At 32.7% G+C, this 62,575-nt stretch overlaps 3 protein-coding genes across 6 annotated transcripts; 1 reads left to right on the forward strand and 2 right to left on the reverse strand.

The window, feature by feature from the left end:
- The first annotated feature begins 4,292 nt into the window (after positions 1-4,292).
- On the forward strand, positions 4,293-8,601 carry LOC139499421 (monocarboxylate transporter 12-like). 2 transcript variants are annotated; one of them, XM_071288096.1, is made up of 4 exons: positions 4,293-4,435; positions 5,575-5,721; positions 6,597-7,778; positions 8,320-8,601. In XM_071288096.1, exons 1-4 carry the CDS (start codon positions 4,312-4,314, stop codon positions 8,493-8,495), a joined length of 1,629 nt encoding a protein of 542 aa, XP_071144197.1. In that variant the 5' UTR covers positions 4,293-4,311; the 3' UTR covers positions 8,496-8,601. The 2 variants fall into 2 exon arrangements, with proteins under 2 accessions (XP_071144197.1, XP_071144198.1); XM_071288097.1 differs by having other exon boundaries at positions 6,597-7,738; positions 8,320-8,473.
- Positions 8,602-15,726: 7,125 nt separating this feature from the next.
- LOC139498144 (clathrin light chain B-like) lies at positions 15,727-29,181 on the reverse strand. 2 transcript variants are annotated; one of them, XM_071286472.1, is made up of 6 exons: positions 28,982-29,177; positions 25,927-26,009; positions 24,348-24,462; positions 23,542-23,653; positions 18,821-18,832; positions 15,727-16,513 (listed from the first exon to the last, which is right to left on the reverse strand). In XM_071286472.1, exons 1-6 carry the CDS (start codon positions 29,136-29,138, stop codon positions 16,342-16,344), a joined length of 651 nt encoding a protein of 216 aa, XP_071142573.1. In that variant the 5' UTR covers positions 29,139-29,177; the 3' UTR covers positions 15,727-16,341. The 2 variants fall into 2 exon arrangements, with proteins under 2 accessions (XP_071142573.1, XP_071142574.1); XM_071286473.1 differs by lacking the exon at positions 18,821-18,832 and having other exon boundaries at positions 28,982-29,181.
- Positions 29,182-34,746: 5,565 nt separating this feature from the next.
- On the reverse strand, positions 34,747-59,011 carry LOC139498145 (uncharacterized). Of its 2 annotated transcripts, none has more exons than XM_071286475.1 (10): positions 58,898-59,011; positions 44,051-44,694; positions 42,988-43,297; positions 42,539-42,649; positions 41,066-41,236; positions 40,529-40,584; positions 38,970-39,088; positions 37,455-37,665; positions 36,349-36,519; positions 34,747-35,902 (listed from the first exon to the last, which is right to left on the reverse strand). In XM_071286475.1, exons 2-10 carry the CDS (start codon positions 44,633-44,635, stop codon positions 35,594-35,596), a joined length of 2,043 nt encoding a protein of 680 aa, XP_071142576.1. In that variant the 5' UTR covers positions 44,636-44,694; positions 58,898-59,011; the 3' UTR covers positions 34,747-35,593. The 2 variants fall into 2 exon arrangements, with proteins under 2 accessions (XP_071142576.1, XP_071142575.1); XM_071286474.1 differs by lacking the exon at positions 58,898-59,011 and adding an exon at positions 52,756-52,874 and having other exon boundaries at positions 44,051-44,698.
- Positions 59,012-62,575: the final 3,564 nt, after the last annotated feature.

Below are 62,575 nucleotides of genomic sequence, written 5' to 3' on the forward strand. Positions count from 1 at the left end.
CCCTTCGATACCTAGCGCAAAAGAAGCGCCTGTTTCTCTTCTATAAGACCTATTTAGTCGTTCTCCGTGACACCCCTCATTATTTTTCTCTAGAAGCCCTGGAATAGGCCGACCCCCCTAATTTTTTGACATTTTTTTCAAATTTTGAGCTCTAGTTTCAGATTTTTGAACATAGCGCCCTTCGATACCTAGCGCAAAAGAAGCGCCTGTTTCTCTTCTACAAGACCTATATAGTCATACCCCGTGACAGCCCTCATTATTTTTCTCTAGAACTTCTGGAATAGGCCGCCCCTCCCCCCATTTTTTGGACATTTTTTTCGAATTTTGAGCTCTAGTTTCAGATTTTTGAACATAGCGCCCTTCGATACCTAGCGCAAAAGAAGCGCCTGTTTCTCCTCTACAAGACCTATATAGTCATACCCCGTGACACCCCTCATTATTTTTCTCTAGAAGTCCTAGAATAGGCCGACCCCCCTAATTTTTTGGACATTTTTTTCGAATTTTGAGCTCTAGTTTCAGATTTTTGAACATAGCGCCCTTCGATACCTAGCGCAAAAGAAGCGCCTGTTTCACCTCTACAAGACCTATATAGTCATTCCCCGTGACACCCCTCATTATTTTTCTCTAGAAGCCCTGGAATAGGCCGACCCCCTAATTTTTTGACATATTTTTCAAATTTTGAGCTCTAGTTTCAGATTTTTGAACATAGCGCCCTTCGATACCTAGCGCAAAAGAAGCGCCTGTTTCTCTTCTACAAGACCTGTATAGTCATACCCCGTGACACCCCTCATTATTTTTCTCTAGAACTCATGGAATAGGCCGACCCTACCCCCATTTTTTGGACATTTTTTTCGAATTTTTAGCTCTAGTTTCAGATTTTTGAACAAAGCGCCCTTCGATACCTAGTGCAAAAGAAGCGCCTGTTTCTCCTCTACAAGACCTATATAGTCATACTCCGTGACACTCCTCATTATTTTTCTCTAGAAGTCCTAGAATAGGCCGACCCCCCTAATTTTTTGACATTTTTTTCAAATTTTGAGCTCTAGTTTCAGATTTTTGAACATAGCGCCCTTCGATACCTAGCGCAAAAGAAGCGCCTGTTTCTCCTCTACAAGACCTTTATAGTCGTTCCCCGTGACACCCCTCATTATTTTTCTCTAGAAGTCATAGAATAGGCCGACCCCCCTAATTTTTTGACATTTTTTTCAAATTTTGAGCTCTAGTTTCAGATTTTTGAACATAGCGCCCTTCGATACCTAGCGCAAAAGAAGCGCCTGTTTCTCCTCTACAAGACCTATATAGTCATTCCCCGTGACACCCCTCATTATTTTTTTCTAGAAGTCCTAGAATAGGCCGACCCCCCTAATTTTTTGACATTTTTTTTCAAATTTTGAGCTCTAGTTTCAGATTTTTGAACATAGCGCCCTTCGATACCTAGCGCAAAAGAAGCGCCTGTTTCTCTTCTATAAGACCTATATAGTCGTTCTCCGTGACACCCCTCATTATTTTTCTCTAGAAGCCCTGGAATAGGCCGACCCCACTAATTTTTTGACATTTTTTTCAAATTTTGAGCTCTAGATTAAACAATGACATAAAAGGTGCTATATTTTACAGGGTAGGACTACTTTTACATACGTTCTAAATTGAAGAGGGTGCATAGGTGGCCCTACACCTACAAATAATCCGTTGATAGATGCATAGTTATTGTGGTACTGAATATTAGCCTAAAAAGTTATGCGACTTGTTAAATTAATAGATTGGATAAAAACCATTTCAAAATTGAGTTTAAATTGCTATATTTTAACTGATTTTCTGCCTTTTTAAATATTTTTTTATTTAACGGCCGTTGTTGTCTTATTCTGTTTTTTGGTTTCTCGATATATCGCCTTATTGTTCGCTGGCTTATTGTTCGCTAGCTATTGTTCGCTAGCTTCTGCCTGGTCCGTACATGTAGTATAATTGCCAATGAGATTATTATAGGTAACCGTATATACGTCCTTCAACAATGAGAAACCCCACACCGTATATAAAAGCGATATAACTAAATACCAACACTGAATGGAACTATACCTCGAAACCTGTTTTAAGATACCATATGCACTTAAGGGATAACGAAAACATGTCTCTTAAGACATGTGGTCTTTTAATACAGGTTCAAACTATATGAAATGTACTACAGCGAAATCTAAAATGTATGGTCTATATACAGATTTTTGCTTAATATAGGTGGTTTCTAATAACATGAACGGTACAAATTATCCTGCACCAGATGCGCATTTCGACAATACATGTCTCTTCAATGATGCTCGTGGCCAAAATATTTGAAATCCAAAGCTTATATAAAAGATAAAAAGCTATAATCCAAAGGTCCAAAAAGCCTCTAAAGCAGGTTTGGCTGTGCATGCTTCGGTCCAGTGTTGCAATTAGTCGAACTACGTACTGTATCACTTGCCTGTGTGTGTGTTTTGGAGGGGGGGGCAAACATGTCGATTGGATTCAAAAACAAATTCAACGGTGAAGAGGTTAAATAATTATATAGTTAAGCTCATGATAAGTTGCAGAATTGTACATAACATTTGTTTGTCTACGGAACACAAGCCGGCTCGCTCTCTCTGTGTTTATAAAGATCGTACAAATTAATTTTATATTTTCCAACACTGTACGGATATTGTTTGTATGCGTATTTGTTTTTATTGACTTTAGATACAGAAGTGACATATTAGAGATAACTGTTCGTTCATTGACGACAGGTAGGAAATATTATTGCAATATATAACCATGATTTATATAATAATTTCTAGCACTTTCGCAGGCCTTTATTTAGCACATCTCATGAAGGCAGTTTTGAAAACGGAAATATTACGAAACTCAGTTTTCGAACTAGAGGATTTTATTTTTTAAATGTGAGACTTACGTTGGCTTATAGTATACGCATGTGCTTGTTACAATGTACATGGTGTTAGTTCATAACTAAATATTACATACGTTACTTTATAATGAAACTGGACTAATGTGATACTATCTTCACACCTACTTATAGTTTTTTTTTTAAATTGAATTAATTCAGATTTGTTAACTTTACCTTAATTGAAAGTATGAAAAAAAATTAATTCAGGAACTATGATTGTTTCACAATAGTAGTCCCAAAATGGGTAAAAATTGACGAAACACGGGAAAATCATCAAACTTGAGTATTTTCGCTGGGCAGTAGCAAAACAAGACACCCCCCCCCCCCCCCCCCCTGGAAGTTAAATGGTCGTTCCCTTGTCCACGCGCAACGTTTGAGGTTTAGACTTTTGAATGCCTTATAAACTTTTTTAATTTCTGTGTCATTTGGTCTCTTGTGCAGATTTGGCAATCTTGCCACATTTTCTTTTTTATACTTAAGGTGGTACCTAACACTACAGGGAGATAACTCTGTAAAGTCAGCTAAACGTTTTAATTACGCTGTGTTGTTAAGGTGATCGATATTAAGCTTCTCAATGATCAAAATAAGTGCTTGTCAAACTGCTATATATAACCAGTGTATTTTTTTTTATTAAACGGTTGGTTCAAATTTTTAGAAATTTTTATATTTTTGTCAAAGATCAAAGTAAATACTTTGTCAAACTTTATCAAAATTAAACGAGCCAAATTGATTTTAGTGAAAGTGTTAGGTACCACCTTAATGTTTTATTTAGTTATTCAATTTGTTCACGTTACAGGAGTGAATTATGAAATACAATGGCGAAATTACAAAGAGAGACAATACTAATCATACACCACCAGACAAAACTTCTGACATTAAAGAAGATGAAGATGAAACCACCATTCAACAAGACAAAGAGGACTCTGCAGATCAACGGAAGGACAAAGGATGGTCTTGGGTCATATGTGGAGGCAAATAGTGGTTTACTTTAAAAAAAAAAAAATTTGAAATTGTAATTTGGATGGAGAGTTGACTCATTGGCACTCACACCACATCTTCCTATATCTATTTAAGGTCATCGTTCTCATCATAATTTTAAAAAATATTTTCAAAACCTCATCTGAAATTATCAGTCTTTATATAATAAAGTTATTGAAAATTGTAACGATTACTGTTATTCATTAATTAAAATACTTTTTTTATCATCAAACATGTGAAACGTTTTGTATTTTACCCTTTTAGCTTCGACTGTCCGACTTATTTTTGTTATAAAGTCATATGTACGTTTGTTACTTTTAAGTCTCTATACCATGCATTCTTTATTTTTATGTTGTTTTGTGGAAAGAATAATGATATTAAATCATTGTGTTTTATATATTGCAGGTGCCTTCATACATTTGTTCATGTTCATCGGGATAGGAAAGTCGTTTGGATTGTTCTTTGTTGAGTTTTTAAGAGTGTATGATACCAGCTCTTCATTATTATCAGGGATTATTTCAGTGCAAAATCTTTTTGTAAGCCTAGTTTGTAAGTATATTTTAAATCTAAGTATTTATTTGTAGAAATAAAAAATGTTTCATCATGAGTGAAATAAAACCATGACAATTATAATCTATGGTATGCAGTTTAAAATTACATTAAACTTTGTATTTGTATTACATATCAAGTCTATGTAGTTTTAAGTTATGTGTTCTAATAGTCTACAGTTTTAAGTTTATTGCACTAAATGTCACCAAATGATACAAAGTCTTGGGTTTAAATATAGAATTATGTTTATTGCACTTGATGTTGTTTTTCGTTGGAACTGTTTTCTATTAGTCATTTCGGGGACTTTATTTATAGATTACTATCATAATGCGTTATGGGTTTTACTCGTTGTTAAAGGCCTACGATGACCTATGTTTTCATTTCATGTAATTACCGACTCAAATTTAGTGTAATGACATACACTGCTACAGTGCTACAAATGAACGTTCTAAACTATTATAAGATATATGACATGACAATATGAATACGAATTTACAGTATAAACAAAAATAATGTGTCTGTTTAGTGACTGTATAACGTCCAGCGTGTCAAATACAGTGAAACCTGACTAAACCGAATCCTGTTTAAACCGAAAACCTGAGTGTCTAAACCAAACATGTTCGTAAGCACCGTCATATCAAATTATGTGCGTTGTGAACCTCATAAAACCGAATATCGGCCAAAACCGAACACAATCTTCAGTTGAACCTGAAGAGGTTCGGTTTAAACAGGTTTCACTGTAAATACATACATGTAATCAAGACGAGAGCATATTCATATCAAATGAATATGAACCCTGCTTTGTAATTGACTTACCCGATTGGTCGATTTTTGAAGATGATTTCTTCTAGTTCATAATATAGTAGTCCACATGGAGAAATGTCAGCCTACTGAGACAAATTACTCTGTCACAGGCCGACTAGTCTTTGCTCTTTCTCCCAAATAGCAGCAATAACCAATGTTCAAGGTTGGTTTAATTGGCCATGTATATGATAGAACCGACCATCATCTAATCGGGTTCATAACGAGACCACCGAAGCGGTTTTAAGAACATGACGTTTATACACTTGCTATAACATGGTAAAATACATTGTTAATGACCTGCAGTTATATACTGATTTAATGTGTTTTTATTGTAGCTCTATTTACATTAAATGTCGGAATCAGATTTGTTGGTTGCAGACCATTAATGATAATTGGAGGTTTGATTTTGTGTGGTTCTTATATGCTAAATGCACTGGTGCCAGGAATAGCTGCTCTTTTTGTAGCACATGGTGTTCTTTATGGTAATTTTGAACTTATTAATTTATCATTGTTTGTCGACTTATATCATTCATTTGTAAAAATAAAAAGAGTGAGACTGTTCAAACAAGGTTTTCTAACAAATTAAGGTAGATCATAAGTTAATATTTTTTTAGACAGAATTTTCTTATACTTACCCAAAATGAAGATTTTACTATGTTCTTTTAAAAAAATATAATTAAAAGTATGGGCCACGGTGCTATAATTTTTCAAGCTATGAGTCGTAGATTGTTCATGGAAAATCACATTTGTGTGCATACACAAAACTCTTTTAAGATAGAATTTTTAAATAAATTGTGAAAAGATAGGTTTTGTAATATATTTTAAGAAAATAAAAAAAAAATATGGTGCCACCGAACTTGTTTTCTTACTAGACCGATTGTTTACTGTGATTGTACAATCCAAGATGGCGTATACCATGTATCTACCTTAAAACTGACTATTAGAACATCTGTTGAATTAAAAGCAACAAGGGTTATTTCATCATTGTTCATTTACAAATCGTTCACGTATTTAAATGTTCTTGTATTTCCTGTCTACTTTAATCGTAATATTTATAGGATTTATTTTCACATGGATGCAAAGTTAAACTTATAGCTCACTAGGCCTTGTGGACCAGGTGAGCTGAAATGCACAAAACAAATTGCTGAGTGTTGCCGTAATAGTGGTCTTGAATTGCCAATCAATTAACTTTGAAGTGTTGTCGCAATAACAAGTGTGCCATGGTGTCGGTTTTGATTGTATATTTTTGTGGTTGGGTTTTTGCCGTTGATTTGTGCTCAACGTCTTTCAAGATTAAAACATATATACAAAATATGTTCAAAAGTTCGGTCAAATTAAGATTTTGTTCTCATTTCAGGAATTGGCATAGCATCTACCTCAGTACTGGTATTTATTGAAATAAACAATTATTTTGAAAGGAGATTGGGTTTCGCTTTCATGGTATCTAGTATAGGAGGATGCGTGGGCAGTTTTGTATTCCCAATTATCATTCAAAAACTTCTAGACAATTATGGACTGCAAGGTGCCTTGTTAGTGATATCTGGTATATTATTAAATAACGTTGTTGTCGGTGCTTTAACCCGCCCTTTCTTTTCTCGCAAGGCAACACAAAAAGATGTTTCGAAAAATGCCAAAAATAATAATACATGTTATAGTTCAAAGAATGGTGATTTAACTGAAGACGATAAGAAAAAGGGGTTTTCTAGAAAAGTTTCAGAAAACCCAATAGCTGAGTATTCTTTATCGGTAGACAATGTTGCCAAATATTACGAACCCGAAGTATCTAGTGACGGGTTTAATGACTATAAATCGTACGTCAAATTGATTGCAACACGGAAAAGAAAACCGAGAAGCTGCTCTGAAAGCCATAATACTACTGTTGTCGGAGTGGACTCTACAAAAAAGACACTAATACCTCGAATAGACATGTTCGGAGGTTTAGGAACAGCAAGTTCATTTTGTTCAGTTTATAGTTTAAATTTTCTTCGTCAGCAGGAAAACAAACCAGACATCAAAAGAGACTCAAAATCCGACATCGCATCAGAATCAAGATCATGTTCTTGTTATGACATCATCGATTTCAGAATTTTAAAAAACCGCCATTTATTATTGCTTTTATTCATGTGCCTCGTTTCCGTTGCTGGATGCGGCTTGATTGTCATTTACATTCCACCATTCGCAAAAGACCATGACATTCCGAATGACAAAATCGCTATTCTCGTAACTTTGATGGGCGTGTGTGACTTGTTTGCCCGTTTTGCGCTTGCCTGGATATCTGATTCAAAACGTTTTCGTCGTGATTATATTTTAGGAAGTTGTTTAGGTATCACTGGACTAGCAGTAATGTTTAACCCTTTATACACCAATTTCGAATCATTCGTTGTGTTTTCAATAATATATGGAAGTTTTGGAAGTGTGTATTTCTCAATGGCGCCACTGCTATTGCGAGATTGTGTTGGTTCGGACAGATACCCAACAGCATTGTCATTAATGATACAGGTACATGGAATAGCATTTGTTGGTTTTACTCCACTTTTAGGTATGTTTATATATTCTGTAACATCGATCACGTGTTAAATTTGAATATGCGGGGGTGTATATACGTCTTTGAAACAGAAACCAACTGACAAGCGACTCAAATGACTAAGAGAAAGCTTTTTACTTATGTTAGCATGGGTACTGTATGACCTTTTACAGTTTTATATTTGAAGGGCGTTTAGTTACATGTACCTATAATTGCCGCTTAAATCCGTTGACGATTGGTGCATTGGCAGTCATGCCACCTCTCCTTATTTTATAAAAAAAAATCCATTGCAGTTTTGTCATAAGGTTAATCATGTCATAATAACAAAACGATTAAATTTTCTTTATTCCAAAAAATTAAAGCGGTTATACGTCAATCGAACAGCAACCAAACGATCTTTAAGGTGGCAACATTCGGTGTTTGACAATAAACAGGTGTCAATGCACTATTTACAGATTGTGGAAAATGCACAGACTATCGTCAAAGATCGCACATAAAAATACACTAATTTGTTGCAATAGAAATACATTCATAGCAAATAATGTGTGTTTTTCAGGTCTTGCTCGGGATTTAACTGGATCATACACACTGACGTTTTACATCATGGGCGCTGGAATTCTCCTTGGATCTGTTGCTGTATATTTTGTGAACCACTATTTCAGTGGTTGGAAAATAGACGCAATAAACTGTAATTTTCCAAAGAGGTTGACTAACGGAAATTGTTTTGTCTAATGAAAACATGGATTGTAATATATTATGCTTATATTGACTAATACATGTAAAAGCACCAGAGACTACTAGGACAGATATAACTTATCTTTAGATGACTTCAAACAATCCTGGGGATATATTTGATTTCATATATACATTTGTTGTAACTTGTATACGATTGGTTAAAAAAATAAGACATCAACTGAAATGTTAGTTGCTGCTTTTAATTGATAGGGGAAGATGTGGTATGAATGGCAATGAGACAACTCTCCATTCAAAAAACAATTTATAAAAGTAAACTATTATAGTCCATACATTGTATATAGTCGGTACGACATCGAGATCTCGGTTGTGCCGTGGGTTTGACTCCCGATTGAATGCAACCAGACTTTGAAGTTGATATTGTATAACAACTTGTCCGCTAAGCATACAGCATTTAGAAGTAAGAACAAAGACTTGCCGGCTCGAAATCAGAATACTTTGCCCTGGTAGGGTGACATGTTTCCTTACGGACTTTCATAATATAAACTACCATTATATTCACTAGATTTTCCTAAGAGCCTGTGTCGCTCACCTGATTTTACTTTGGTTTCGGAAATCATGTAAACATAGATCAAAATCATGAACAAATACTTCAAAAGTAATTGAGGCCTAATTTGGTTTAATGTTGGCCCCGTAATTGAAAAAAAAATAATCCTGATGGCTATCTTGAACAGTACATCGGAAGCAAAGGAACATTTATGCCATGCTTGGTTTCATTCCATTCAGTAGTTCTTTAAAAGAAGATATTTGTATGTATTTCCCTAACGATCCTATGTTAATCTAAGTCTCCACACTGACGGTAACCTTGGATGATGACCAGCTTCAAAGTAACAACACTTGGTCAGCACCTCACAAGGAACATTCATTAAATGTTTGATTTTATTCCATAAAGACGTTTATGTACTTCTCATGACTCCAATGTTAAACTTAGTCCCCCATTCGCGGCCATCTGGAATGGGGATCGGCTTTAAAGTAACAGCACTTGGTAAACAACTCATAAAGAACATGCATGTCATGTTTGGTTTCATTCGATTCATTGGTTCTCTTAAAGAAGACAGTCATTCTCATGTATTTCCAAAAGCGTTCTATGTTAAATAGATGGATCTACTTCAAAGTAACAAAACTTTGTCAGCACCTCAGAAGGAACATGCATGCCCTGCTTGGTTCTATTTCATTCAGTGGTTCTCTATACGAAAATTAAAATATAAAGACGTTAACGATGAAAACAGACGACGACGACGGACGCCAATTGATGAGCATAGCTCACTTGGAACTTCGGGCTAAAAATCGGTCTTGTTCAAAATGTTCTTATTTAAGGTTCTTCTTCTGGATATTCATTTTACTTTATACTGTACTAAAACAGCCGTACATCCATCCATCTGTCATCCTGAACATGCAGGAACTATTTGCCACTGGACGCTATGCAACTAACAATTAATCAATCTAATTATTGAAATCTGATTTAAACTACATTATGTATGTGTCGAAACAACACGAATGCACCCGTCCTTAAAATTTGAAAAATATGCTGCTCCAGTTGAATTATACAAAAATCCTACAGCATTGAATGCGCTTATTCGTGTTTTCAATATATGTTATAATTCCGGTAAAGTGCCAGCTATGTGGAATAAATGTATCATTACACCGATCCCCAAGTCATCCACGGCAGATCCCAGAGATCCGATGTCCTATAGAGGAATAAGTCTAGCAGCAGTGGCGTATAAACTATACTGTGGCGTCCTAAATGCACGTCTGACCGGAAAACTTACCGATCTTGAACTGATCAATGACGAACAGAATGGTTTCAGAAAGAGTCGCAGTACCATAGACCACCTATCAACTTTAACAACTATCATTGAAACGAGAAAACTTTGTAAACTTTCAACATTCTGTGCATTTGTAGATTTAAAAAAAGCATATGACTGGGTTAATCGTAATTTGTTGTTTAGTAAATTAGAATCCTTAGGTTTAAGTACCAAAATGTTAAATGCTTTACATTCTTTATATTGTAATGTTCAATCTTGTGTCAAGATGAATGGCAATTTGACTGATTGGTTTGGAGTAAATTCTGGCCTAAAACAAGGCTGCATATTATCGCCGTTATTATTCAATATTTTCATAAATAACTTAGTTGATGACATCAAGAGCTTAGATATTGGTATAAATATAAATGGTGAAAAGATTTGTATATTGTTATATGCAGATGATGTAGTATTATTAGCCGAAAATGAAAATGACCTTCAAAGAATATTAGATGTTTTAAGTATATGGTGTAATGCAAATGACTTAATTGTAAATATGGATAAGTCAAAAATTGTTCATTTTAGAAAACAATCTGTAACACAAACAAATTTTGTTGAACCGAAACCAGTTAGATATTGTATCAAAATATATGTATCTTGGTTTATTATTAAATGAGTTTTTGGATTATAATGAGATGGCGAAAATTGTAGCAAAATCAGCCAGCAGATCACTAGGTTTACTAATTGCTAAATGCAAAGCAAATGGTGGTTTTGAATTTTCTACTTTTGCTAAACTTTTTGACACTCTTGTTATGTCTGTAATTGAATATGGTGCTGCGATATGGGGAAGTAAAGAATACTCTTGTATAAATGCTGTAAAAAATAGGGCAATGCGTTTTTTCATGGGTGTTGGAAAGTACACACCTAATTTAGTCTTTTATGGTGATAGGGGCTGGATGCCATGTATTGTAAAACAATGGACATGTATTTTTAGAACTTATAGTAGATTTACAACCAGATGCTCCGCAGGGCGTAGCTTTATACGACCGCGGAGGTTGAACCCTGAACAGTTGGGGCAAGGATGGACACAACATTCAATCTGGATTCCGCTCTAAATTTGGATTGTGATTAAATAGTTGACACAGCATAGGTTTCTGACACAGAATGAATGTATTCAAATGAACTTAAAAATTTTTGTTTTCTCTTAGAGCAATTCACTATGCTGTTGAATATTAATCCTCTCAAAAAATGTTTGAAGAAATTTTCTTTTTATTTATGAAATTTCAAATGAGAAAAATTGAACCCAATTTTTTAATCACATCCCCCTTTCCCTTATTCCAAAACTAATTTCAATTAAAATATTCTAATGGAGTTTGCAACAATTACTACTCATTTAAATACCGGTACATCATAAAATATTAAGATGTAAAAAAACTGCTTGTTATCACTGAATGGTAAAGATTATTTAAATTTATCAGTTGGTAGTAAAAAGTGAATATACATTGTATATTGTATATAACAAAGATTTAAGTTGATTCTGGACAAAGAAAGATAACTCCAATTAAAAAAAATTCTTGCAGATATTTCTTGCTTACTATACTGGACAAAGAAAGATAACTCTTAATTAAAAAAAAATTTGCTATTTCACAATATTGTGAAATTAGATATTTCTTGCCATTGTACAATACTGTGCAATTGAAAAGACTTGCTATTGCACAATACTTAATTTAATAATTTTAGATCCTGATTTGGACCAACTTGAAAACTGGGCCCATAATCAAAAATCTAAGTACATGTTTAGATTCAGCATATCAAAGAGGCCCAAGAATTTAATTTTTGTTAAAATCAAACTTAGTTTAATTTTGGACACTTTGCACTTTAATTTAGACCAATTTTAAAACTGGACCAAAAATTAAGAATCTACATACACAGTTAGATTTGGCATATCAAAGAACCCCAATTATTCAATTTTTGATGAAATCAAACAATGTTTAATTTTGGACCTCGATTTGGGCCAACTTGAAAACTGGGCCAATAATCAAAAATCTAAGTACATTTTTAGATTCAGCATATCAAAGAACTCCAAGGATTAAATTTTTGTTAAAATCAAACTAAGTTTAATTTTGGACCCTTTGGACCTTAATGTAGACCAATTTGAAAACGGGACCAAAAATTAAGAATCTACATACACAGTTAGATTCGGCATATTAAAGAACCCCAATTATTCAATTTTGATGAAATCAAACAAAGTTTAATTTTGGACCCTTTGGGCCCATTTTTCCTTAACTGTTGGGACCAAAACTCCCAAAATCAATACCAACCTTCCTTTTATAGTCATAAACCTTGTGTTTAAATTTCATAGATTTCTATTCACTTATACTAACGCTATGGTGCGAAAACCAAGAAAAATGCTTATTTGGGTCCCTTTTTGGCCCCTAATTCCTAAACTGTTGGGACCGAAACTCCCAAAATCAATAACAACCTTCCTTTTGTGGTCATAAACATTGTGTTTAAATTTCATTGATTTCTATTTACTTTAACTAAAGTTATTGTGCGAAAACCAAGAATAATGCTTATTTGCGCCCTTTTTTGGTCCCTAATTCCTAAACTGTTGAAACCAAAACTCCCAAAATCAATCCCAACTTTTCTTTTGTGGTCATAAACCTTGTGTCAAAATTTCATAGATTTCTATTCACTTATACTAAAGTTAGAGTGCGAAAACTAAAAGTATTCGGACGACGACGACGACGACGACGACGCCAACGTGATAGCAATATACGACGAAATTTTTTTCAAAATTTGCGGTCGTATAAAAATGTGTGATAATAGAATAAACAAAAAAGTTTTTATATGGGCAAATAATATATGCAATAATAGACTGAAAAATTGGAATTTCAGAGTACACACAAAGTTTAAAGAACTTGACATGGAACATTTTTGTTATACTAATTTAATTATTGATAAACATGTTATAAAAAATATTGAGAATATCTGTTTCAATAGATTCAAAGAGCAATGGTATATTGATTTAATGTCAAACGAGCGTAGTAAACTACGTACTTACAGACTGTTCAAAAATGAATTTGGTGAAGAAAAGTATTTATTAAAAATTATACCTGGTAAATATAGGAGTGCCTTTGCTAAATTTAGAAGTGGTACTGCTCCTCTGAAAATTGAGACTGGAAGGTATGAAGGTCTTTTAGTTGAGAATAGAATTTGTTTTAACAGTATTTGTAATGAAAATCTTTTAATTGAAGATGAGAAACATGTTTTAATGAAGTGCCCTTTGTATGAAGATTTGCGTTATTATTTGTTTTATCAAGCATCTCTTTTTAATGTTAATTTTATGCAATTGTCTGATGACAATAAATTTATAATTTTTTTCACTGATGAAAATATGTACTTTTATATTGCCAAAATCTGCAATGACATTTTATTGAAGAGAAACCGATTTTAAATAGCTAATTTTAATCTAAATACTGTATATTATTTTTAGATAGTCTCTCATAACTCTTTTTAGAGTGGCTCTTGTATGTTTTATGATTTTGTTTTTATCAACTGTTTGTATGTTTTATATAATGAAGAGGTGAGACTTAAATAAAATATTGTCCTGTCTTGTCTTGTCTATAATATTGCATAAAGTGTTAGAAAAAAGACCAAATCTCATAAGCTTAACTTTGACCACTGAACCATAAAAATTAGGACATGGTCAGATGAAACCTGTCAGCTAGATTTGTACACCTTTCAATAATTCCATACTGATTTTAAGTATATACTAGGTCTATCCTATTACTCCTAGTAAGAGAGAAATTAACATTACAAAATATTACAACTTTTTTTCAATTAGTCATTGAATCATTAAAATGAGGTCAGGGACAATGAACATGTGACAGCCTGAAACTTTGTAACGTAAGGCATCTATATACAAAGTATGAAGCATACAGGTTTCCACCTTTTAAAATATTAAGTTTTTAAGAAGTAAGCTACAGCTGCTACGTATCTGCAGCTGCCAGATCACTATCGATCCCTACAGTATGTCGAGCTTTCTGCGAACAAAAACTGCTTGTGTATTATATTGAAGTTTACCAAAAACCAATAATTTTAACTAGTGCCATGTATACATATGTATCAGGAATTGTTTAACCGTACAGAGTGACAGATCACCCCTTGGTTTTTTGTGTGGTTTGCACTGCTCAGCCTTCAGTTTTTCTATGTAATGTACATGTGTTGTTGACTTCCCCTTCCTTTCATAGTTTTTCTAGTTTTCCTTGGTATTGTCAGTTTGTCTTCAACTTTGAAAATACTTAGTGAATGAACTGAAGGTATTTTCATACAAAAAAGATGTGGTATAATTGCCAATTAGACTCACAAGACCACAAATGACAAAGAAATTAACTACTATAGGTCTTTCTACAGCCTTTAACAATTAACACAGCCCATACCACCAGGGTTTCCGCTGGCGGTCGCCATTTTCGCAATTTGCGAAAAAATAATAATTGTGGCGATAAAAATTCGTCATTTGCGAAAGAATTTGGCGAAAGAAATATATAACGATTTATTTTCCTCCATCTTGTTTATTTTTATTTTTTTTCAAGTTTCTCGGACTTAAACTGATCAGACAATACTCGGAATCACCTTGACCTCATTAAGATTTGGACAGAAAATCAATAATCAGCTGATTACATTTTATGGGTATCGACAACAAAGGACTAATTAATAACGGTGTTGATTGAATTGTTTGACAAAATGATATGGTTAAATGGCTTCCGCTAAATGTCGCATAAAGAATATATTTGTCACTTTGCGACGCACGTGTTTGAAGCAAACTTGTGACGTCTCCTCTCCTCTGAAAGATGATTAAGAGAAGAAAGCTGTTGTTGTGACGAAACATGTTCAAAAGCAAGAAAAATATCCGATTTAAAACTTTTACTATCCTTTGACTTTAATATTATTGTTAATTGATTAGGGTTGAGTGACACATGTGTTTCAATAATAGTTTTACGTCTCAACTTTTTCATTTACGATGGTCAAGAAAAGAAAACTGTCGTTATGAAGAAATCTATTCAAAAGGTTAGGAACAGCCCCTCAATTGAGATTAGCCCTTCAATGTTATGACTACACATGCATGAAATGAGGGATCAATTTCATGTGATAAAAACCACTTCTTAGTAAAATGTAGACTCTTAAAATAAGTTTGAGAGAATAATCATAGACACAATGGGGCAAAATCATCGTATTAAAGGGAAAAGGGGGGGGGGAAAGAAAAAAGGTAAATTTTAAACGAAAAATATATTTATGTTACTTGGCAAAAAAAATAATAAAGTGGCAAAAAATATATTGTTTTGGCGAAAGAGGTGGCGAATAAATATTTGACCCAGGGGAAACCCTGCATACCACATTTTTTTTCAAAATCACCTTAGACAACATCTGCATGTTCTAGAAAGAGAATAGAAAAAAATAAACAGCCGTTTTAGAGTATTACAATATTTTAATCATTCATTTTATATTTATGTCTGTGATTAAATACAGTTTTACAACATACAATCAGTGAATGTACTACTTCGTTCTGCAAACAAAATCTGAATTAAGATTTATAATTAAGTCTGATGAATTTAATGCATATGAATAATACAATGAATAATTGTAGTCATGTATAACAATTTGAACTACATTTTTAAGAGAAAATATCTTGATTTAATTTGAGTAAACATGATGAAGGGAGATAAACATATCTCTTTATTTAATTTGATTTAGTATATTTTATAATACATTACTTTTAAATTGAATAAAAAGTACCTACTTATATCACGGTCCATTAAACTTTTGATAATGTTAACTAAGGGAGATAACAATGTTTGAAATTTAAAGCACAACATTCAAGGATGTCCTATTTTCCACCTAAATTCCTAATAACGACATGTATTTCACAAGACATTCATTTCCTTGTTCTCATTTATTTAGTTTTTGGTGATTAATAAATGTTGAAACTTTTTTTATTGTATTTAAAAGAAGTACACAGTACTGTTTTTTCTTCTATAATTTTTCTTCTGGAATGTCAATAAATATCTGTATCCATCGTTTGTCTATCTAACAAGTGGTGTCTGTTTCAACTGCAGGAGAATTGATCTGAACCGTGAAACATCCTTCATGTTTTTAGAATTTTTGGGATTAAATTCACACAATCGACAAATCTTCTCCCATTCTCCACCTGGCTGGGTCTCGTCACGTTCTTTCACAAAGGCTGCTTCTGATGCCCTAGAAATATAAAATAAGAATAAAAAATTAATGTTTCACAAAATCTGCTTTTGAAGCCCTGGAAATATAAATAGGAATAAAAGTTAATGTTTAGATCATAAATCAAATTCAGTTTATAAAGTAAGACCAACAAAATGTAATTTTGCTCAATAATTAGCTCAGTTCAATGTGCATGTATGTTGTTGACTAAATGCAATAAAAGGATCATAGTTCATACTTGTACATGACATTTTTAATTATATGTTTTTTGGAAAAACTGCACATAGAGGGTCAAAGTAACTGACAACATGTAAAACTATGTTTAGTATGATCATGTTAAGCTTGGTGTCATTTAACAATTCAAGAACATAAAAAGATGTAGCTGCTGTAAAAAATGCAATAAAAATGTGACAAAGACAGATGAAATGAAGAATCTAGTCTAACCAGAATGTTCATCTTCCATTCTTTGGAGCGTTTTTTTATGCTTAGAATTGAACTAGGATTTAGCCAACCATAGCTTTATAATGTAAGTCAAAAAACAAACACTGCCATGTTCTATAGAAAGAATTTTAATTTTATGAGCTACATTATCTGATTATAATAAATCACTCAGTATTTTCACTATTTAGATATGTTTAATGGAAGTCGATCGAAATTTGTTAGAACATTGCGAGTTGACTTGATAGTGTCTTATACATGTTATAGGGATGGACTGCATGTAGAATTACTTATATAAATGAAGCACTATATATTCATATATAGCTTCTACAAGATGTACCCCTGTGAGTGTAACATAAATATGTGCTTACATAGCATGAGCTTTTTCACAACAGTTAAGAAGGTATTAACTAGCTATTGAGGTTACTACATTAATACATTGTAATACATTTTTAAGAAGATGCATTCAATTTGCCTACTTTTGGTTGTATGAAGTAAACTAGTTATACAAGTTAGAACTGTTAAAAAGTAAATAGCCCTGAAAGGATAAACACAACACTACTCATCATGCTCATTAAAACACTGTTTTTTTATATATAATGTTTACTTTTTGTTTGTTAAAAACAACCCATCCTCAAAAAACAGGAGAACTGATTTCAAATACCTGGCTATGCATTATTTCAAATAAAAGATGAAATTTTGATTTTGAGAACTCAGCTCTCTATTAATGTCATCAAACATGTTAGCACCTATATAGCTCTGTTTAATATTTATATATATAATTAACTAATGTATGATTAACATGATTAACCTGCAAACTTAAAGAGCCAGACAATGAAATATTTAATAGCAATGCAGACATTTAAAATAATGACACATCCAACAAAATCTACATATAATGCTATACAAGTACCATATTTAAAGATTTGCCACTATCAAAACTGGATTTGACGGTTGCAATTGCAGTTTAACTGGCAGCACAGAGTTGAGACAGTCAAACAAATATTTATGACCTTCAAATTCAAAGTTGAGAGTAGCAGCTGTTCAAAATTTGGTACTATCAATATTATACATATTCTAATGCAGTACATTCATTTGACACTGTCACATGACTGTTCTAGGAAAAGTTTGAAATAAAAAATTCCAAATATCATTAAATACATTCATCATGCACTTTATTCTACAGAAACCCACCATGCAATTTAGATTTATTCACATTCTGTTACTAGTTATTGTGTGTTCAAAGTTGCACAAGTCAAAGTTTTAATATCAATTATGATTGCAGAAAAAGTGGTTTAATGATTTGTACTATCACTCTAAAAAAACAGCCATCACTGTTCACCACAACTTGGCAATGGGCTTGAAAGTTGAAAATGTTATCATGATCATGAAAACTGATTCAGTCACTAGCTAAAAAAAGTAACTATAAACAAAACAAAAATCAAGTAGCCCATAACTTCACAACAAGAAGTACCTGTTGCATGTAACTAAACAACAAAAAATACTTGTAACCATGGTAACTTGTATTCAACTACACAACAAAAAATACCTGTAGCTCATAACTAGACAACAAAAAGTACATGTAGCAAGTAACTAAACAACAAATAGTACTTGTAACATGTATTAAACTACACAACAAAAGATACATGTAGCTCATAACTAGACAACAAAAAGTACATGTAGCAAGTAACTAGGGTACACAACAAAAAGTACATGTAGCAAGTAACTACGGTACACAACAAACAGTACCTGTATAACATAACTTCACAATTATGTGAATAAACAGTATCTGCAGAAAGTTATAACACAACACAAGTACCTGTGGCACATAACTACATATAACAAATAGTACCTGCTGCGCCAGAAATAACTTAACAGTTGAATACTTACATGTTGTCCCGGCTAGATGATTAAAACATATGCAATTGGAACATTATTTGTGATAGATAATGCAGAAATGTTAACACTGACATCGACATACAAGTCAGGGTTCTCACTAAGGATTTTCAAAGGCGAGGCTAGGGACTCATAATTTTTGGCCATGGTGAGTCTAACAGTAAGAAGTAGATAATTAATTGCAATTTAATTTATCATTTTGTTCTCTATGACCTTATTGGGCAAGGATCAGATAAAGTGTAATAAAGGGCTGCGCTTAGGCGCATGATACGCCCGTTGCTCTTTTAACTTGTCTTTTATGCTTTAAATGAATTTATATGATCAACTAGAAATAGTGTGAGCCCTGTCAAATAACCCCCCCCCCCCCCAAATAATAAATAAAAATGCACAAAAAAATTGGCACTATTAAGGCTACCTCAAATTTAACTAAGTCTGTTTTCTTAATTTTTCATCCATACATAAAATTTTGTGAAAGTGTTAGTTATTGTCCCAAAATTGGAAAAATCACCCCTTTTTTAAGCATAAAAATTCATAACACGGAAATGTAAAATCTGAAATTTATAAAAATTGAAAGGGAGCTTACATTAATAGATATAAACAATTTACCAAAGTTTCATGGACATTGGTGAAAGCCTTTTTGAGTTATTGTCCGAAGTGTTAAAAATCACCCTTTTTTTTTATGAATAAAGCCCCATAAATCCAAAACTTAAAATCTGAAATTTATAAAAATTGAAAGGGAGCTTACATCAATAGATATAAACAATTCACCAAAGTTTCATGGACATTGGTGAAAGCCTTTTTGAGTAATTGTCCGAAGTGTTAAAAATCCCCCTTTATTTATGAATAAAGCCCCATAAATCCAAAACTTAAAATCTGAAATTAAAAAAAAACGAAAGGGAGCTTACATCAACAGATATAAACAATTCACCAAAGTTTCATGGACATTGGTGAAAGCCTTTTTGAGTAATTGTCCAAAGTGTTGAAAATCCCCCCTTTTTTATGAATAAAGCCCCATAAATCCAAAACTTAAAATCTGAAATTAAAAAAAAACGAAAGGGAGCTTACGTCAATAGATATAAACAATTCACCAAAGTTTCATGGACATTGGTGAAAGCCTTTTTGAGTTATTGTCCGAAGTGTTGAAAATTCCCCCTTTTTTTATGAATAAAGCCCCATAAATCCAAAACTTAAAATCTGAAATTAAAAAAAAACGAAAGGGAGCTTACATCAATAGATATAAACAATTCACTTAAGTTTCATGGGAATTGATGAAGGTGTTTTTGAGTTATTGTCCGAAGTGTGGACGACGGACGGACGGACGGACGGACAGACGGACGGACGGACGGACGGACGGACAGACGGACGGACGGACAACGGTATACCATAATACGTCCCGTCCCGGGCGTATAAAAAGTAACGCCCGAACATTTTTCATGGTTATTTTTTTTTATTTCTTTGTATAAATAAGACTCAGAAATCAATAAATTGTGGTGTATATTGTGTATATATATAATAAATAACTTCAATCATAAGCAATTTTTAGTCCTTCTTTTTATGATGTTTTATGCTGAAATGTCAACGTTTTTTGTCTGCCATTTTGTGACATTTTGTGGGCCCTTCAGAAAATGGAAAATCATATTCCCTTTGTCTGTTTTCACATTATTCAGCTTTATTAATATTGAGAGATGAAGTGTCAATGAACACTTCAAACTAATAAGTTTGCCTAATTTATGTAGCTTAAAGGAGAAAAAAACTCTTTAAAAATCACCATTCGTCCGTTATGGTGTCGGTCAAAAAATCATGTAATTTAAAACATCGTTCAAAATTAACTGTTATGCCCCAATTTACATTTTAAAACTTCATGAATCGTGAAAAGGTTTAAATTTTAAAACTGATAAGAAGAGATAGCAATGGGTAATATATGTTTCAGAAGACGGCGTGTTCAAAGCTGTAAGAGCTTTTTCGGTCAAAATAGTAATTACCGTACAAGCCGTGTCTATTTACTTATTACTGTGATTAACGTCACAAAACTATGTGCTCAACGATGGTTTGGGTACGCATGAGAACTACGTCATCGATCTATGTGCGTAAAATGGAAGGAACCACTTTGGAGGCGGGTAAGTTTAGTGTCGGTCATAAACTTTTTCAAGTGTCACGGGCGCCCTAGAATTATTCATGAATTGCTGAAAAGTGCTTTGAACGCGAAAGCTTCATATAGATATATGGTCCGTTTATTTGATTTTCCTAGCGAAACCGTTATTAGCGATAATTGTTTGGCAGAATGAGATATTCTGATCAGAGCATGAAAACTGTCCGATGCCCATTACTACTTGACAATTGCCAAATAAACAACCATTATTGCTTGACCTCCAAGATAATTACCATGTAACGGCGAACATTCACAAGTAGCAATCTTTTGTGTTTTTAACAGTGTTCCTCCATCGTACCTGTGAAATGGAATTATTCGACCCTAACTTTGAAATTGTGTAAAAGAAAAGTGAAGTCCTGTCATTTAAGTGCTATATTCATCAAATGTAAGGCACAGCTGTTATATTTGACCCTATTCCATAACTACTTATTTATTGATTTCTAGATGATTGAAAAAAACCCATATCACTTGAGTTGTAAGGTAGTGTGATATGAAAAATTATCATACAGAAAGTCTTAGGAAAATTTGAGAAAATAGCTCAAAACAGTTTTTGAAGATCTCTCAAGAAATTGCATGCACAGAAATGTCAAACTGTCAAAACAAAACCTTCGTAACACTAAACAAATAATTTATTATTAGAATTCATTTTTAATTTATTCTTAAGGCTACCTCTACAACCATCTATATTGTTTTAACTATTCTGACCCACCAGTTGTCCAGTTGTAAGAGACTGGTATGAAAACTTACAGAATATGCATCTTATTTTTTGTGACGTCCGTGACAAATTGTACACATGGATGTGACACATGACTTGCAAAATGTCAAACTGTCAAACAAAACTTCCGTCACACTTAAGTTGTGAATTTATAATAAGAAGCCTTTTACCAATGATATTTTAGGTTACAACTACAACCAATTACATGATTAAAACATTTTTGACTCTTCAGGAACTTATTTGTGAGTAACTGGATTGGAAACTAAAAAAATATGCTTCATATTTTTGAGACGGCCATTACTTTTTTCCCCCCACTTTTTTTTATATCAAATTGTTCACTTACTGATGCATAGTTTTAGGTATGAGAACAAGAAGGTAATAACTTATTATTTTATTGCATTTAAAATAGATTGCCATGTTATTTTGATTGAAAATTAGGGTGTCAAACTTGGCAATGTAACATCCGTCACAAAAGCTGTGCCTATGTTTGAATATCTTTTTACAGGTATTGAACCAAAGAACTATCTTTATAATCACAAAACTCAACTCTGAAATGGTAAAGTATCCTGTGATATATTTAAAAATGTCATATATTAAATTAAATGTGATGGACGTTATGTCACACATATGTTACACTTTATCTGATCCTTGCCCTATTAAAAGAGCAATCAAATTACATTAAATTCAGATTACTTTTAAACTTTAATTTGCTATAATATGTCATGTGTTCTGTTTATACAAAATATTTTAATTTTGTGCAATTTTGGACTCACCAGTTTTGAAAATGGGGAGTCAGACAGATTTGCATGAGTCCAGGAGAGTTCACGGACTGTCCTTAGTGAGAACACTGAATTATAAGGCTTTTTTAAAGATAACAATCAGCCATCAAGTTGGTAGTAAAAGCTTATGCAAAACATTTTTAAGGCACATTTTTAAAAGTAATAAGAGTGAGTTGAAGCTTGTGCAATACGTTTAAGGCACACATGTTACAAAGTATATAAAAACTTAAGTAGAATAAGGCAGAATAGATAAGTAGATAAAGCACACACATGCATGGCGATTCAGTTCAAAATCACTTGTTAAATTGTTAGTCACTGCAGCTGCTAAACTGGCCAAGGGTGAATGCTGACGATCAAATTTCATCTTGCTTTCAGTTTTGACAGGCAACACAACAACTAAGTACTCTGCCATAAACAGAGATACTGCAGGGTATATCACCTACCAGCATGACCAGCATTCACAACAGCTGTTAATTTAATATCAAGTGTGATCTTTGACTGAAACCCCTTGTGTGTACTGCACATGTACTACATCATGTACATGTATACTGTAAACAACTAATTTAAGGATATTATTTACTTTTAACATGTTTAAATTGAAAAATAACCATAACTTCAGTGTCAAATTTGGATCTTTATTTAATATATCGAAATTAACCAACATGACTTACAAATTTAGAATTGGAAAAAAGCTCAAAATTGGAAAAATGTTGGTTAAGACATGTAAGATGTACAATTACATTTGTATCAGCATGATCATGGACTGTTTTTCACTTCAACTATCTAAATTATTTTTGTTTGACAACAAAGATTTAATTATTACAATTTTTAAGGAGAGATTGAAAAGCTTACATACATGTATATCATAAAAGGGTGCAGGAAAAGTACACCATAGGCATGATAGGATTTGACAGAAGATGATTTGAAAGAAAAAGATTTTAAAAAGAAATCCTTTTTTTCAACATGAAAATGTTAGTGTCAAGCTTATACAACATATGTATAGACCAGAATACAAATGCCACAATAGCCGAATAGGTGCTTTTCTGCTTTGAAAAAAAGTTATGCTCCATACCGGTTATTTTCTTTAGTTTTCTCTAACTGTTCAGCGTTATGTTTGTACCAATCATCTAATTCTTTCTTTGCACTTTCTCTCATGTCTATTTTCTTTTGTTCCTCTTCTTTGTCTGCAATAAAATTCAGGAAATTTAATGTTGACTGGTTGATTGTTGTTTGCTAGAATGTCTAGTTGCAATTTTAAAATTCATGCATTTTTGGGACAAGACACTTTTAAAATTAGGTAGAATTTCACATGGGGGTTCTACAGTACAATGAGGGAATACAGAGATGAAGTGCAGGAAAATTGAACACTAAAATTGATGTGCAGCCTCTACATGAAAATGATATTAAAATGAGAAATGTTTCAAATTCATTATTTATTAAGGTTGTCTTCAGCAATACTCATGGCCACTATGGACATGTTGACTCAATGACTAGAGAACTATATTTCTGAGAGCATATATTTATGCTGAATATCAAAATAAATAAAAAATGACAATGAATACAATGTTAATGTAATTTTGAGGCCCTCAGTTATGCTTAGCTATTCATGAGGGAATTCTCGCTATATTGAAGACCCATTGGTGGCCTTCAGCTGTTGTCTGCTCTATTGTCGGGTTGTTGTCGCTTTGACACATTCACCATTTCCTTTCTCAATTGTATTTCAGATTTATATAATACAATAGCAATCTTGAAAATTCTTTAAAAGTATTCAAAGAAGTTTTTAGCTTAACTTAAATAATGCAATTCACCAGCATTTAACATTTTTTCAATTGACTCTACTTAACAACGATGCTACAGTTCCACTCTCTAGTCACAAACCTTTCTGTTCCAATCTGTCTTGTTGTTCCTCTCGCCATATTCTGATTTTTTCAGGTTCTGCCCGTATTTGATCTTGCTGTGTTATGGCAGAAAATGCATCAGATGGGCCATTTGTCTACAAAATTAAAATATCATATTACATGTGTAACCGGAGAGCATGTATCTACTCTATAAATTCATATTGTCACCACCAGGATTCGAATCCCGGTCGTCTGGGTGACAGTCAGTGCTTTAACCCACTGAGCCAAAGAATCGATTCCCTATCTCAGTTGATTTAGACTGGCTATATATGTTCTACCTGTACTAAGGGGAAGCAACCCCGCTACACTCTTCCCCCACCACAAGAGTCATCATATCTTTATATATATGACTCTAAACAACACAAACCCTGGCTATACTCCAGATAACCATCGTGGATTTTTTAGTTGGGCACCAAATGTAACCGAGAGCACGTATCAACTCTACAAATTCATATCGTCACCACCGGGATTCGAACCCCGATCGTCTGGGTGACAGTCAGTGCTTTAACCCACTGAGCCAAAGAATCGATTCTCTAGCTCAGTTGATTAAGAGTAAAGACTGGCTATATATGTTCTACCTGTACTAAGGGGAAGCAACCCCACTGCACATGCTTACATGTATTTATAAATTTCATACATCAGAAAGGTTTATTTGGATATACCTTTATCATGTCTTTACTCAAGAAAATTCAAAAGAAAAATGTAAAACTAAAGCAACCGCTGTAGAAACAGGATCAATATCCCAAGCTTTACAATGTTATCATAAACAGTCGTCACTGTACCTAATATACATGATATACATGCATCATTAAATTATATACATGTACCAGCTGGTTTTTATTGTTGGTCTTAATTGAATGGTTTTATTTATTTATTTGTCTTGGTTTGTTTATTTATCTGTGATTTTTTTTTCATTTGCAATTTTGTTTTACACAATTATTGCAATTATATTTTTTAGTATATTATGTTGAGGTCTCATTGTCAGTCATTTCTCTTTGTCAACACATTTTATATTCTTGGTGAGCTACAGTGTTGCCTCTATCACCTTGCTAGCTTGAAACCAATGTACACCACTGTCCCAGGTAAGGTGGAAGTTTGGGATCCTGCTAACATGTTTAACCCTGCCACATTATCTATGTTTGTGCCTGTCCCAAGTCAGAAGCCTGTACTGCAGTGGTTGTTGTTTGTTTATGTGTTACATATTTGTTTTTTGTTCATTTTTCTTAACTAAATAAGGCTGTTAATTTTCTCGTTTTGCATTTGCAATGTTTTACATTGTCATTTCAGGGCCTGTTATAGCTGACTATTCAGTGTAGGCTTTGCTCATTGTTGAAGGCCATACAGTGACCTATAGTTGTTAATTTCTGTGTCATATTGGTCTCTTAAAAGATGTGGTATGATTGCCAATGAGACAACTTTCCACATCTTCTTTTTTTATATATATTATCTATATGTATCTAGGTTTTGATTAGTTCTGTGAAATAAGAGAAAAACTCAGCAACAGACATTATGGTCATGAAAAAATAGTATACCCAATATCTATCATTCTATTACAATACCTGTGGTGCTTCCTCAAAGTTTTCATAAGAATCATAGTTTGTTTGTTGAGTATCTGTTGCATCATTAAACATTCCTAAATCATCTGAAATCAAAAAGAAAATTGGTTAATTAATAGCAATATATTGTTACATACATATAATTTTGTTCTCAACATACTCAATTAGTGTTCACAGTTTTTAATTTTGGTTAAAAAGCTTTCAAATATTTTTTCTAAACTTTACAAGTCAAAAACTTTTTCTTATATGTATAGTTACGTCAAAGGTACCAATACTGGCTTTTAAATTATTAAACATGTTAAAACAGTCATGACAGTTCTGTTATTTTTTTATTAAAAACATGAGCTTTATTAAATTTTACGGACAGGTTTAAAAAAAATCCATAAACCTGACACCTGATACTTGAACTTAACGTTTACCACTGGGCATTATTAATAGTTATTGGGAAAAAAGGGGGAGGGCTTTAATAACATTTTTTTTAATATTTACAAGATCACTACAAACAGGCAAAGTACCATCTGACTGGAACCACGCAAATGTCACACCTGTATTCAAAAAAGGGGATAAACACAACCCAGGCAACTATAGGCCTATATCCTTAACATGCAGTCAGGGGTACTACTTGTACAAGTGTATTTTATTTACTTGAAGAAGTAAAAATAAATATACACATATAAGTAAATTTGTACGATACTTATACAAGTGAATTTTATTTACTTGTATAGGTAAAAAAAAATATTGGCTGAGTAATGTCCCTTAGACATTCAGATTTTTTTACTTGTAGAAGTAAAAAAGTCATCCTATCTTCTTTTATTGAAATCTTTGGATTTCTTTGCTCTAATAGAATTTTAAATTATCTGCTCTTTGCAGATGTCTTTACTAATCATTTCAGTGCAATTTCATGGACAATGAAAATCCCAATTGTCTGTTATCTTCAGAACACTGCTCATTTACAAGCCCCCAAGGAGCAATTTTTGAAGGCCTTGTGCAAATACTTAAGATCTTTGCGCAATCAGTTTCTTTGTTGAACTAATGAGATGAAACATTGAACTTTAATTAAAAAGTTTGAGCAAACCTGGGAAAAATCATTAAAGGCATGATTTTACATCTCAAAACTTAAGGATTTTTGTTGGATTGTAAGAAAAATTTACTTATACAAGTAAATTTTTGAGAAAATGAAGGGGAGATTATTTAAACATTATTTATTTACTTATATATGTATATATTTTTTTACTTCTTCAAGTAAATAAAATACACTTGTACAAGTAGTACCCCTGACTGACATGCATAGCTTGTAAACTACTCGAACATATCTTTGCAAGCAGCATGATGAATCACTTAGAAACAAACAACACTCTATATGAATTACAACATGGATTTAGGGCAAAACGATCATGTGAATCACAAATCATCTCACTGATACATGAATTATTCCAAAACAACGACAAGAACATACAAACAGATCTTATTATCATGGATTTTGCTAAAGCTTTCGACAAGGTACCACACAAAAGATTACTATACAAAATGAAATACTTTGGCATATCAGATCAAATCATTAACTGGGTAGACTCCTTTCTTTCAAACAGAACACAAACAGTACTTTTAGAAAACATGTCATCTTCAAAAATACCAGTCTCATCAGGAGTCCCACAGGGTACAGTGCTAGGACCGATACTATTCTTAATTTACATAAATGACCTCCCAGATTACATCCAACATAGCAAAATCAGACTCTTTGCAGATGACAGCATAATCTACCGACAAATTAAAACTCAAAACGACTGCCTCAAGCTTCAAGAAGACCTAGAAGCTGCCATACAATGGGAAAAAGATTGGCTTATGTCTTTCCATCCAGACAAGTGTAACATCATGAATATAACAACAAAAAGAAATCCCATCCACTTTTATTATAACATGTATGGACACATCTTAGAATCTGTAAAACATGCAAAATACTTAGGCATCACCATCTCAGCAGACCTAAAATGGAACACTCACATCCAACAAACTGCTGCAAAAGCAAATAAATCCTTAGGTTTCATCAGAAGAAACCTTAAAGTCCAATCGCAAACAATTAAAGAAAGAGCATACCAAACACTCATAAGACCAAAGTTGGAATACTGTTGTACTGTATGGGACCCATTTACAAACGAAAATATAAAATCACTGGAAAAAGTACAAAGACGGGCAGCAAGGTATGTGTGCAATAGACATCACAACACCAGCAGTGTGTCTGAGATGCTAGATACCATGAAATGGCAAACATTACAAGAACGCCGACTACGAACAAGGCTTATAATGTTCCACAAAATTGTAAATGAAAAGATAGCCATTCCATCGCAAAATGTATTACAACAGAGTCAGCCTACTACAAGATCCACCAATAAAGAATCCTACAGACAAATTCATTGCAATAAAGACAGCTATAAATTTTCTTTCTTCTGTCAAACCATCAAAGACTGGAACAAACTAACCCCTGAAATTACCAAAAACAGTACTACAGAAAACTTCAAGGATGCACTCACACACGACGTACTCCTTGATACTTACCCTCATCTGAAATAAACAGATACTCTTGTTTTTATCTTATACCAAAAAACTAAAAATAAAAAATGTAATATTTAAAAACTAAATAAAAAATTGTATAAATTAAAAACAAAGAAAAATTGTAAAAAATTGAAAATACGAAAATATATGACCAAAACAACTTTGAATAAGAAATATTTTGTTAATTTATATTTTGACAAAATTTATCAACATAAATTTACTAAAAAACATTTACCAGGCATGCGCCGGAAAGTAAACATCAGTACGTTGATGGTTTTCTGTAACAAAAGAAGAAGAAGAAGAAGAACAAAATTGCCGTCCCCCAAGTACATCAAATATGTATATATATTTAATCGCTCTTTTCTTCAAAAGTTTTAATATAATAAAGAACAAATGTCAAGTGAGTCTTTCAGTACCCCAAACAAAACCTAACAAAGCATTGATTCATAAAATATTGAACATGAAAAGGGGGTGGGTCCCCAAGCCGACTCGGTGTTTAGGCAAGAACCTTGTTGTTGTTGAACTGGTTGTGCTGTACTGTCTTCACCGAAGTTGTCATCTTCTAGTTCTGCTAATTCCTTGTCTTGATCAGCGAGAAATCCTGCTGCTGGGTCTTCTAATTCTCCTTCTGGGGCTGAACTCTCAAAAGCATCGAAATCTGCCATTCTTAATTTTAATGTGACGTCACCTGATTAACACTTCCTGTTTATGGTGAGCCTAAAACTAAAAATTACCACACAGTTTGTTTCCGTGCATGAACCATTGTTATCGTTATTTTTAACAAATCGTTACAACTGTGGTTAAAGTATCAGATTATTTAAATGACACTGGTCATTTGTAAAAACCTATTTAATATTACTTTTTTTAATATATAGTTCTGTGTAGATCTTAAAATAACGTTTTTGTTTACTTATATATTATAATGGTTTTTATTTGTCAGTAGACGTATATATGCATAATTGTCGGGTTGTTGTTGCTTTGACACATTCCCCATTTCCTTTCTCAAGTTTATTAAAATTGGTATTAAATTTGTTAGTTGGTTTTTTTCATGATTCAGTTAAAACAATGATTTGAATAGTATATCATATCATTAGATTTTTTTCCCTTTAATACGTTTTGGATAGTGTATTGTTATAAAAAATAATATTCCTTTCTAAATAAAAAAGTGGGATTCTGTCAACTTTTTATTTTGTGTTGAATAACTCTTAATCATGTTTTGGTTAGTGTATTGCTATAACTTTGTTTCATTGACTTGTTTCAAAATGGAGTGAGATTCTGACTACGGTTTTTTTTTGTGTGTTGAATAAATTTTATCATGTTTGATCATGTATTGCTATATTTTATTGTTTTATTGTTTCAGATCAAAGGGACCAAGCTGTTAAAAACAATTATCTTTTGTGTTTTTCATTTAAAATCTTCAATCTTTTACTCATACCAAGCTATAAATACATTCATTATTTACACGAAAGCAATTAAAAACAAGAATGTGTCCTCAGTACACGAATGCCCCACTCGCTCTTTCATTTTCTATTTTCAGTGGACCGTGACATTGGGATAAAAACTCTAATTTGGCATTAAAATTAGAAAGATCATATCATAGGGAATATGTGTACTAAGTTTGAAGTTGATTGGACTTCAAGTTCATCAAAATCTACCTTGACCAAAAACTTTAACCTGAAGCGGGATAGACGGCAAACGGACGGACTAACGGACGAACGGACGCACAGACCAGAAAATATAATGCCCTCTACTATCGTAGGTGGGGCATAACAACACTCATGATTTTCCAATTATTCAGCTGGAATTTCAATTAAAATTGGGCGCTAACGTGTAGAGTGCGAACGTACCTTGGGTGCGAACGTACGAGGTGCGAACGTGTAGGGTGCGAAAGTATATTGGGCGCGAACGGACCTGATACCTACAAATGGATGCTCAAATTTTGTGTTTTTATTTCATTTTCCCTTAAGGATGTACTTACGGTGATATTAAATAAATAAAGAATTCAAAATTGATACTTTAAGCCGGAGGAGCATTAGTTAAGAATCAAAATAAGCTAAAAATAATGTTAGGTCATGAAGCTCCTTTTTGAGACATGAAAAAGCCTGACTCGGACTTTTACCTTTTTTTTGGTCTCAAATCAAAAGAGAGCAAATCAAGAATCTGCTTTCGTTAAATTGTCTTTTATTAGCTATTAATTATTATTCGAAAAGATAAATAAGTGTTATGATGCCAAATATTTTACCTTGTATCGTATGGAAAAACCGTCAACAATAAGGAGCTAGTCCGAAAATCTGACACAAATTCAAAAACTTCGCCTAAGACTTAAATTACATCCTTAACCTTCATGATCAATGATTTTAACGAATACATGTAGAACTATTCAGCATATACTAGTATAAAAGTACCAGATTATATGTATCTGAAATACTGTTATAGTGTTTACTTATTAAACTAAATGAGTAAAATCTTCTTTATAATTGTTTTTGTTGACCAGGTACATTTTCGAAAAGTAAATATTAATACTACTCGTTACATGAAGAACTGCCAAAATTCCAAAGTCACTATATTGACCACCAACATAGCCATTGCTACAGAAATGTACTATTTTAATCAGAGCAGGTAAAAAATATCATAGTGATCAGCAAGACAATATGCGCAAATAAATCACATGGGTGAAATCGTTCGATATGACTCATTACTAGAGTAATTGGTCTTCAATGATGATTTTTACATAGTTTTAGTGGTTAACTTGCTTGTGACTTAAAATGAAAACTAAACAACACTTAAAAGAGTCTTAAGTTGGCTCGCGGGTATTAGATTTTTAGAAAAAAAGATCTACAAATGAGTTACCAATATTACTGAAATCGGGTGACAACTCTTTATTGGCGTTATAGCCCTTAATGGCGATTTTTACCAGTTTTCCATGTTTGTCTCAAATCTTATATACTATAACAGAAATGATTGATTTATAGACCTATCTAATAAATGATTGTCATTGGTTCATATGGGGGTCGTTTTTTATACGACTATATACGATATGGGGTTTTCTCATTGTTGATGAACGTATCGGTTGCCTCAAATTACTTACATCCACTTCATTTGAAATTTGGTGATAGTTATCTCATGAGAAATCATACCAAATCTTTGTATTTTTTATTTATTTTTATGAAAATGACCAATTAACAAGTCGAATAAGTTAAATGGTCGAAATCTTCAGTCGACTCCTGATTGGAGTTACTGCCCTTTACTGACAATTTGTTTACCAGTAATTGTATTTTGTTTATTATCTTGAAAACTAATATATAGATCGACTAATCAAAACTGTAATAGGAAAAAAACAAGACCAATTAACTAGGTAAAATTCAAGTTCAATTTTTAAGGATGCATTGTAAAAATGACAATTCCGCCTCCCAGGCCAAAAACAATAAGTCGATAGAGGAAGCAAGTGCAAAGTATTTTAATTAACTGTTATCAAGTTGATTTATTGATGAATGCTTGAATGTCCTCCAGTGGCAAGTATTTCACGTATATTGTATATTAAGAACGAGAAACAATTAACAGTAGTTATAGGTTCTTCAAGATAGATCGACATAAATGAAGGGAGTAACAGGTGTACTGCAACAAGAAAATTAGTGTACTTTGCACAAAGACATACATTTTCACTTATAATTCTTCACCTATATGGACTTATCAGGGCGACCGATTAGCTATTGTTATAGTGTTTAACATATAGGATTTGACGTCTTATAACTTATAATCTTTACAAGTAAAATTGTCCCTTTTTTCTGTTTTTTTTAGAGGGGGGGGGGGGGGGGGAGGGCAATAGGTGGTCTGTAAACAACTAACAACACCTCGATTTTGGCCAAAACAGTTAACAAAAAATGCAAAAATGTTGACAACAGTTAATTAACACAGTGGGTTGAACACAGTTAAACGTTTTAATTTATATCAGTTAGCACAAGCTTGGAAAAGGGCAAAACAGGTTAGTATAATTGTTAGTGGCTTTGAACCAGCTGTCAGATAACTGCGAGTTCTCTCAGATCTGTTCATTGTGTCTTATTGTGTCGGGATGTATAAGTACCCGGCCACGTCCACCTGTATTTTTTGTCCATCTGATGAGTTAAGCCTTTTTCAACGGATTTTTATAGTTTGTTCTTATGTTGTACTGTTATATCACTGTCCCAGTTTAGGGGGAGGGCTGGGATCCCGCAAACATGTTTAACCCCGCCACATTATTTATGTATGTGCCTGTCCCAAGTCAGGAGCCTGTAATTCAGTGGTTGTCGTTTGTTTATGTGTTACATATTTGTTTTTCGTTCATTTTTTTTTTATATATATATACATAAGTAAGGCCGTTTGTTTTCTCGTTTGGATTGTTTTACATTGTCTTATCGGGACCTTTTATAGCTGACTATGCGGTATGGGCTTTGCTCATTGTTGAAGGCCGTACGGTGACCTATAGTTGTTAATGTTTGTGTCATTTTGGTCTTTTGTGGATAGTTGTCTCATTGGCAATCATGCCACATCTTCTTTTTTTATAGTATAAAAAGGTATTGCCCTCTACCCCTCTCATTTTGCATTTGTTCATTCAAGGTACACGATATATTATTTCACATTTTTCATCTGTGAATCTTTTATAGCGTTCTATGTAAAGCTTGTTGTTGAAGGCCGAACGATGACCCCACTAGAGTAGTTCTTTATATTTATGTTGTTGATCGTTGGATTAACAAAAGTTATATAGATATAGGAAGATGTGGTGAAAGTGCCAATGAGACAACTCTCCATCCAAATAACAATTTAAAAAGTAAACCATTATAGGTTAAAGTACGGCCTTCAACACGGAGCCTTGGCTCACATCGAACAACAAGCTATAAAGGGCCCCAAAATTACTAGTGTAAAACCATTCAAACGGGAAAACCAACGGTCTAATCTATATAAACAAAATATATATACTATATATAATGCTATAATTCAATTTTGGATGTAACGCGTATTCTGATTGGCTGACGTTATTTTGTTATGAACCCATAGACATAATTTAGTCATGTGACCGTGACGTCATCAACGTATTTTCATGGTTTTCTACGGTTTAACATGGAATTTAGATTTTAATCATAAGAAATTACTGTAATATTTTTTTCTGTCTATTCGAAATAACATAAAAAATGTGGTGCACACTGTTAAATAGCCCGCTATGCATTCCTTAAATAACATGTAAAGTTGCTGCCTGACAATTGGCACTGTAAGTCCAAATTATGTTTCACGGTCGCAAACACATTTAGTTTCCCCAGTCTCTTTGTGTTTCTGTGTGTATTAATATTAAGGTAATATTTATTTTGTAATATGTTGTTCTCTATATTTACAAGCACTCCATTATTCGCTATTCTATATTTCTTTCCCTATTTTTTCTATGCATTGTCTTTGAGCGCATTAATGTGTACATTTTGCGCACTGCACTCTATTCTGTAACCCACATTCAGACCCTCATCCTTCAGCAGCTAGTTGCACAATCCCGTGGTTGTGAAAACTTATAATAGTTATCAAAGGTACCAGGATTATAATTAGTACGTCAGACGCGCGTTTTGTCTACATAAGATTCATCAGTGACGCTCATATCAAAACATTTATAAAGCCAAACAAGTAAAATGTTGAAGAGCATTGAGCATCCAAAATTCACAAAAAGTTGTGCCAAATACGGCTGAGGTAATCTATACCTGGGATAAGAAAATCCTTAGTTTTTTTGAAAAAATCAATAAAAGAAACCAGGCTTATATTTGGGATGTTTTACGTCTACACAAGACTTTTTGTGGAGCTCGAATAAACCATTTGCGAAACACTTTCAAAAACGAAGTTATGACGAATAGCCTAAGGCTCCCTTACAAAATATCCTCTTCTGTAGGTTTTATCAAGCTGTTTAACATTTTGTAATTGGTTTTTGACTTTCTAAAGATTTATCCTCGAGAATAACTATATCGAAATACTTTGTTGATATGTAAATTAGCTGCAGCAGTAAAATTGGTAGCGTAAACATTATTGCAATGCCTTGAATAATGTTCCATTCCACATTTAAAGAAAATATTATAAGAAAATAATACGTGTTTTTCTTCATGCTTTACATGTAGAACAAGCGTAAAAGAACGTTTCATATTTCAATCAGGATTTAGTTATATGTATGTTGTAGTATGGTCAAAATGACGAGATGAAGTATTCAAAAGATTGCTATTCAGTAAAACAAGGCGATATTCAATTTCCAAGGTCATCGATGGTTTCTTATTGTTCTCAATTATCTGTAAGCGGCTGTTGTCTTTTCTTTTTCCATCCTCGTTTTTTCTTTCTCTATTCAATAATTCAAATTCAATACAAGTCATGTGTTCCCATATTTATTATTTTTAATTTCACTGATAATTCACAACAGTATACATGTCAATTCACACACCAAAAGGCCGACAAAACACAATTAGAAAGTTACTAAGACAACTATTTACCGGCGCATAATTAAAAAAAGAGTATGACAATTTAAATATGAACGTAATCAAATCAAAATTGAGTCAATCTGGACAAAACACAAATAGATTTGTCAACGATCATATTGAAACCACTTGAAACCCTTTTATTTGTTTGAATATACCATTACTTTTAAGACGTATTCAATTAATGTCCGGACACGACTGGGTTAAGAAAGATAAATACCACCATCAACATGTGATTGGCCTCATAATTTTTAAAACCTCAAAAACTCAAATCTGGAATAAATATATGCACTGAAATATCCATAACCTATTGCTTAATGCAGTTTAAATATACTTCGTCTTGTACCGGAGTATATAATACAACTTTATTTTCGAAGTTATATCGCATCTGCTTACATTTTTTGTGCATTTAATACCGTTAATCCCATCACTGAACAACAACGTCAACAGGGTGCAGTATTACTGACAACTAGAAGTAATAGTAGTTCGACGCGCATAAAAGCGCTTAAATGTACAAGCGTCACTATACTGCTTATCACAGTGCAGTAAATCATCGACGGCCACATTACGAAACCTAATGTAACTGTTCGATCATTGCATGACAAATAAGAGTTCAGTCAATATATACATTGTATGTGGTAGCATTCTGACTATTTTGTATTACTTTTGTTTATGTCAAAATGTACAAGAATACCCCAGTGATCACTAGGGAAACAATCACAAGTGGGAATTTTTTCTTGACCAATCAACTGAAACGACACTGGAGATATAACGGGTTCTGTTTTTGGATGTCTCATATAAATGCGATCGAATCTAATTTTAGGTTTGAAGTCTTGATTTTCAGTCAATTTCAGATTTGTGTTGATAGATGTGTCCCACGTAAACTGTGTGTCTTTGTTCCTTCCAGTTTCTATCCAAAGGTCCAGGACACCTTTAGGAAGTCCCTTCATTTCACGTATCTACAAGTAAAATACTTATGATAATCAAAAAGAATATGAAATTCACAGTAATAACAGACACATTTTAAGACAAATTAGACATGTTAGATGTTCTGTTAAAACAAAATGAACAATGAATCAGTATTGTTAATAAAAAATACTCATCAGTGACGCACTAGTCATAACAGTTTAAAGGCCTAAGCAAGTGAAATATGGAAAGCATTGATGAACCAAATTTCCAACAGAAAAAATGCCAAATTCAGCTTAGGTAAACTATACATGGGTTAGAAAATCATTAGTATTGGGAACAATTTACATTTTACATATATTAGTCTATACTTAAAATCCCATGGATTCAAGAATGTCGCTTCATTTGGAACAAAATACACCCAAGGGACCGGCTGCAGTTCTGACTTGGCAGCAGCTTCCAATTTGTTTTAATTATAATTTAAATCCTCATTAATTACCTCTCTGTCTTTAATGTTAAAGTCTCCGCCAAAAAGAACAGTCCTATTTCGACTAGCATTTACCACATGGTGTAGAGCTCTTTTCATCTGATGTTTCCTTTCATCGCTATTGGTTTTCATACTTTCCAAATGTGATGTCATCAACACACAAGGTAAAGCTTTTATTGTACACTAAAACAGATATAGTGATAGTTTGTTTGGCGTGATTATATTATTGAAACCTTTGAAAACGAGTCCATATTAAATAAGAATATACTGTATACCGTTTCATTTTCCATTTGTTGCAAGAAATTAAAATCAAAATGTTTCATTGTTTTTTATCACTTTGATTAAAATGACTGTCGATCTACTTCGGTTGACACTAAAGAATTTTATGTCTAATTCTTAGTTCGTTTCTGTGTGTGTTACATTTTAATGTTGTGTCGTTGTTCTCTTTATATACATGTATTTAATGCGTTTCCTTCAGCTTTAGTTTTTAACCCGTATTTGTTTTTTTTTCTGTCGATTTACGAGTTTTGAACAGCGGTATAATACTGTTGCCTTTATTTATGCTTGCACGCTCCTAGTATGATTTATTAAAAAATGACCTGCCTTAATCTTTGATATTTAAGTAAATATTATTTTAAAACTAGAAAGTTAACCCAAGTCGTGATCTGGATAAAACATGGTATAGTGTGGAAACTTTGAACTGTTGAACGAACAAATTATTCAAATTTTCAAACTTGTTAAAAAGAGGGACGAAAAATACCAAAGGGACAGTCAAACTCATAAATTTAAAATAAACTGACAACGCCATAGCTAAAAATGAAAAAGACATACAGACAAACAATAAGACACATGGCACAACATGGAAATTTAAAGAATAAACAACACGAACCCCATAAAACGAGGGGCGAAATATACTAGAGAGACATTCAAACTCATGATAGATCGACAACAAACTGACAACGCCATAGCTAAAACAGATAAAGACAAACAGAAAATCTACACAAGACACAACATATTAAACTAAAGACTAAGCAACACGAGCCCCATCAAAAACTTGGGGCGGAGGAAGAGGGGTAAGCAAGCTCAAATTTAAAAATATCATCAATGTTTTACTGTACCTCCACTTTTTGTAACGTTCTTCCCTGTGTACTACTAGTAAAAGGAATGATTTTCGAGTCCGTAACCTGTGCAACCTTGTGTTTCACCATAATGACAGTGAAATAACTTTCAACAGCTGATTCTATGAACGTATAATCTAGACACTTCCTGGACAGCATCTCCAACGTATCAACAATGACTTCCTGTAGAAAGATTACATCAGGTCTTTCACTACAATCAAAATTAAGTATAACTGTTTTAGTAGTTCTCGTGTGTTGATGTGGTTCATAAGTCATAAGTGGCTCTCGTTTCTCGTTTTATACATGTATATATATTAGACCTCTGGTATTCCCTTTTGACTGCTTTTACACATGACTGTCATTTTTGGGGCCCTTTATAGCTTGCTGTTTATTGTGAGCCAAGGATCCATGTTGGAGACCGTACTTTGGCCTACAATGGTTTAATTTTACAAATTATGACTTGGATGAGAGAGTTGTCTCATGGACACTCAAACCACATCTTCTTATATCTTTGTTTATAAAAGTCTATAGGAAACTGTAAATTTGGACTGTAAGCTTCTTTTGTTATGAATGAATGTAGATAAGAATTTGATGATATACGCACAGATGAAAGGACTAACTGACAACATCAAAATGTAAAACTTTAGACTTTTACAAAAAACAGGAATCTTTACAATTGTTTAAAATCTAAACTACCACCAGTCACATAATTATGTTTCAAATAAATTCAAAATCTTTACTGTCGTTGATTGCAGGTTCAGTAGAAAGTATACTTATATGAAAATAGCCAGAGAACATTCAACAAGAGTCTTTAATGAATTTTTTTAAGTTTTATGTTTTTAAAAATGTATCTCTGATTCGTGGTAAATATTTTTTCTGCTTCTTGAAAGCAATAATAAGCATGAGAGTCTTCAAAGCATCTTCTCAAAATTGAAACGCCTTAAAGTTTTTTTTTTATCCTCATATGTTCTTATTATCCAAAATACAAAATATCTGGGATATTAAAAGAAATTAATAAAGTTGTAAATCCAATCTTTCCAATACTAGAACTCATCCAATATATTTTTTCATACTGACTTTGTTGCAGTGTTTGTGTTGCTTAGTGTTTATTTTCCTATATTGTGTTATGTAAACTATTGTTTGTTTGTCTTTTTCTTTTGAAGCGATGGCGTTGTCAGATGATCAACGAGTTTGAATGTGCCTCTGGTATCTTTCGACCCTCTTATGCAGTTACTATTTTATCATAGGGAACACTTGTCGTTTGTTTATGTGATACATATTTGTTTTTCGTTCATTTTTTTACATAAATAAGGCCATTAGTTTTCTCGTTTAAAGACTTTGAATTGTTTTTACATTGTCTTATCGGGGCCTTTTATAGCTCACTATGCGGTATGGGCTTTGCTCATTGTTGAAGGCCGTACGGTGACCTATAGTTGTTAATGTCTGTGTCATTTTGGTCTTTTGTGGATAGTTGTCTCATTGGCAATCATACCACATCTTCTTTTTTATAATTACCTGTTTATGAATGCGATTACAGCACTCGTCCGTTCCTTGATGTTAACGTTAGAAAGACCTTCGATGTTCCATGATAACAATTTAATTTCTTCTGGTGACGATTCTTCATCAGAAATACTCTGAATGTATGTCATATATATATAAAGATAAGATAGGCGGATATAATAGCGGTATCATTAGCGTATATGACAGGGTAAAATAAAAATGTATTATTTGCTTTGAGTTGAATATATAACTTTTGATATTTCAAAGTTAAGCTGATGCCAAATTGAAAATAATTATCGACTCCTAGGAGTCGATATTAAGAATTGAACGATGGACACTTAGGGCGTGAATTTTTCTTGCTACCTGATTGGAAGATATTACGAGACGTGAATAGTCAAAATTTATTGATTGATTAGAACAATCCAAACCTAGTAAACCCGTAGAGTATCGGATTTGTCGTCTCTTTTTTTTAGCAATTAGATTTTACACAGGTAACTTTTATCTATAAATAGACGAATCTTCTGGAGTAAACAAGAACGTTAAACGATACTACTTCATAACGTGTGACCTCACGTGTGTGGTAAAATTTGTTGATTGATGCACGTGGCTATTTTAGTAAATGAATTAATCTACAAAGCGAGAGCACTTTCCATTTTCATCAGCTAAGAGTCGAATATAGCACTTTTTGAAAGGCTATCGCTTGTTAGTTTTCTATCCTTGATGTTACAAATTATTTTTTAGTACTGATGTCACGGTAAGGTGATTTCTGTAATATCATGACACATACATGTATATAGGTTTTGGAGCCGCACATTATCATATAGAGCAAAAATTATTGGGTGCATTTTACATAGACAAAAAAAATCGTATAATATAATCAAAATTAGGATGTTAATTTGATGTGTGCTTCTTCGTTACATTTGTTGTTTTTATAGTGATTAATATGATAACACAATGTTGACTGCTGTACTCCTATTCTTGACATTTTTAACTATTGTGTCTGTTTGTTTTGTTCAAGCATCGGTGACAATATAATGGAATGTGAAACGACTGTCATACAAGTGAGAGGTTTAGCTAGCTATAAAACCAGGTTCAATCCACCATTTTCTACATTTGAAAATGCCTGTACCAAGTCAGGAATATGACAGTTCTTGTCCATTCGTTTTTGTTGCGTTTTGTTATTTGATTTTGCCATGTGATTATGGACTTTCCGAATTGATTTTCCTCTGAGTTCAGTATTTTTGTGATTTTACTTTTTACTATATAAATTCTAACCAAGGAATAAACAGTCAGTCGGTCGAACCATACGCGTATGATCCAAATACTCATATGGTCCGGAACAGATATTCTTCTGTTTTTCATTCTTTTTGCAGACAAATCATAAAATTATGACAATGCTCGTTATTCATATTTTGGAATATGTTACCTTCACTCTAGACGCATACAGCATTTGTGAATTAAAATGGAAAACTATCAATTATATATGGACACACTGATTTCTTTACGTTCTGTTTTATGTCCGAGGTCATGGAAAATTTGCCATCGTATTATACTGAAGCTTTAAATATGCATACCTGCTTGTCATTAGATTCTTCCGATGTGATTTCTTGTAAGCATTCGCTTAGTTGTGCTGTTAAAATGGCAATATGTTTTTATGTATTCTATAATGTAAATAGCACCAATCTCAACATATTTAAACTAACACCTTAGATAATTCATTTTAAGAAATATCAACCAACAGGCTATACATTGTGTTGAGTCATAGTCTTGGCGTCCATTAACAACACATAATCAATTTCATGAGTTCGAAGCCCTTTTCTGGATTAACCTCGTGTCGAATATCTAAAAGCCAAGGATGTACATAAACGAAACAGTTTAACAGCTATATGACTATAAATGACGTAAATATACCCAAAGACCAATTCTGCATGAGGGAATTAACGTTTAACTGAGTAGAAACGCTCTTCTTTTAAACAAAACATCAGAATTCAAACTTACAAACTGTGTATTTACCTGTTAAATCGCATGACTTCAAAAGGGCAGCACTAACTTTCGAGCTATAAATTGCAAACAAAATCTTTTTTAAAGCACAAATTTGTAATTGAACATACTCTGATTGTTATGTAGTGTACACAAAGCCTCCTTGCTGATATTTTGAACGGCTTCTTCGGGTGATTTAGCCAGTTTTTCTAGGGTTTCAATAATTTTCCAATGTTTCGTCTCTATCATTTGTGATTTGCTCTGTTTGTCAAGTGATAGATTCGAGAGACTACAAACAGCTTCTGTAAAATATATTTAAATACTATGAAATGTTTCACTGCAGTTTTTTTTAAGGTTACATTTACGATATCGGGCAAAAATTTAAGAAAAATCAAGACAAGGATTTTTTTGTTTTCCATGATCCAAAAGATAACAATATTTAACTAACAGTTATTACTAACTTTCATCACGTTACTTCCATAGTCAAAACCCGTGAAGTAATATATGATGATCCAAACTGCAGTTCAGGTACACTTTATGTAAAATTATAAATTAATCAAGTGATTCTGTTAAGTTGCAAAGCCACCTAAAACATGTTTTGCATAATTCCAAATACAATTTATCATTATTCTTTGAAAGTTTCTTCCGCCCTCACCCTCATCCAAATTGATGAATATAACAAAACAAGTTATCTTTCCTTAACTGTGTGTTTATATTGCACAAAATCATGTTTTTCTCTGGCTATTAATCGCGTCTTTACCCTTATATGAAAAACTTATTGGATTCGGGATATGTGCTGATAGATACTAAAGTCTAAGATACCTGATTTTTATTAGTCTTATTGGCTTTGAAGCTAGTGAATGCGACTACTTTCGGATATATGCTTGGTGTCCTTTTTATTGTAAAATCGTTTAAAAATACTGTCACGTCTGGGCTTGAAGTCATAAAACTTTACTCAGTGTTCGGAGCACAAAAATCGTGCTTGAAACATGAAATCCAGTATTATGATTGGTTAAATTTGGAGTACGAGTACTAAAAACTGACTCGAAAGTTTTATGACCGAGATCCCTGGTCTGTGTTTTTGTAACTTGTATTCCTTCTTTCCTTCCCGATTGTTATAGCTTGTACACAGTTTGTTTTGTTCACCATTGTGCCAGGTTATACATTATGTATGTACCTGTCCCAAGTTAAGAGCCTGAACATCTTTGGTTGTCAATTGTTGCTGTATATCATACATGTGTATAAAAAAGGGAGATGTGGTATGATTTTCAATGAGACAACTGTCCACAAGAGACCAAAATTACACAGAAATTAACAACTATAGGTTACCGTACGGCCTTCAACAATGAGAAAAGCCTATACCCCATAGTTGTCTTATTGGTAATCATACCACATCTCTTTTTTTTCTCCATCAACGTTTTATATTTATGTATTTCGTGCGACCAACGCTCTTTTCTGGATTTACCTTTGTCAAGAACACCATATACAAATCATTTGAATGGCAATCTAAAGGTGTATATGAAAAACAAAAACTTAAATTATAACACGAATAACCAAATCCTTAATGTACAAAAACTTAAAAAGTGTAAAGAGGATATTTTTACCATATTGTTCTTCTGTTTCCCCTTGTTCTGCAATTTCAACAAGAAGTGGCACTACACCATGCTGTACCAATAATCCTCGGTTTGTATCATTTCTGGCCACCTGTTTTACAACTGTAAAAAATAGAACGAATCATAACATTGAAAAGTTGATAAAGAAAACAAGTAAAGGTTGATAATGTCAGTATGGCGACTTCTTTACTTTCAGTAACTTTCCTTAACAAAGTATTAGGTACAATGTACGAAAAGAAGAATTACTTTAGAAGAGTAATTAATTGATGAGAATAATTAATTGAGAAAAGTGATTAATTAAGAAAAGTAATCAATAGGGAAGAATAATCAATTGAGAATAAAAAATAATTGAAATGAACTCCTTTTTCGTTTCTAACATGTATTTCATTTTTTAAATAATTCATTATTAATATCATTCACGTTAAGTTAGTTATTCTTACTTTTTGCTAGCTCTGTTAGTGACCATATGTCCCAAACTTCGCATTCAGTCTTAAGTGCCATGGAAACTGCCCATACCAAATACCTAATGATGCCATCGTTGATTTTCAAAGTCTGAATTTCAGATTCATTCGCTATATTACTCAGGACTGCTAAACTGAGAAGCCGAATTCCATTGTCGGCCGAATTAAGATAAGGTGTCAGTGTTTCAATACATTTTACATCCCGAATTCTTTCAATATTTTCTTCAAACATAGTAACTATATACAGCATACGACAAAGAAGTTCAAGGATATCTTCACCTTCTGTCATCTAAAAAAAAAATAATGTATATATATTAGGGTTTCAGTAAAAAAAGTAAATTTGAAAAACTAAAAAGGTAATGGTAGACTAACTTTTAAATAAAATCCTTGAATGGACTTTTGCATACCAAGGTATTATAGATTTAAATAAAAAGTAAAATAACATAAATACCGAACTGCGAGGAAAATTCAAAACTTTCATATTTCCGACTTGGTACAGGCATTTTCAAATGTCGAAAATGGTGGATTGAACCTGGTCTAATAGCCCTAAACCTCTCACTTTTTTTGTATGACAGTTGCATCAAACTGAGCATCTGGAGTAGGTTTCGCAAACATACTTACGACTAAAATTAATCGTAAGACATGAACAATTCAGTATACTTGTGAGCAATCTTAGTCGTAAGTTGTCTTTGTGAAACCGACTCCTGATTATTAGCATAAATGTTATGCCTGCATAATAATGATTTATATAAATGTGCTAATTCCATCTACGATAATAAAATGATTTACCGAAAAAATATTTTTCGGCCAATCGTGTAAATCGCTTTGTGTTTTGGGATTTAGGAATAAATCAATACCGAGTTAAAAAATGTGAAACAGTTAATCAATAACTTAACATAAGGAACTGTTTGTCTCTTTTGACGTCTACAATATTTCAATATAATTTCAGATCAAGTACTGCATATTGGTGTTATAAAAAATCGTTTTTATTCGCGAAAAATATATAAAATTTTCGTTGATTTTTTGAAATATTTTGAAATACCTGCTTACTCCTTTTACTGAAGTAAGGCTCTCTCCACAGCTCAAGATTTTTAGTTGCTGCTTTTAAGAACTCTGTCAGTTGTGCTATTTTGTTACACAATTCACGGTCATCCTCTGCCGTATGCACTAAATATGACAACAATGTATTCAATGATTTGATATTTTCACCTTGCATGCCTGGACATTCTGTATCGTCTCTGATTTTCAAAAGGTCTGTTGAAACTTCCGAAAATATTTCAATTATCTTAAAGTCTTTTTCATACTGCTCAATTTCTTTAATCATTTCTGACCTCTCAAGAGAGAAATCATAATATGAGAGTGAAGAAAGAACTTCTTGCAATAACTTCGAGCATTTCAAGAACTCAGGATTATCATAACATTTGTTTGTGTTCTTGTTGTATGTTTCTTGTATCCTTATCATTGAGTTTTTGGCAAGTTCCAGAAGATTAGACAAACTTACAACTTTAGGCAATGGAATAAGTGTGGTTTTTATAAGCATGAATTGGTCACTGTCTAAAATCATTTTTCCTTTGTGTTTCATAATTTCGTTAACTAATTCTACGTCCTTTTTACTTGGCTTCTCCATTTTGAGTCGTACATGTGTTCAAACAAAACTTACATCAGCTATTAGATCTTCGTGATCGTCTGCCTGGAATTGATTTAGGTATAAGAGTATAGTTATGAAATTCAATTATTACGAAAACATGGAAAAACAATCTCCGTAACACAGTGCATATACGTTACATATGAGCTACGCAATTCTTTACTTTTCATTTTGACAATATCCAGTACAGAGTTCACCGTACTCAGCTATTTGAGCTCTGCAATACAATTAACTTTTTGGAATAATAACGCAGTATATCCTTTCATAAAAATATTTTATGATATGATTGAATGTTTATCGCGAATATAATTTTTAATGCCTTTTCACCATCGTATGTGACGTCATTTTCACAATTTACTGCGTTGAGGCTTGGACTGTGTCGGATGTGTCTATTCTGTGTTGGTCTTTGCATTATATATTCGTGTTTGTTTTCTGTAATGAGTTAATACTTCAGTTTCATTATGTATATCTGTTATATTCATTTGATAAAATTTACTGTTTGCAATAGCATTAATTGTTCTAAATAATAAGGATGTTCTTATCCCAAGCATAAAAACATAGCCGTATTTGACACAGTCTTTTTCAACTTTTGATCTTCAGTGCTGTACAACTTTGTACTTTTTTTCGCTTTCGATCTTTTATATCTGGGCGTCAATGGTGAGTCTTGTGTGGACAAGGCGCGTTTTTGACGTATTTAATTTTAAACCTGATGCTTTTTGTTATTCATTAATCATGTGTTTCTTTGTCTAATACGTTATCCTATTTATTTGTATTGAAGTCGTGTAAAATTATGTTGTCATTTCAATGTTATATTTAACATTGCCATTAAAGTGCGAGGTTTGGCATGCCACAAAACCAGGTTCAACCCAGGTTCAACCCACAATTTTTTCCTTTAAAAATGTCCTGTACCAAGTCAGGAATATGGCCATTGTTATATTATTGTTCGTTTCTGTGTGTGTTACATTTTAACGTTGCGCCGTTTGTTTTCTCTTATTTTTGAGTGTAATTTCACATTGCGATAAGACGTGTCACGGTACTTGTCTATCCCAAATTCATGTATTTGGTTTTGATGTTATATTTGTTATTCTCGTGGGATTTTGTCTGATGCTTAGTCCGTTTCTGTGTGTGTTACATTTTAGTGTTGTGTCGTTGTTCTCCTCTTATATTTAATGCTTTTCCCTCGGTTTTAGTTTGTTACCCCGATTTTGGTTTTTGTCCATGGATTTATGAGTTTTGAACAGCGGTATACTACTGTTGCCTTTATATATAAATTTGGTTTGCTTTTCATGATTTTTAACCTTAAAAAAAATGTTTGGTGTTGGCTGAAAACAGCTCATACTACTTAAAAACAATGAAGGGGTCTCTATCACGATTTTATATTATTTACATTGTAATATACATCCCCATATTAATGTATACCCTCTCGAGTGTTTTGTCTAAAACAAAACGAGTGACAAGAGAGCCAACCTGAGATCGAATAACAGTAGGACACTCTGATTTCTAATTGGAGTCACTCAGATAATTTCTTTGAGGTGTTGAGACAGCACAGGCGTACTTGTATGGATTCGTGATAGACGAAACGAATTTATTTCTTTCGTGTGTTATCATTTCCTTTTATTTCTTGGAGTAAAGAATATAACCTGCGTAACTAACGAAGCACTTCTTTTTCCCGGTTTCCTCTAGAGGTTTGCATTTACGTTCACTTAGCCTTAAATGTATGTGTCATAAAAAACAAAAGCTTGAAACAAATAGATAAAACTATACTTGTTCCTGTAATTTTAAATTTACTTAAACCAATAAATTTCCAATGAATTAGGTAAAAACAAAACAAACATAAGCAGCCAAAAGTGTAATAACAGAATCAAATCGGTAATTGGCAAATGGACAATAGACAACTTTCGAGTTCGATGCATTTCCGTCAAAAACTCTGGTTTTAGTGAACGTCATTTGTGCGTTTAGGGGCGTCGTCACTTCCATTCCAATGTTGAGCGAGTGGTTGGAAAACTATAATTCTATATTGTACGAATTATTCGGCAAATTGAATTCTCAAAATTGACAATCAGCATTGCTGTCATTATGGAATTGTTATTAAGTATCTACAGAACAAGCATTATTTCTAGTTTATCCTGCACAATGACGATTACTAATACGCTTGATGAACGTAAATAGTGCAGGGATACAGGCGACCCCTCTATTTGGTAAATGACGTCATAAAGGCGCGTATAATTGACGAGTTTTTTTCGGGTGACGGATGAACTCGAGAAAGTGGTCTATTGGTAAGCTGGTTCTTGGCTGACTACTACACTTTGTTCATAATTTGAGTGTAGCGAATACAAGTGGATTCCAGCTTAGACTATTGGTTGACAAAAAAATAGGGGGTCCCGGACTATTTTACCTCAAAGTATTACTTTTTTTTTTAAATGAAATTATAGGAAAATAGAGGTCTTGACATATTTTTATCGGAACATAAAAAAAAACTTGTTCCAAAACTGTAATATAAAAAGACGAAATATTGCTTGAACAATGAGCAAATAAAAAAAACATAGGTCATCGATAAGTAAAAAAAGATATTTAGCCTTGAACCCCAAATTGTTAATAATAGTAATTCTGTTATTACACTTTTTAAACAAATAACTTCTCAACCGTAGACTGGTTCCATACCCGACAAAATTGGCTTTAGCCAATGCAAAGCATGATGAATTGAAAGTGATGTATTGGCGGTTTAACTAATTTTTCACGAAAAGTTATTTCTGATGTCAAAAGTATTTAGTTAAACAACAAATTAATGTTATTAAAAGATTTGAAAACCTTATCCTAAATTACTCACATTACGCATAGGTAGAATACAAGGTGGGCTGTGGGACGTATAACAAGTTATTTCAACATAACAATAAGAAATATCTGGATCAAACCATTTGTTTGTGATACATGTATGAACAAAAGCATCCATGGACAAATTAAATTGCCTACCAAATGTTTACTGTTGACGCTTCTAAAAGGTGTCTTCTGTCACGTCCGCGTTTTGGCAGGGGGTGCTTTTTTGTCCAATTATAATTACTCCGGTTAAAATAATATTAATGTTTTGTTTTTAATTTTTATTCCACGAAGGCATTAGAAACTATCTAAATCTTTAGCTGTTAGCAAAAATAGAAACAGTACTCTTTCAAACAGATATTGGAAGGGTATAATGGTATATTAATAAAAAAAAAACAAAAAAACATTTCAATGCACTTGTTAGATATTTTGATACTGTGCTGTATTCAACATTAATTGTAGAATACAAATTTTCATGGCTTTCGTGGGTACAGGTGAATCTATAATTTAAGTCAACGAATTTATTATTCTTTCTATAGGCTTTGTATGCATAAATTGGCAAAAGGACGAAAGCACGAAATTCAATATCAATAAAATTGCAATTTTTCCTTTATTCACGAAAATAAATTAATCCACAGTAGTTGACCTTCCTAATGACAAAAACAAGTGTCTGTGATGTACACAGATAGTTTTGTTCCTTACCTACACATGCTACACTACAGACGAAAAATATGCATCAAATTGGAAATTGAATAATCAAATTTCGGGTATGCAACAACACAGAACGGTATTAACTCCCCTTAAAATGTTTCGATAGTAATATGAAATATTAAAGCTTTTGCAAATGTTATTATTACTATGAAAATGATATGGTTCGATAGCCAAAGGAACAGTTACCGAAAATAACCTTTATACTAGTACCTTAAAGTTTTAAACATTGAAAAAAGAACGATATAAATAATTTAAAGAACGTTATTTAGTTTAAACATATCTTATCTACAAAAGTAGCAAAATGAATGTAAATATGAACAAAGAAAACATATTATGACGATCAAAGTACTGAAGTACTGAACATCGGATGACCACAAGATCTTGTGGATGGTCAAAAGCACTTGTCTCAGAAAATAATCATATATCACTTTACCTTGAACTCAGGTTAAAAAACAAGTATTAACCAGTAAAAAAAAAAAGAAAATGAAAATAATTATTTTTAAAATTTCACTCTCACTGGATACTTCATTTCATGAAATTGTACGAAGGGTTGACAAAGTTATTGATGTCTCTAACAAACTTAACCCGAACTGTACGGAAATGTTTGACCCGACCCGAAGCTGACATCGTAAACTATTATCGGTATGTCTCGCTTTATAAATAAATTTCGTAGCATGTAAAATGATAAGACTGGTCAGGATTGGAATGAGAGAATTTAAGAATTCATCATTTTAATTGCATGTTTAGAATCGTTGTGTAATTTTGACATAAGATTGTAGAGACTAAAAAATGTATTCAGATTTACAAGAGAGTTGTCTCAATGGCAGTCATACCATATCTTCTTATATCTATTCGCTGAAATGTACGATCACCATCAATAGTGAAGTTAAGCCTAAATGATATAGCATAGTACATATTTCTGATTAATAAAAGAAAATCATTTCTCTAGCTTCATTGTATAACTGGCACTACAAACTTGTGAAAATAATATTCAGGCGAAAGCCACATAAAAGAAGATCGTATTGGGGGTACCTTCAGAACGAATAAAGATAAGAAAATTCTTGCCAAATGACGTGAACTGTAATTTCGGTGCATGACGATAACATGTACATTTTTTTAAACACGATAAAACAATCGACTGCTTTTGACGAATTACATATTTTTTTCACAAAAAAATAACGGTAACGAATACTCATTTAAGATCTCTGAATCTCGATAATTCTGAACGATGGCAGAATGCGGCTATGAAAGAACGAGATAACTATCTTGTGGAAACGACATAGTATCTTGAGAGAATGGGATATCTATTTTATGGAAACGACATAGTATCCTGAGGGAACGGTATTACTATTTTGTGGAAACGACATAGTTTCTGAGGGAACAGGATAACTATTTTGTGGAAACGACATAATATCTGAGGGAACAGGATAACTATTTTGTGGAAACGACATAGTATCCTCAGGGAACGGGATAACTATTTTATGGAAACGACATAGTATCCTCAGGGAACGGGATAACTATTTTGTGGAAACGACATAGTATCCTGAGGGAACGGGATAACTATTTTATGGAAACGACATAGTATCTGAGGGAACAGGATAACTATTTTGTGGAAACGACATAGTATCCTGAGGGGACGGGATAACTATTTTGTGGAAACAACATAGTATCTGAGGGAACAGGATAACTATTTTGTGGAAACGACATAGTTTCCTGAGGGGACGGGATAACTATTTTATGGAAACGACATATTATCCTCAGGGATCGAGATAACTATCTTGTGGAAACGACATAGTATCCTGAGGGAACGGGATAACTATCTTGTGGAAGCGACATAGTATCCTGAGGGAATGGGATAAAAAATTTTATGGCAACGACATAGTATCCTGAGGGAGCGGAATAACTATCTTGTGGAAACGACATAGTATCCTGAGGGAACGGGATAACTATTTTGTAGCAACGACATAGTATCCTGAGGGAACGGGATAACTATTTTGTGGAAACGACATAGTATCTGAGGGAACAGGATAACTATTTTGTGGAAATGACATAGTATCCTGATGGAACGGGATAACTATTTTATGGAAACGACATAGTATCCTCAGGGAACGGGATAACTATTTTGTGGAAACGACATAGTATCCTCAGGGATCGAGATAACTATTTTGTGGAAACGACATAGTATCTGATGGAACAGGATAACTGTTTTATGGCAACGACATAGTATCCTGAGGGAGCGGGATAACTATTTTGTGGAAACGACATAGTATCCTGAGGGAACGGTATTACTATTTCGAGGAAACGACATAGTATCTTGAGGGAACGGGATATCTATTTTGTGGAAACGACATAGTATCCTCAGGGATCGATATAACTATCTTGTTTAAACGACATAGTATCCTGAGGGAACGGGATAACTATTTTGTGGAAACGACAAAGTATCCTGAGGGAACGGGATAACTATTTTGTGGCAACGACATAGTGTCCTGAGGGAACGGGATAACTATTTTGTGGAAACGACATAGTATCTGAGGGAACATGATAACTATTTTGTGGAAACGACATAGTATCCTGAGGGAACGGGATAACTATTTTATGGAAACGACATGGTATCCTGAGGGAACGGGATAACTATTTTGTGGAAACGACATAGTATCCTCAGGGATCGAGATGTTCTTTATAGTTGTGTCTTATTTATCAATTGAACCTGTGGATTTGATCTATAAAAGATATATATTACGAGATAAATTTAAAAAAAAAATGTGACCCTAATAGGTTTTCGTAAATTATACATGAAAAAGGATTAAAATTTTAGTTGAAAATCATAAGACCATCATAAGTCATGTTGCGAGGGGTCTTAACATTTCACGACAAAAGTTATGACAAATCGTAACTTTGGACATGTCTTAATAATAAGATACTTTCGAAAACTGGCCCCTGGACTATTTAATAATTCATATTTTGCAGATTTTTTTAAACCTCTTGATATGCACATTTGGAATATCGAGTTAATTGTTAAAAAAAAATAATAACAATTACATATTTTTCTTGCCGATTCTTCCATTTTCAAATATCAATCCTTCCAAATTATTACTTCTTACACATAGCGGACTACGTTCCAAACTCATTCACTTTTTTTTTTATTTTTTGGGGGGTATTTCGTATAACGTAATTGTCCGAGTCCGAAAAATTCTGTTATGAATACGAAAATGCGGGTAAACATGTTAAATCTGTATAAATTTTAGGTTAAAAAATCTATTGTATGCTTATTTAATGTTACAAGTTACACATATAGTTACCGTTTTCTCTAAACCCTTCCTGTTTAACAGATATTTTAAACAAGATTGAATAAAACATCTTTTAACAGCGCATTCTACAGTTGCCGTCAACGTTTTGCACGCCGGCTTTGTCATCTTAACTTCTGTTTCTTATCCGATTTATTTAAACTGTTACTAAGAAATTAAAGTATCCCCCCCCCCCCCCCCCCAGTTTGATAGACAAATGGTATTCCTCATACAATTCAGGGACAGATTATAAAAAAGGGGGTGCGGGTAGTGTCGTCATACGTTTATCTGTCGTTGATAAAGACAAGAAGATGTATCATGTCAAAATTATAATACATCAGGAAATCTCCATGTGCAGGAACTAAACACAAGAATTTTACAGAATAAGCATATTTTTTACGGATAGAGAAAATGGTCAAAAGAATTACAGAATACAGAAATGTAGACCCTCCCCTTATACCGACCGTAATATATCATTGCGATGGTTAGTTTTATTTGGTCTATTTACCTGTTTTTATTTTCGAAAAAGAATATTTTAACAAGGTGTTAATAATAAATGTAACGGAAAATGTATACCTTGCCCTCTCATGCTCTGCCCGTCGTCGTAATTTGAGTATAATGAAAGAAAGTAAATAAAAGCTTCTCTCCCTGTGCAAATAAGGCAGAACCATTTTGATGGCTACTTGCATCATTGTTAAATTGCATTTAATTCGGTATCAAATTTATATCAAAATATTAAAGTTTTATATAAGTTTTTTTTATAAAACGGGTTAAAATTATCTACTTGCATTAATATGCATCGTTTACTACCATATTTTCCTCCAACGATAGAGTGCGATATTCTAGACTTCCCGTTCTAAAAATAAAAAGCGCTTGTATAGCGATTGAAAAAATTAACGATTCGTCTACGCATGCATAATGAAACGCACGTACACGTAATCGTTATGTAGTCGTTAGTTACACGCTAAAATCTACGTTAGTCGGTATTAGCGATTGATTTATGAAACGACAGCCTGGTTTCTTTCGCCTCTCCTTTAATTATACCTGGCCTTGTGCATCTCAATATTGTTATGTACTCTTGATCACTCTTGCAGCATCCACAGAACATTCAAAATCCAGTACTACTTAGTCTTCTTTTGATAAACATTAAAATGTTACCTCTGACCCCTTCCTTTCTTCTTACCCATCCAGCCAAAATAAAAACAAGCAAACACTATGATCAACTCAAAAATGAACTCATAATTTTTTACCAAATATTCTACAATGAAATATTCAAAAAGATTTAATACTTACAGGACTAAGGGTATATGAAATAATCCGACACGTATATGGATGTGTACATTACATGCATTTAACTTGCTGATAACAGTATAATCAATATGCCTTTTATAATGTTTATATTATAGATTATCGTCAATGATACTAAATTACGATTTAAATAATTTCTCGAATTGATAGATTGATTATCTCCCCTTTGAGCGTACTACTTTTTGGTAGCACGGTAGTATTTGCATTCCAAAATTGGGTTGCTCTCTTACCTAAGTCAATGTATCTGAACGGTGTGACTGGCCCGAGACCACAATTAATTCCTCTATCATTTCTTTATAACGTTTTGTCGCATTGAAAACAATTTGCCTATTCTTTTTGTCTATTTTTGTGTGTGTCTAATGTACAGTACAAGTCCAAAAATATATGTAATTTTCAAAAAAATTGCATGTATACATAATTCAAATTTGACCAATACACATCCATACCCCTATAGGCTATTCTAGAGATGTTCCGATAAACTTAAGGTAAATATTACCTTTTTGCACCTGACCTAATCATTCTTTTCTGATCAAAATCAGTTAAAATAAAACATCCAAAAGTTTATTTCAGCTCTCTTCTTTCATTTCCACCCCAGAAAATCTAAGAAATGTATGAGAAAGGGAAAGAAAAAAAATAAAGAAAAAATACACTATAATTAAAGGGAACTATATTCGCGAACAACGAAAAGCGGGGTCATTAATTGTGGTCTTGGGCCGACTGGACAAACAATACAGAATCAACTGAACATACTCTATGAATCAGGTGTAGAAAAATATGAAATAGTTTTACATACAGATGAAAATGAATTTTTGAGATTTTTTTAAAATTTTGTATTCACTGCACAACAAAAGACATAAAAGCACTAGTGGCCCCAGGTTTTTGAAAATATAAAAAAGTAAACGGTCATAATACACATTCAAATTCATTTTTGAATAGAGAAATGAAAGTACTTCATTTAACTCTGAATGTATAATTTTTGGCAGTGTTAGAAAATGGTGAAAATTCTTAAAAGTCTATTATTATCCCTGATGTGCCAAGAAATATTACCGTGCCACCATCTTCTTCGTTGGGAGGAATACTAATGTTACGGAAAAACATATCAGGACAAGAGCAGACGCTTGTTCAGGTCGGGGCGCACCCGACACGAGTACCATATGCAAATATAATAAAAGCAACATTACAAAATTAAACAAATGTTTGGTCAAAATAAGGTATTGTCATTCTTGATTGTCAGAACTTCTATCACTCTGAACACGAAACCCTTGATCCAGACTTTGCGAAGACGCGTCTGCAAACGTTTTTTTTTTCAAATGTCACTCAAGTGTGCTGTGTTATTGCATCTTATATCTTTATTCCTTCAAGTTTATTCAATTATATATTATAATAAAAAATAAAAAAAATATTTAAAAGCAAAAGCACAAGCCACCACAAAAATTCTGAGAGATTGACCGGTGCATTGTTTATATTAAGCAATAAAGCATCAAATAAAGGAATAGAATGATAACAACTTAATCAACATGTTGTGAGGGTCTGAATGGATTCTACAGAATAGAGAGTAATGGCTAAAATCGACACAAGATGAACCACTAAAGTATAATGCATAGAGAAATATAGGACACACATATAAAAATATGGAATGTTCGAGAGTGCGCACAAAAGTTCTCTATTGTTCGGAATACTAGTATTAAGAACAATTAGAAAACTTTTGTGAGCACTCTCAAATATCCTACGCCCAACATTATCACTGGACAAATAGAATCTCACCAGATTCCTAAGTGAAGAGACTCATAACTGTACAAAAGTCAACTGATATAGATTTTCTTGTAGATATTCGCATTAAAATAATATATCCTCACTAACTACAAAGTTTTATGAAAGTATGTTCTGTAGGGGGGGGCAAGGGGGGTCCCAATAACAGCAAAACAGCAAATTGATTTGGCTCATAACAGATAACAAGGAATTAAAATGGACAAAAACAGATAACAGTAAATGAAATATTAAAATAATTCGGTCTTTGACAAATCAGTATTTCTTGTTACGGATATAATCCTTTGTAATGCATTCCATTTTCTTTGACTATGTTTTTAGTATTAATTTATGTATCTAGAATGTGTTCAAATTACTACTCAATATATTATAATATTTTTTATACGCTCGTTTACGGCACGTATTATGGTATACATACTGTTGTCCGTCTGTTATCAACATGTCGGACGTTAACTCAAAAACTCTTTAAACCAATTTGCATTAAACTTTGGGAAATTGTTATTATCTATTGACGTGAGCTTCCTTTTTTTTTTTTTTTTTTTTTTTTTTTTTATAAATTTTAGATTTTAAGTTTCTGGGTAATGGGTTTTTATTCAATAAAATTGGTGTTTTTTTTCAGTTTTCTGATAATATCTCAAAAAACGTTTAACAAAGCAAGGAATTATGGTGAATTGTTTATATCTATTAACATGAGGTCACTTTCAATTTTTATAAATTTTAGATTATACGTTTCCGAGTTAACGGGTTTTATTTATTAAAAAGGGGTGATTTTCCAGTTTTCAGACATTAACACAAAAATGTTTTCAGCAGTTTTCATGAAACTTTGCTGAAATGTTTATATCTATTGTTGTAAACTCCCTTTCGATTTTTATTAATTTTAAATTTTATGTTATTGAGTTGAGGGATTTTGTTCATAAGAAAAAGGTGGTATTTTCTAGTTTTCAAAAATAACTTAAAAATGCTTTCAGCAGTTCTCATGAAACGTTGGTGTATTGTTTATATATATTGACTGAAGCTCCCTTTGTTGCTAATAAAAAAAAATGACCTAAAAGAGTTTGAATATTCTGACTTTTTCTAAATGACCATTTAATGAGGTGTGTGAATTTTTCTTAATAAGACTATGAGGCAAAGTGGTATATAGGGTAGCAAAATCAAAAGCACCAATTATAAGCATGCAATTTATCAAGTACTTCGAACGAATTTTGACACTCCAAAAGCAATTAATCTTCTATTTTCAAAGGCCTTATTTGAACATTTTTTTTATCAGCTGAGGTTTTTGGTTGTACCAAGTGTACTAGTAAGTAGAATACAGAAGGGAAACAATGGCTTGAGACGAAAGAAATCTTTGTTTGTAATGAGTTATGTGCAGCTTCGGACCCAAGTACATGGTTGGAACTTTCATTGTACAAATGGAAGTTTTTAACGACATTGACTGGCTATTAGCCCTTACACGGTCGGCCTTTTTCATTGTACAATGCATTTGGTTCTGCTTTGAAAAGAATCACAGAGCTGAGTCTATGTACCATATTATATAAAAGGTTAACTGGTTGTTAGGACCTAGTCCTTAATTGAGATCCTTGTCAGATATTCCTGGCCATATGTTTTCCTTTTTGTCATATTAGAATTGTTTTAATTTAATATGTTCGTACGGGAAACAAGGAACATTATTCTCATACAAAAAATTAAGATAGTTCTAAATACACGTTCATAAAAAAATGGAATTTATTACAAAGGATAATCATAAGATATACTTGAATTGTCCTGGTCCTCACTTCTGTGATGGGTAAATGTTAATGGAATCCATCTCTGAATACGGGACAAACATATTAGTAGTGGTAGACCCCAATGTCCAATGATCTTCAATTTATACCGAATATTGACTGTCAAAAAAAAATGCTAACATTCCAATTTTCAATAACAGTTAACAGCAAATACATTATCACAATAACAGATAACAAAAAAACTAATAGCCCAATAACAGCTAACAAAGAATAAGACAATAACAGCTAACAGCAAACATATTTTCAAAATAACAGATAACAAAGAATTAAATTGCCCCATAACAGCATAACAGTTAAACCCCTTGCCCCCCCTCTTCTGTGATGTCAGAGGAGTTTAGATTTCAAAAAAATATTTTGGCCAAAATTCCATTTATATTTTTATGGGCATAGATCCTTCTAAAACATAATCACAATTTTCTATTGATTTGCACATCTACATAGTATGTCCTTATTAGTTAAAAAGTTTACATTACATTCTGTTGTACTGTTTCAGAAGAGTTGCACTGAAAAGAACAGGACTGAACGACTGTAGTAGATTGATGACAACAAGTTCAAAGTTGAAATACTGATAGGAAAAATATTGAATCATAATTTCTTGTCGATATGCACATCTACATACTAGTATGTCCTTTTTATCATGACGTTCTGTTGTGTGGTTTCAGAGGAATTGCGATGACAAACTATTGCAGTAGTATATTTTGGCCAAAATTCCATTTATATTCTTATGGCCATGCATAGATCCTTCAAAAAAATAATCACAATTTCCTATTGATTTGCACATCTAAATGTACATAATGTCCTTATAAGTTAAAAAGTTTACATTACATTATGTTGTATTGGTTCGTTTCAGAGGAGTTGCACGGAAATGTATAGATAGTATAGCACAGTATTCGTCAAAGGCAAACACCTTGCTATTTATAAGATAAAAAGGTTATTTTTTTTTTATCCAATTTTACTATCAATAAATAATCTAAAACTATATGTTTGAAATTTTGGTAAAACTATACAATCATAATGTTTTACAAATTTTCGAATTTGCTAAAGTACTTATGATGTAAAAAAAAAAAAAAGAAAACATGATATTCTTGTTTCAATTTTCTAAAGGAACCTTTGTAGAAATCCGTAAATGTCATCTGTACAAAATCTTTAAACTAGCAAATCCTACGACATCCTGAAAATAGATCGTTGCTATGACGTATGTCAATTTATATATAGCGAGACTGAAGAAGTTTACTTGCTTAAAAAAGTAGCATATGGCATTATGAAATCAATTTCTATAGCAATAAACTACTTGAGCAAACATATGAATCGTTTTATCAGAAAATTAGTCGATATTTGTTTAATTTTACCGTGGTCTTGTAGTGCAACTTCAAACCGTTCAATAAATTTTCCAGATAGTTTTAGTGAACATGTATCGTCGAATGGACTGCCTCAACTTTCAAAATGAGTAAGAGGTGTACATGGGAGTGTAAACGGACCAATCGTCATAACATCCGAATTAACTGTGTTTAAAACTAAATTTACTTTATTTTCAAAATCACAAACAAAAGTAAAAACAAATAGTTATGTATGAACGAGCGCACACAAACAAGCAGATAAAAGTCAACGATCTACTGGTACTGTCTCAAATATGATAGTGTGAAACTGCATAATATTTTAACATAATATTAAATCATAAGCTTAAGTGTGTAATCAATATCAATTCATTTTGTTAATTGATGTATACATAATTATTTTTCAATTTCTTTATTTTCTATTAAGACGCATCGAATATAGGTTTATCACGAACGAAATTTTTTAATTACACATATCTGTCAGTAATAGGCATAACACCACTAATTCATAGCCCCATTTCTTCCTATGTTAAATTTCGCAATTTTAAGCATGAATGGTTATTTTGTCTTAAGTTAAAATAAATTTGCAGCCATTTTATGTCAAAACTTGACCTTATCATAACTTGCGCTGAAAACATACATTTAATTGCATATTAGAGGCCACTGGTTCCCGTAAATTTGACAGTACTGAAACCGGTACTTGTGATTTGAACAACAGGGTAAATGTGCTCTCCTAGAAGAACTTCACATATTTCTTTATTATTAAAAAAACTAATTTCAACGAGGGATATACAGTGATACCAAGTCCCCAAGCTTTTATATGATACCCACATATTTCACCTTTTGAAATAGATTAGGCTATGCGTATTGAACTATTTTGTTTCAAATATGTACTACTTTCTTGTATGTTCTTTCCAAACAAAAATGTTTGATTTATAATTGTTTGGTGGAAATTATAAATGATAATAGACAATAGTTGATATACCCCTGACTCCTCTTTGTGTATGCACTGTTCTTTAGACAATTCGCTTGGATGAAGGTAATATTGTTCCAATTTAACATAGTTTTTCCGCGAGTATTTCACAATTGTATGCTAAGTGTGAAGCTAACATTAATTGGTAACAATTTCAGCAATTTACACGTATTTGTACCTATTTTACTAATTAATAAGATATACATTTAAAAAATCAAGTTATGCATATATATACGTCAATCAATAATTTACAAGATAGTTAATAACGCTACTTACAATGAAGATTTTTACAGATATGGTAATGTTGAAGGTATCCATTTGAAATTTTTGCGGACACCATCAAAAGATGGTATAGTGTACTGGCTACTGGATTATCTAGTTTCCATCTGACAACATATATGTTAAAAGGCAATTATCGTGACCACAATCTCGTGCTATTTTCCTCGAATGTGGCCTTCTGCATAAAACAGTCGAGGCAAATAGGAAATTGCATAATATTATGAAATAGCATAATTATACTTACATCTTGTGACAAATTTGAGTTATCTCTCTTAGACTCGCCTTGACAATTTAGACATGGGAGATAACAACTGATGTCTTGAAAGAATTGTAAGGGAGACAACTCAATATTATCATAAGTATAATTAGGATATAGCAGGAATTTAATAATCTGTTTTACATTGATTTATTTTTGTAACATTTCATGTATTGATAAGACCTTATCGTATTATCATGATTATTATAATTTAAATCTTTGCACGAGTTATATTTCAAATGTTGAATCTCACTGTTCAAATCATATAACGTTTCCATTTTTATTCACAATTGCATGATTTTGTTGTGTTATTCTTTGACGCTATCGGTAAATCTTATTAGTGGTAAAACGGAAAACCCTCGTGTTTTTATTATTATCATTATTATCATTATATGCATAACAAATGTTTCTGTCTGTTTTTTTTCTCGTACAATAACATTTGAGAAATCGATTGTATTTTTCTACTAGTATTTTGAGAGAATATTTTTTTTCTAGATATTTGTTTACATAATCATTAATCAAGTTCGGTTTTATAATTAATGTTTCCGGAATTACGAAGACCTTTCACCGTTCTGGTGTCCTCTCTGATCTTTCGAGTCGTTCCGAAATCTTTAGATTTGATCAAAAATGTATATAAGAAAGAGTTAAAGACATATCAAATATACATATATATGTATTTTACCTCCTATAGATTTATAGGGATATGATTGGTTACAGGACTGCACATGTTGACTATATATATTTGATATAGGGTGTCTTAAAAAAATATGGGGTTATTTACCAAATAGGGTTTTAGTTACCATATGGGATTAGTTAAGAGTTACTTCCATTTTAAAGCAAAACAAGTATGATAGTTTTCACAGACGAAGGAATTGATGAAATAACATTAAAAGAAGTTCATAAAAGATATTTGTAGCTAAGAAGTTGTTATTGTTGGTATTAAAGACTTACTTCCTTTTCAAAACGAAAAAAAAAAAGAAATATAAAAGGTTTTTAAAGAGTGTCGACAGATACCAGAGGGACAGTCAAACTCAAAGATCGAAAACAAACTGACAATGTCATAGATAAAAGAAAAGACAAAGCAAAACAGACAAACAATCATTTTAGCATACAGGATACAACATAGAAAACGTAAAACAGAGCAACACGAACCCCACTAAAAACTATTGAAGATCTCAGTTGATCTGGAATGGTAAGCAGATCCGTCTCCGCATATGGCATCCGTCGTGTTGCTCATGTAATTACAAATCCACTAAATAGTCTAATTCAGTTGGTCACATTCATCTGTGAAACGGTTATTCCATAACGGTCAACCAATTCGTGATGGCGTCCGTTAAATCAACAGACGAAAAAAAATGATAGATGTAATGATTAAATTCATAAAACAAATGTTAAGCTAACCAGTTGTTATTGTTGGCGTTTGTTTTTTGAATAGAAAATGGTAGGTTCCTAATACTAAGTAAGGACGACTTAATATATACTACACCTAAAGATAGTCCATAAGATAAGTTCGTTACACAGTGGACTAGTGACCTAATCGCTCTCACTCCATATGGAATTTACTGACCCCCGTATATACCGTATATTAGGTCACTAACACACCATGTAACTAAAATGATATACATGGATTTGTCATTTACTGTGTTTCGACGCTAGACAAAAACTGACGAGGAAATGTAGCATCTGGCCACATACTGTAGAGGCTAATAGGTCGAGTGGTATAGAGCGCCGAGCATATTGCAATGTGATTTGGTGTCACGATATCTCAGTAGCAGGGGTTAAAATCCCAGCCAAGGAAGAACAAAAATGTGTACCTGCAATTTCTCAATAATATGTATGTCCCTTAAATGTGTTTCTTGTTGTACCACTGCTGGATGCATGAATTTCTCCAAATACTTCCTGTTATAATAAAACACCCATGCAACCACGCATCCCATATTGCTGATAGGACCCGACACAAATATCAATTTCGTGTTTCGGTAGTTAAGCTTGGGATGGTCATTTTAAGATGCATTATTTGAATATAATCAAATATGAAAATTATTCATGTTTATATTGATATATTTATATTTTAATTTTTCTTCAATATATCTAGTTGTTATGACAGATCTACCATCATCAGGGGTCCAACTGTCAATTTTATGTTACATTCTTTAACTTTGATCTACTAAGCATATCTCCAATACTTTTATGTTTGCTATACGCAACTATTGGTGCTGTATTGAATATTTGTACACAGTCTTCGTCGAACTGTAATAAATGCCAGTGTTTCATTATACGTTTCTTTATTTTACGTATATATGGATTATATTTAGTTATTAAAACTAACGGAATACTTTGCTTCTCTTTAGATTTGTTTTGTTGTAATAAATCAGTACGGTCAATTGATAAAGCATCAGTAATACTATCATCTATTTCAGCGTTATCATAACCCCTATCTAATAATTTCAATTTGAAATTAGTTAGATTGTTTATTAATTTGTTATGGTCACTTGTATTTCTAATTTGCCGTATTGGGTCCTATCAGCAATATGGGATGCGTGGTTGCATGGGTGTTTTATTATAACAAAACATATTTGATTATATTCAAATAATGCATCTTAAAATGACCATCCCAAGCTTAACTACCGAAACACGAAATTGATATTTGTGTCGGGTCCTATCAGCAATATGGGATGCGTGGTTGCATGGGTGTTTTATTATAACAATATGAATTACGAAATCCCATAATATAGTTACAAAGTTATCCGATCAACTAATATTATGAAGTTTCATAATAAAATGTTAAATTAGGATGTTTCATAATATTATGCAACTTCCTATTTGCCTCGACTGTAAAACAGGTAAGCATCACATCAAATACAGTAAGATGGGCAGGAGATGTGTAATTATTAGAAGCACCCGATATCTTCCTCATTTTTGTTGGTATTCGTATTGCTCATTCAAAAGTTTTCTATGTTGTGAATCGTAGACTGTTTGCCATGATGTTGACTAACATTAAATCAAATTATTAGGCGACTTTCCAATGAGTATCTGCCACGACCATTTCATCGGAGTCTTATTAAAAATCATAATACTATATCTTTTTAATTGTGAAAGAATTCTAAACAGACCGAATAATTGATAAATAATTAGTACCTGCCCTGGAGCAAGTGTAGAGTGAGAACTCTCTTCGTAATATTTAGGAATTTTTTTGAGTGCTTATGGAATTCATATTAAAATAAGAAATGGTATAATTGCCAATAATGAGACTACTCTTCACCACATACCAAAATGTCAAACACATTAAAACCTTATAGAGAACCGTACAGTCTTAAAAAATGAGTAAATCCCTGACCACAGAATCATCCTGAGATGACGAATGTAAGAATTTAAACGAGAACTTACGGCTTGATTTATAAAAAAAAACAAACAA

Source organism: Mytilus edulis, chromosome 12 (genome assembly GCF_963676685.1).
Source record: "Mytilus edulis chromosome 12, xbMytEdul2.2, whole genome shotgun sequence".
NCBI lineage: Eukaryota > Metazoa > Mollusca > Bivalvia > Mytilida > Mytilidae > Mytilus > Mytilus edulis.

Coding starts and splice junctions, on each gene's coding strand:
- LOC139499421 (XM_071288096.1), top strand. CDS start 4,312: ATGTTCATCGGGATAGGAAAGTCGTTTGGATTGTTCTTTGTTGAGTTT. Junction 4,436..5,574: donor TCTTTTTGTAAGCCTAGTTT/GTAAGTATATTT, acceptor TTTTTATTGTAG/CTCTATTTACATTAAATGTC. Junction 5,722..6,596: donor AGCACATGGTGTTCTTTATG/GTAATTTTGAAC, acceptor TTCTCATTTCAG/GAATTGGCATAGCATCTACC.
- LOC139498144 (XM_071286472.1), bottom strand. CDS start 29,138: ATGGCAGATTTCGATGCTTTTGAGAGTTCAGCCCCAGAAGGAGAATTA. Junction 26,010..28,981: donor ACCAGTTCAACAACAACAAG/GTTCTTGCCTAA, acceptor TTTTGATTTCAG/ATGATTTAGGAATGTTTAAT. Junction 23,654..24,347: donor AGACAGATTGGAACAGAAAG/GTTTGTGACTAG, acceptor ATTTTATTGCAG/ACAAAGAAGAGGAACAAAAG.
- LOC139498145 (XM_071286475.1), bottom strand. CDS start 44,635: ATGGAGAAGCCAAGTAAAAAGGACGTAGAATTAGTTAACGAAATTATG. Junction 42,650..42,987: donor ACTAACAGAGCTAGCAAAAA/GTAAGAATAACT, acceptor TATTTTTTACAG/TTGTAAAACAGGTGGCCAGA. Junction 36,520..37,454: donor GAACGTTACAAAAAGTGGAG/GTACAGTAAAAC, acceptor TATCTGTTTTAG/TGTACAATAAAAGCTTTACC.